Below are 65483 nucleotides of genomic sequence, written 5' to 3'. Positions count from 1 at the left end.
AGATGAGAATTAATCGCCCGTGAGTTTAAAAGTATGCTCTGTGTTTGTCATTCGATGGATCCTGCACATCAGAAATTGGACTTAGACCAAATGATGCTAATTGTTAGAGGATTCAAGAGAGTTTTTGAAGGTTGATAGCTAAAAGACAGTGCCTATTAATGGCCGAGGAGAGGGACTCGTTTTAACATAGCATACCTGCTATCAAACTCTCAAATTCGTTCTTGTCCTTCCTATCCCAATTATTATTATTATTTATCACATGGCAAGTCATTAGTTAATGTTTTATAATTTAAAAAAAAAATAACAAAGTACATTGCCTTTTACAAATGATAGTTATTATATTATGAACTCATAATTTAGATCTAAAATTAAAAAAGTTGAAATATACAGTTTGAAAAGCTGATGACAATCATGAAATTAGAGTTAGATTCGACCAATATTAGGCTTTTATTTTGGTATTTTATTATCATAAAATAGAATCATAATACTTATCATTATGATTTAGATCTTTAACTGGAAAAACCCAAACATAGTTATTAAAGTTGATCATGATCGTTATAGCATAAACAACAATTTTATTACAAATTCTTTTGCTGAAATTATGTGTCTGTTTTCAATGCTAATTTCTTATTTAGATCTAAAGCATGTGGGCACTGCCCACAGAATTTTTAAATAACCTTTAGATATATATATATATATATATATTCCTTTTAATTTCGTATAATTTTCCCATTCTTATTTTCAGTCTAGATTTCTAATGTCATAAAGTCTAATGTATTTCTTCTATCTTGCTATGAAAAATTATTTTTTCTTTTTCTTTTTTATTTAAAAATAGTATCCTCAAAGGGATACTGATATTTTATTAAAAAAAATTTTGAAGTGTCATCTATTTAAAGTTGATAGGCCTCTTAATTGGTTGGCATTGTCCTCAGATTGAGCTAGGATTCTATCTTCCGACTCTACAAAGAGTTTCACGGAGTTCACAAATTAAAAATACCTCGTTGAATTGAACCGTGTATGACATATGGTCACTTACCTAATAAATATGAACAATTAAATTCGGTGAAGTTTAAACTCATACTCTTATATGACATTTGTGAGCATCTATACTACTACTTAATCTAACTCACTTTTGATTGGGGGCATATGATACATATATGTGCTCCGCCACTCTGGTACCTTCACCATAGTACCACAATCACCTAGTTCACCCACCTGGCTCCTCCAACTATGTCTCTTCCATCATTAGTAAAGTTCTACCAAGACATGGAGAATAAGCAAAAAAAAAAAAAACATGAAAACTAATCACAATTAAGCTATTCTAATAAGGCAGTTATCACTTGTCATCCACGTACTTTACAACTAGGACAAAGCCAACAATTTATTATTAGGAGGTCAAAATAAAATTTTAAAAGTTAAAGTTAAAAATTTTGTTCAAAAAGGAACTTAAATTAAATATCTCAAAACTAAAATGACTAAAAGAAATATTATACCCTTTAAATAAGGGGACCAATGCCGCTGTCTACCCTCCTCTAACTGTGCTCTTATTTGCAACTTAAGTGATGTCACATTGCTAAAAAACAACTAATTTATCAAGAGATGACACGTAATAAAGAAAGTAAAGTCCCATAATGCCTCTCAACTTAGAAGATCGAATATATTCATTGACTCTACTCTCCAAACTTTAAACCCATTCATATGGTATTTTTCTGTTAGCTTCTCCTTCCATCACTCAGCTTTCTATCTAAATAAAATGAACAACTTTGTCACGCTACTTTTCTGTATTAAGAAATATAATATTTCATTACGCAACCAAATAACATCGTCCAATATTCGGATAATCGAAATTGAAAGAACAAGCATCATTACGACGAATACCCCCAACGGGCTAATCAAAATTTTATTACCCACCCTATTAATGAAATTAAAATATACACCGTGAAAGTCCTTTCGTACCCTTGAGCCTCAACTAGGAATTTGACCAAGTAGGGTTCAACAGGAAAACACTTATTTTTCTATTCTTGATTGAAGATTTAAAGGGGAATTTTTTTAAAGCCCCTCCTAAAGTACTCTTTTATCCTTTGATTAGATGAAAAAAAAAGTATATTTTGTGGCCTCTTCTAAAAAATTAATAATTTAGTGTTGCTGCGTACTTTTGAAATAAATTATATTCAGATGGTTTGATTATGATTTTTTTTATTTAAAAGAAAAAAGAGTAATATTCCAAAAATCCAAAAGTTTGAAGCCCAGAAATAACCCAGAAAAGAAAAGGAAACAGATCTCATAACCCAAACAGTCAACCAAAATTTGTTTATTTTTCTCCCTGCTTTGGGCCCTTTTCTCACTCCGTAATGGCAGCTTCAAATACCACGTGTGGCCTCCACCTATAATATTTCTATCATAATGTTCTCACATTTATTAAGAAAGTAAAATGAGATTGTATTTTATTTAAAAAATATAAATTAATTTTTATATATTAAATCATAAACTAAATTGATATTTTTTTATTAACAATTTTATTTATTTTTACTGTTAAAAATTAGTGTTGTTGACAAAATAGCTTGATAATTACACGTGACATGTCAGTTATACTTTATTCGGACATACAAGGATAGGTTTCTTTTATTTTGGTGAATTACAATAACAAGGCAAAGTTCGAACAACCTAGGTCACACATCGGTCGGTGAACACCCTTGACATATAAGGATCATTTTTAATAATAAAAATATATATCATTTTTAATAGAATCTCAATTTATTTTTTAGTTTAATATACATAAATTATTTTATCTATTTTTTAAATAAAAAATAAAATATAATTTACCCCTTAATACAATTCCATAATACTGGTTGATATTCAAAACATTCAAAATTGGATATATGTAAATTTGATTGAGTAAATTTGATCTAAAATTGCAATTTATTTATTGCAAATTTGTCTTACAATTTGAATTTAAAATGCACTCACGATGGTGTCGCATTTATAGGATTGAAAACCTGATCAATGTTGCTGCCACCTTAACAATATGAAATAATAATAATATTACTAAGGGATAATGGGCAAATTACCAAAAAAGCCCTATTTTTTAAAATTTATCGAAATGGGCCCGGTATTTTATTATTTACACCGTTGGGTATTGTTCACGCGCGGGCCGAAATCGCGTCCATGTCAGCGCGAGATGCTGACGTGAACGCGATTTCCTGACGCGTACCCTGACATCGCGCTGACGTGGACGCGATTTCCCGGAAAAAGGACCATTCCGATAAATAATTAAAAATGGGCCCATTTCGGTAATTTTTGAAAAAAATGGCTTTTATTGGTAAATTGCCCAGGGATAATATCATTTTTTTCTCCTAAATTTGGTAATTAAGTTCATTTTAATATTTATATATATATATTTTGTTCATTTTAATCATTGAATTTAAAAACTAAATCCATTTTAATATTTGAACTTGAATTTTGTTAAAATTTGATGATGTGATTAGTATTATTGAAATAGGACCGAATCTAACAGACCTTAATTGAGGAAAGAGTGTGGTCAACCTTGTCTAGGTTCAATGAACCATTCATATGGCAAAGATTGAGGAATTGGAAAATTACCAAAAAAAGCCCTATTTTTTTAAAATTTACTGAAATGGGCCTGATATTTTATTATTTACCGGAATGGGCCATTTTTCCCGAAATCGCGTCCACGTCAGCGCGATGTCAGGGGACGTGTCAGAACATAGCATCCACGTCAGCACGCTTTGCTTACGTGGACACAAATCGCGCCTACGAGGACGCGATTTGCTGACGTGGATGAACAGTTTATGTTTTTTAGCTTGGAAAACTTTGAAAGGCCATAACTTTTGGCTCGGTTGTCCGATTGAGACGATTTTTTTTATTTCGAATAACTTTTCGAGATCTACGCACTGACAAATAGCGAAGGCGGTTTGCATGATTTTCTTGAAAAAGATCCTTTTTCCCTAAATTTTGATTTTTTCATTTAAAATTGAATTTTGAAGCATTCAAATCATTATTTTCCTTATTTATTTGAAGTAAACACGGATTTTTTTACTGAAATTGTTGTATTATTTTTTCGATTTGACACGTGTATGGAATAGGTCCGATAAATCGTTAGAACATAAGTAATATAATTAAGATAATAACAGTATTTCTATAATATGTCAATTAATTAGTTTAGCTTAGTTGGTTAAGCTATATTGGCCACCGAAATGGTCCAAAAAACCTTTCATAACTTCAAACGTACTTTTTAAACCACTCACGCAGTTCGCTTAAAACTAATAAAATTGAATGTTCAACTTAATTTTCAAATCTTATTTCAAAACCATTTGCCCACGAACATGGTCGAAATAAACTTTCGAAATTTTTGAAAAAAATATTTTAAAACTATTGGCTTATCAATTCAAAACAAATGAAATAAAGCATCAAAACAAATGAAATAAAATGTCTATTTTAATTTGGTAAAAACTGTGCAAATTTCAGAATCGAAATAAATAATATCTCAATTGCAAAAATTCAATCTTTTATTCAAAACTATTTTGGATTTTCAAGCATATTTCTAAATCATTTGTCATTTTATCCAAAATTTAGAGAACTTGGCCATTTGTCATTATTTCGGAAATAAAACATATTAACTACATAAATCAAATGTCTTTAGAAAACTCATTTGTAAACATTAATAATTTTGAAAACTAAGTCTAATTTTATTAAAAACTCATTTTTAAATGCGGTGGAAAAATGTGTTATTGATGATTCTATTTTAAAAATCGAGCTTCAAGTGAAATCTTATCAAATACTAATTTATGTAGTTTTTTAAAACTTAATGTTATGCAAGTAATTTATGCAAATCAGAATGAAAAATTCCCAAAATAAAGCCCCACGCCAATGTTCATACTCAAACTTATTACAAACTCAAAATAACAAAATAAAATTTAATTACTTTAACTTAAAAAAATTTCTGAGAAACTCCTCCAACTCCCGTTGTCGAATCCTAATCTCGAGGTTATCTATAAAATTAGAAAACTAAAGGGGGTGAGCTATAAAACTTAGTGTGAGATTAACATAAACATAATCACAAACATATATACACATTACACAATCATAATGATCATATCAATTTCATATAACTCATTATTTCACATGTATACTATGCATGATCATGTCGATGCACATTTTATAAAACGATGCAAAGTTTAGGAAAACGATCCTACCCATCTTCGCTACACACCAAAATCGAGTTTTCCTAGAACTCATCCGTCCAACACACGAAATTGTGAACAGTGTTAGAGTAACATAGAGAAATTGCCACATAATCAAAATCGTGGACAAGCCACCAGAGTCGTAGATAAACTGCCATATACTTCCACCTTTCACATCTCACCCCATGCATATGATATGGCCAAAATCACTTGAAATCATGTAGGCATGTTTAACATGCAAATCACATATGTACTCATGATACAAAATTTTCATATTTTATTTTCATACGAATATCACATATACCAGATAATCACATAACATTAGAATGAGATGTACATATTTTTCACATTAATAGTAAGCATCAATATCACACAATATGCTTTCCACAACGTATACAATTTGGGGAAATAATTACTTGATAAAATCCATAACGACGATTTATCTTTTCTTTATGGATACATATTGTATCTCCATCAATCAAAATTATTTAAATAACAACATTTTTATCAATATAAAACAATTCTTAATTTTATTTAGTGTTAAAACCCACACATGATAGTAGATCCAACGCAAGTCATCACTTTAAATAGACACCTACACTTGGATCTAATCGATAGGTTACTCTAATAATAATCAATTGAAGATTGATCTCGTTCCAAACATTAAGGGTTTTCCGAAATGGTATCGATCAGTCCTTCATCAAAAGTAGAATACACTTAAAGGAAAATACATTAAAACCCCTTAAACACATTTCACCTACAGGAAAAAGTAGCGAAGAAATAGTAGATTTCATTCCATTACCATACTTACTCTATTTTGATTAAAACGAGAGGGTCGAAGGATCATTATACTCTTGATAAGGATGAGAATCTAGAGAATAGGATCACTTGAAAAAGTGAGTCATTCAGTTCTATATTTTAAAACATAATATTTAAACTTATTGAAATAGGGCCATAGAATTTCCATTTACTATAAGGATGATAGAGGTTGGAAAATGGTGAAGAAAAGAGAAAGAATCACCAAAACTGGTGGAAGCGCAGCGACGACAGCGGCGGTGGGGCTACGACGAAGGAGGAAAAAGAAAAGAATATGAGTTCGGTCACTATCTTAAATGAAGAGAAATGAGAAGAGAAAAGAAAATAAGAAAAAGAGAAGTTACCAGTGGTTACCACGGTGGTGGAGGGCGGCGCTAGGGACGACGCTTGAAGAGAAAATAGGAGATAAGTGGCAATGCAAAAGAGGTGCGGTAGTAAGGTTATTGTGGTTCAAGGCCAAGAAATGGTGGAGGAGAAAGAAAAAGAAAGCAAAAATGGACATTGAGAGCTAAACAAAAGAGAAAAAGAGAGGAAATAAGGAAGAATAAAATATGGTGCTACAATGAGAGGGGGAGAGTGATAGGATGGATGGAAAGAGTGTGGTCAACCTTGTCTAGGTTCAATGAACCATTCATATGGCAAAAATTGAGGAATTGGCAAGTAAGGGTTACAAGAGTGAAAAGAGGATCATGGCCTCTATAATTAAGGCACGTTGACCAAAAGAAAAGGAAAGAATCTTTCCTCTACTATGGCAAGAAAGTTGGACGGCAAGGGGGTGTAATTTGCACATGAAAAATCAAAAAAAAAATAATTAAAAGGTTTGTTGATTAGGAGACTTAAACCTAGGACCCATAGGATATTAATTAAACACTTAACCACCCTACCACTCACTTCCTTATGATCAATTTAGCAAAACATGGGATGATCTATGCTAAAGGTTTGAAACAAATTTGCACCAAATAGAAATTAACGAGAGGGAAATTATTTGAACATAAATCATAAGGGACAACTCCACCACTACTTAATCACTATAATTGATATCTATTTATTATCAAATGCATGAAGATAACCTTAAAAAAATCAGGGCGTGACCGCTTTCAGTTCATTAACCCAATTTCTACTAACCTGGTTTTTGAGATGTTACAAAGATAAAGCAAACGATAAAATTGATCTAAACCTTCTTAGATATTCCCAAGGAAGCTTGATTGGAAGCCGAACATGGATGAATCGAAGAGAGAAAGGGAGCATGGAACCAAACTGGTATGGGTAAAGTTAAGGGTAAGTTTCGTATGGTGGTTATTTTAGTCATTGAGAGTGTAGAGCTCGTTTGAAGAATCCATGAAACAACGTAGTTTCGAGGGTGCAAGAATGTTATAGGTAAAATAGATAAGGTGGTCATTGAGAGATCCAAATTGGTTCGTTAAAGCGATGATGGACGATAAGGGTGTGTCATTGTGGGGTAAGAATATGGAAATCAAGTTTTATTTTGGTTTCATCTTTTGCCTAAACATAAAAAAAATTAACAAATGGAAAACATAGAAAATTACGTTAAAAGATATGGAGAAGGGGGAAAAATAAAGGAAGAAGTAGAAGAGAATGGAAAAAAAAGAAAAAGAAAAAAAAAAAGGAAAGTTAAAAAACATAAAAGAAAAAAAACTAAATTGCTCAAAATAAAAAAAAATATGGGGACCGATTGTATAATTTAACCTAAAATTTTTATTTAAAATGATAATTTAATGTGTCACGTCAACTTACTGTTACACCACTAGCGACAATTAATAGTTCAGTGACTAAAATGTTACAATACATTAATGTAAGTGACTAAAATGTAACATTTCAAACATAAATGACTAAAATGTAACCTGAGGTGAGCAAAAGTGACTATTTTGGTAGTTTACCCTTCTTTTTATTTCTTTATCACACTTTTCAATTATATTTCCCTTTAAAGGTCGACATTATAGCCTCCAATCGACTCAATTTCTCCACCAAGTTCTTCACTATTTGTTTCTTCAAAATTGCAATATTTACCTAACTCCATTCCTTTCCTTCCACATCAAAGTTGTTCTTGACATCTTTTTTTGTCCTTAAGCTCAATAATTTATTTGAATATCTACTTTTCCCTTTCAAATTTGAAAACCCATTTGCATTTTCAATTGAAAGATCGCAATTTCCATTTAGTTCATCAACTTCTACTAGGCTTTGACTATTTTTGGAAATATTCTTTTTCTTAAATTCAAGCTCCGGTTAAGGCTCTTGATCAATGAGATCAAGGATGATGGATCCAAAACTAACATGAATATCACCGTCGATGAGGGAAGGAAGGGCAAAGGGACTAACACTTCTAATAAAAAAACCCACATTCCCCATAGATGAAAAAAGGGAGGAAATTTCTAAATTAATTTTTGGGTTTAGAAATTTATGGTTTTTTAAAATTAATTTTGAAAAAAATCAAAATAAATTTTTTAGAGTTGTGATGATGGGTTGTAGGGTTGGGTTGAAAGTGAAGGTTTTTGGATTTAAAATTTACTAGAATTAAATTGAAGAAACAAAAATAACAAGATGAACAAGAACAAGATAATTATTAGAGCACAATTTTTGGGTTTAGACTAAAATTGATTTTTTAAAATTATACTTTTATATTAATAATTTTATATTTTAAACAATATTTACATGTTTATATATAATATAATTAGGAGAAAATTGAGACAATATGGGAATGTTAAGGCTTAATTTTTTAAAATTAAGACTAAATTGATATAATATGTAAAACTTGAAAGCTAAATTTGTCATTATACTAATTTTTGAGCTGCCACCTTATCTTCGTGTAGAAAACATAACGGAAAGGACAAAAAAAACCGATTAATTGAGTGGCTATTTTAAAAGTTTTAAAAATTGGGTGACCAAAAAAGAAACTTAAACATAGCTAGGTGACATAGTATAGTTTAGCCTTAGTTTTAAGGTTTTTTTAATATAATTTCATTTCAATTTTTAATAATATATTGATATGAGTGACCCAACCCAATTCAAAGTCTATGAGGGAGATGGACTTAGTTTCCCTCAAGGCCCAATCACGAGATGCAAATCCAAGTAGTTGAAGTCAAAACTCAACTTATTCGTTCAAGACTTTATCACAAAGATATTTTGAGAAGAAGAGCTGAAGCTTCAAGACAATGGACTTTGGAGTTCAATACGAAGCGAGAATGAATTAGAAGTGATCAATTTTGTTCGTGGATTTAAAATCTCAATCCATAAGGACAAGCCCATGTGGAAGATGTTAATAAGTTTAGGTGTTACATTTCTATATAAAGGTCTCTTTATTGTTTATTAGACACACAATTGTTTTCATTAATAAAGTTTTCAAGTCTGAGAGTTTCTTTGTGCAAGATTTTTTCTAGTGATTTTTAGTAGTTTTTTTCTTGATTTTCTTTAAGGGGTCGTGGGAATTCAGTCTTCATCCTCCAATTCACCAAGGATTATTTATTGGAGGGTTGATTAGAGCCATTAATTGAGTTTATTGGGGTTTATATCTCAAATGGTTTAATTTGACACTTATCCATCTATCCATCATATCCATCGGTTTACTCAATTCATCTTCCACTTTTAATTTTTTAATTATTTATTATTTTGAATATTTATTCTTAGTTCTTAAATTTCTTCTTTTAATGTTTTCATTTTCTTCAATTTCTAAATTTGTTTATTTATTCTTTTCGAGTTAGATCCAAATCTTTCTTTATCAAATCGAACAACTTGAATTTGATCTTCTTCCACTCTTTTCTTTATCGATATTTAAAATATTTTTTGATTTTTATGTATTTATTTGAATTGCTCAATTTTTTATATAATATTAAAGGTGGAGATAGGCTAACACGATCTAAAATTATGCAAAATGATTTGTTGACTCACTTATTTTTTATTCATTTAAAATGTTACAAATATTGTTGAAATTTTTATATTTACATGATGTATTTGAAAATATTCACCATTTACTTGGTTTTTAATATATTATTCCATCATATTAAGGAAAACTAACAAAGAAGTGTATTTTTAAATTATTTGGGTTAATATACATATATTTTACTCTATGAATTTAGCCATTTGTATGATTTTTTTTATAAAAATAACCTTAAAATATTAACAAATTATGAAAATGACATGGATGAAAAATTATATACGAAAATGACTCATTTGCAATAGTGAAAGTCGATGTCGCCTGACCAATCGATGGCACCACTCTCTCTTCCGGTTTAATCATTACCCAATCATCAATTTAAAAAAAAAACAATTTGTTTTGTGTTGCCACTGTGTTAGGCTACACCTGTATGTATTTTTTGAAATACCCGTTAAAAATATAGGTATTCACAATGGAAAAATAATTTATTAATAGTCTAGTGGCACCACTGATTTTTTTAAAATCTTTTTTAATTGGTGTTGCCACGCTGTCAGGTGATATCAGTGGCAAATTGTCAGAAAAAAAATTCAATTGGTGTTGTCGATGTGTTAGGTAGCACTAGTGTTTTTTCGAAAAAAAATAGTTGTGAAGAGAAAAAAAGATATAAAAAAAATAAATTTATTAGTGGCGTCGTTGACGTGTTAGGCAGATCGGTAATTCGGACATACTGTTAGGCGACACCACTCGAACTAAATAACCTCACTCCGACCAAAAAATTGTATCAGTTGAATGTTTTGGATTTTGTTAAAGTTTTTGGTGTCTTTTAAAGAGAGAAAGGGAAAAAGAAGAAGAAGAAGATTTATGTTTAGTACGATGGGAGAAAAAAGAGAAAAAAGAAGAAGAAAGATTTGTGTTTTAAATTTCAAAAAATCAAGTTTGAGTTTATAAGGTTAGTTATTATTTGTATGTAATTATATTATTTGTATGTAATTATTATTTGAATCTTTTAAGCAAATAAGAATGCAATTTAATAAGAATGTAAAACTCGAAGATAGAAAACAAAAGATTAGTGCAAATATAGCTCCCATATTTGAATCTCGTCAGCAAATAAGAATGCAATTTAATAAGAATGTAAAACTCGAAGATAAGAAACAAAAGATTAGTGCAAAAATAGCTTGACGTTGTGGGAGGAGGATGTCCAAACTATTCTACAAATTTCCAATTTCGCCAAATCTTATCAAATTTACCGAGATGAAACTTGAAGATAATGAAGACTTGAAGACAATGACCACACTTTATTGCTTAAATGTGAACGGAACGTTGAACCAGTTCAGTTGTTTGTTGAGTTAGCGAATGTGAAGCTTGTTCAAAATGTCTTTTCATTAAGTCAATAATATAGAATTTAAGACCCGTGTATGGAGGTTCCAAAAGTGTCTGTTGATAGGCGATCATTTATAAACAGATTTGACTTTGATCTGAACATTGGATGACAGAACAATGTGGCTATTGTGGGACATCGACATGGGTAAAAAATCCACACCATGGTTCGGCTATGTATAATAACCCTAATTTGGGTCATCATTTACAGATACTTCCAGAGATGATTGGTATCGATGCAAATGGTGAAGAAGGACCGAATAATGATGGTCATTCACATCACGGGGGTAAAGATTTTAGTGACCCCGACTTGGATAAGGTCTCGGATGTTATATACGAAAAAGGTGCAGATGAGAGTGAAAATGTACACGCACTTTCGGTCAAGAACTTGAGTCGTGACATTGTCATGCACAATAACCCTAGACTTACATGTTAAGCACAGATCCCTATGCGATGCATGAATCTGAGTTCCTTGAGTGCCCAAGTATAATAATTTCTTACCAGTTGTAGGCAAATTCCAAATTGGAAGAGTTGTTCATAGGACAACAATTCGGGAATAAGGAGGACTGCGTATTTACCATCAAGCAGTATAACATGAAGTTGTCAGTTGACTAAAAAGTCATTATATCTACATCGACATTATATGTTGGGGAGTGTTGGAGGTCTACAGATGAGTGCAACTGAAGGGTACGAATTGCATTTACCCAGAGGTCACAATTGTGGGAAATTCAAAGATTTGAAGTACCTCATTCATGCACTGCTCTACGTATGACACAAGACCATCACGAACTTGACGCAAAAACAATTTATAACTACATCATGCCACTGGTTAAAGACATGTCAACCATTCCTATATCAATCCTTATTGTCAACATGCAAGGCATATTTTAGTAGAGAGTGTCGTATAAGAAAGCACGGTGAGCTAAACAGATGGCCATGGAGCAATTGTACGGAGATAGGTATGTGACATACAACGAACTTCAGGTGTGGTTAGTCACGATGTAGGAGTACGTGCTAGGAAATTTTTATATAAAAAATTAACCGGTGTCGCTTTTTCATGCCCGACCACTAATACAACGGTTTTAAATCATTATACATTTTATTTTCAGCTTCATGCATCGCATACGAACTACTGTGAGCCTCGTGGAGAATATCTCTCTTCAACGTTGAATCATCCAGTATGCACAATCTATTTCGAAAGTATAAATTCCTGTCGCCACTTATACTGAAATCACTAGTTCACCTTCAGCCAATTGTCGTTTAGCTTCAAGCTTGCTATCACATTTTTGCAATTTCTTGAATCTTCTGCAGAAATACAATTTTAACTCTCAACTCGACTAAGATGTAGTTATCATGTTCAACTGTCAAATGTGTATTCATTACTTTCAAAACAAACAAATATTTTTAACTCATGGTGTCATCCACAACATTAATTTTTCCAAGATGATAATTTATAATCAGATTATAATCTTTAAGCAATTTGAGCCACCTACGTTGTCTTAAATTCAACACTTTTTGTGTCAACAAATACTTCAGACTTATGTGATTGGTGAAGATGTGACATTTTTCTCCATATAAGTAGTGTCTCCAAATTTCCAGAGCATATGCGATTACTTTTCCTTCTTGCATCAGTACACACCGTAAACCATTAAGAGATGCATCGTTGAACACAACAAAATCAACTCCTGACTCAAGCTGAGTTAAAATCAAAGCTTCAATCAACGTATCTTTTTAACTTTTCAAAACTCCATTAAAATTTTTCGGACCATTCAAAACTAACATTTTTCTACAGCAGTCTGGTCATTGGAAGAACTATCATCTAGAATCCTTTTATAATTTGTTGATAACATTCCACTAAGCCCAAAAATCTTTTCACTTTGGTGCCAATTTTTGGGGGTTTCTAGTTGATAATAACTAAATTTTTACTCAAATAAACCCAAACTCTTTTGGCGGATATCATATATCCTAAGAATCTTGGAGCCATAATTTGCATTTGCTAAACTTAGCATACAATTGATTTTCTCGCAAAATTTGTAACACGACCATAAAATGCTGATCTTGATCATTTTTTATTATTCAAATAGATCAAAATATCAATGATAAACACGACCAAAAATTGGTCTTGATACGGTTGAAAGATTCTGTTCATCGGGTCTATAAAGGCGGCAGGGGTATTGGTAAGCCCGAACAACATTACCGATAACTCAAAATGTCCGTAATCAGTTCGGAAGGTAGTCTTCGACATGTCTGATTCTTTAACTTTAAGCTGATCGTATCCTGATCAAAGATCAATCTTTGAGAACAACTTAGTGCCTTTGAGTTGATCAAACAAATCATTAATTCATGGAAGCATGTATTTGCTCTTCATCATTACATTATTTAACTATTGATAATCGATACACAATTTCCAGGTTCCATATTTCTTTTTCACAAATAAGACCGGGGCTCCCCATAGCAATATGGTAGGTCGAATAAATCATTAATCTAAAAGCTCTTGCAATTAGGCTTTCAACTTTTTCAACTCAGCCAGAGCCAATCTGTATGGCGTAATAGAGATCGGTGTAGTTTCGAGCGCCACCTCAATAACAAAATTGACTTCTCTTTTAGGCGGCAGATATGATAATTCCTTAGGAAAAATATCTCAAAATTCACGTACTGCTAGAACTTGATCAAAATCAGATTCTGATATTCTCAAATCCAAGATATAGGCTTCATATGCCTTACATTTCTTTCTAATCAATTGTTGAGCTGACATAGCAGTAATTATATTAGTTGGACATTTTGGTAAGCTAGTTTCAACATTTACCAAATCACCTTCTGTAGATTTCAATGAAATTCTCTTCTGTTTACAATTGACCACTACATCATGAAGAAACAGTCAATCTATACAGAGGATTATATCAATTTCTTCAAACGGTAACAACACTAGACTGGCCAAAAATTCTTGGCCTTAAATTTTTAGTGGACGATTTTTATAAATTTTTTTGACAACAACACTTTGTTCTAATGGGGTGTTTACCCGGACATCAAACTCTGTCATTTCTACTAGTATGTTTCTTTTTGTTACAAAAGAGGTGTGAATATATCAATGAGTCGACCCATAATCAATCAACGTGTGCACAAAAACATCAAATAAGAAAAATGTACCAACAATAACATCTGGAGCAGTGGCCTCTTCTCTGGCTCGGATTACATAGGCTCTGGCGAGTGCATGAGCCTCAGATTTCAATAATGTATCCCTAGCTCCTTCCCGATTACCACCAATACCACTATTGGAACCCGGGTTTCCTCTATCTATAAGATTAACACAGTCTTTGTAGTTTGCTTTTTGTTTTCATCTAGCCTTCTCAAGCAGTCCCTTTTTAAATGCTTTTTGAAGCCGCACAGAAAAAAGCTCCACTTTTTAACTTACACTTAACCTTGTGATTTCTTCCACAATGCCCGCAAACTGGTCTATCCACATTGCGAACACTTCCAACGCTAGCTGCAGATGTAGCCTGGAGTTGTGAAATACTCGGTCTCGGCTCGTCTCTCCTAGAAATTCCTGACAAAGTGAAGGAATGACTTTAAAGATCTCTCAACTTTTATAGTGGATGAGTCAAAAAGATCTAGTCATGCTTTGCTTGTTGGGGTCTTGAATTTTGGATTTGGCTTACTTTTTCTCATTACGTATGTCTTCCATTTCTTGTGATCTCTCAAACAACACAACAAACTCTTTCAACTCCAATGCTCCCACTAACATACGAATACCTTCGCTTAGACCCTATTCAAAATGAGTACACATATCGACTTTGGTAGATACTAGCTTTTTGGCACACTTACTACGGCGAACAAATTCTCATTCATATTCAACAACCATAATTTCTCCTTGCTTTTAGCTCTATGAATTCCCTATTATTTTTCTTTAAATATAATCGACTAATGTGCTTCTTTCTAAATTTGGTCTGAAAGAATTCTCAATCCACTCAATCTCTCAAGACTACTGATGTTAATGTTGTCTACCACTGATATGTTTCTTTTTCAAGTAAAAACATGACACATTTCACGCTATCCTTGGGAAAACACATCAACTTATCAATGATTCTTTGGTGTTTTCTAGCCAATACTTAATTTTTTTATGTCACCGTTTTTCTTTCTTTTGAATTATTCTTCTCCACATTTGTGGAGTTTTTTCGATCAGAGGGTGAGTCACCGGTATTTGATGAGGAATTTGGAGTTGATGTGGTGTTATTAGAGGCATTACTATAGATGAGAGGCATTTGTTGTTGGGGAGTGGAAGGAGTAGCTACTATAAACTGTGTGAACCATTGGTTCATCATATTCATAAATGCGTTTCTAGCTTCATTTTTAAGCTTTTACGGAACGGGCAAACTTCTAGCAACTCCCTGATCAAAACGAGAGTATTACTTTCAACCTTATTGCTTATGACTTGATTCGAATCAGTCGACATGGTTTATCTCTATGAGAAACAAAGTCGATTCAAATCAGTACGTATCACACTATCATAGACTATTGTGACATGTATTTCTAGACTCCACTTACACCACGATTTAGTCTTAAAATTAACTAAACCATAACTCTGATACCATTAAATGTAACACCTATTTTCTGATCCGATCGTCGGATCTAAGCTACAAAATGCCACTCTAATTATCGGAGCATCAACCATCAAATAAACATTCAATTCATGATGTTATACACTTAGATACAAGCAAGATAAACATATAAAGCAATATATAACTAATTTCAAGATGTACATAGGCTTAAGAATACTCTTATATTAGTCCACTCTCGAATTAGGACCAAATTCTAAGGTTTCAAAATGTTTGGATTGACGTCATTACTTTGTCATATCCTTATCACGATGTGGCCATCATAGTATGTCACGTCGCATGGCCAAGTTGTGATGACATGCCTATGCTCGTCACAACATCACTCTCTGTGATGGCGACATTACGATGTCAAAAGTTCGAGGTCGCGACGTTGCCCCTATTTTTGGCAAAATACATATTTGGTACCTAATTTTAGAGTTGTAAATCATTTCTTTCTATGTGTTCAATCAATATTGTATAAAATAAGCTAGTAAACCATTCTATTGGCAACCAAATCCAAGTACAGAAGCACCTAAATCAACCATTCAAGATTATACGATCCAAACATTCAACATTCAAGCTTATTTACTTCTCAAGTCAATTAGCCATATTCAAAATACTATTATCTTCAATTCCTATCCTCAATATGCAATTTAAGACCAAGTAATTTTCTAAACTTGATTTGAACGAACCAAATCAATCACCAAACCATATAACATACCTAACATTCAATTCACCATTTACAAATCATCAAGCACTCTAGCTATTTCAAATTGTTCAAATTCAAATTATAGCATACAAATCATTCATGAATAAGATTATTACTTTCATAACATCATCTTGACCAAATTATGTCTCATTTGGTTTCATACCATAAGTTATAATCAAATTGTAACGACCTGATAGTCAGGGGTGTCGGAAAATGTATTCTTGAGACTCCGTTTTTGTAAATCAAACTTGTAAATATTTATTAAAAATATTTACGAAGTTAGTTGTGTAGTTAATTAGGTTTTGGTTAAGTGAATTTGCATGAATTAAGAGTAATTAGGTATAAGGACTAAATTGCATATAGGGTGAAAGTTGAATTATAGATTAAAGAAAAATTAAAGGGATTAAATAAACAATTATGCCATTGTTTCTTTATGAGGCAACATAAGGTAGATTTTTGTGAATTTATTATATACATTATAAAATAAACCTAAGTATATTTATTATATTATATAACAATATATTAATGTACAATAAAACAAAATAATAAGTGAATAAAATAAGTAAAAAAAGAAATAAATAAAGAAAGATAGAAACGAAACAGAAAGAAAAAAGAAGGAAAAAGAAAAAGGAAAAGAAAGAAAGGAGAAAGATACGTGTGTGTCTCCTGGCCGTGTGAGTCACATGGCTTGGCCACACGGCCGTGTGAAACCTGCAGCTTTGAATTTTTTTAATATATTGTGAAAAATTCCCTGAGTTTTCAAATTAGTCCCGACTTATTTCTAACACATATTTTAGGCCTCGAGGGCTCAAATAAGGAACAATATGTATGAAATTAATTGGTTCTGACTTGAATATTATATGATATGAAGTGTATGAAATTTATGTCAGTTTGATCGATAAGCTTCGGTAATGCTCCGAACCCCTATTCCGGCAACGGATGTGGTGTTACATAAATCAACCATTATCACTATTAACATGAGACTACCAAATCCCAAAATACCCAAATACATACTAGGGACTTTTAACTACATGCCACATAATCTAGATTCAAAATGACTTTATAACTACCGTCTTGAGATAGTGAATGCTCCTTCATTAATTCGGCTTGGCAGTTCTGCTAGGTGAAAATCTACAAGGAAAGTAAACAACCAAGGTAAGCATTAAGACTGCTTAGTAACTTCAAATAAAAACTAAATGATACCTTAATCATTAAGGCATAGTTAACTAATCTATTCGGAAACCAACTTAACTATCCTTGGCACATTATGACATAGCTATACAGATAACAACATCACTAATTAAATGTATTAGTTACATTCTAGAATCATAAGTAATATCACAATTTAAACAAAGTCATGTAACAATCCATATATCAAGTATAACCAAATACCATTTCATTTCCATTTCATAGTCTAATTTCCATTTTCATTCAATTGAATATCGCCCGATGGACCTATAGTAAAAAAACTTAGATACAGGAGACTAAGTTGATCACACAAGCTAACATTATATCGAGGTTACTTGTCTACTACGATACGTATAACTCGAGAATTTGCAACAAATTTTAGATATCGTAATAACATGTAAGATCTCCGATCAATCGCGCGTATAACCCTAATGACATGCCATACGTATCTTAACATTTTACTAAGTTCACTCGGACATCATTTCTGTATAAATGATAATACTAATTCTTTTACGTAATTTAATTTTTCATTTTTGAGCCATATAATCAATTAATAGTCATATTTACATATTGTATTGATTCCATATAACCAATATTTACACGAATTTACAATTCAGTCCATTTCTAGACATATGTGTCAAATTCACTAATTCTAGTCAATTCAAATATATAAACATAAATTCAAATATAATTCATACATAAAATAAAATAGAGTGGTAAGTTCCATATAAACTTACCCTAAAAATTGGGGAACAACAACCACCTCTTCTTTGAAGGAAATTGATGGCAACTGGCTTGATGTTCCCAATTCTTGCGATAGCTCCTCCTCCTACATCTCCTTCGTTATTGTTGTTGTTGTTACTATGGCTAGTGTCATTGTTCTTCTCTCTCTTCGCAACAACGAGGAGTGCCGAAACGAAGTTGAACCTTTCTTCCAAGCAACAAGCTTCATTGCATTCCTCGGGAAGTGCAAACATCGAGGGGAAGTAGAGTAAGATCTTTAATGAGTGAAACTAGTCTAAAAATTGCCACCGAATTTTTTAAAAATTGAAATTTCTTGCTTGAGATCGGCATGTCCCGCTTCAAGTACTTAGATCTTCCTCAAAAGCTCCTCTGCTAAAGGGGTTTCCATTTTCCCTTCAAACAATCGAATTCAAAGAATGGATTTTGAAATCTTTCATAACATATAAAGATTTCTCAATCTCTCTCTAAGTGACTTTAGAAACTTTCCACTTCAAGAGGTCAAATTCAAGACTAAAAAAGACTGAACATTTTCTTTTTGGACGATTTCTTGATTTCTCCGAATAGTGTTTTTTCTTCCACCAAAGCTTCTTTTATGTGTTGTTTCTTTTTCTAAGTTAAAATCTGAGGATGAAGATGAAGTCTGAATTTTTGGATTTTTTCAACTATTTATTTATTTATTTTCTTTTATTTTGGTTCATAATTAGTATTGAGTAAGTTTTATTTTAGTTCTCTAAAATAGTATGCAACACTTATAATGTGGTAAATTATGCCATGTTGCATCCAATGATTGGTACACGTGCTTAAAAAAAATGTCATGCCAGATTTCCATTAGAGCTTTTAACGGGAGTGATCAAAATTAATGAACTATGTAATGTGGGTGCCTAAATTACAAACTTCTTATTTAAGGTGCCACTTTTGATGGTTGGGTGACTATTTGTGTAGTTTACCCTTTAAAAATGTTATAATAATTTAACAAGTTTTTATAAAATTCCAATTTGCTATTTATATTATTTATGTTATATATAAAATTTTTATTATAATATCTTAAAACCTTAATCATTTAAAATCCATCCTATAACATTTACTACTTTTCAAAATAATTACTCTCATAGAAACACTCACCCAAATAAATAAAATCATCGAGTTTATTTTATTGATGTTAAGGTATAATCATATTATCTCTCATGTATCATTGATTTCATATTCAACATATGAATACATTAATAATTTGTTTTATAAAAGATTAGATTCAATTATATGTCATATTTTATATAAATAATTATAATGATTTAATTTTAATTTTAAATTCATTTACATTATCACATTCAAAACTTGAACCATACTTTCCAATGCGTGGCGAAAGTATATTTTAAATCTATTTAAATAATAATTTTATTAAGAATAAAATTTTGGTTGGATGAATAGTGTAAATTAAAATCACTAAAAGAAAATTCTTAAAATGTTTTATCCAAATCAATTATATAAGTTGTTTATATTTTAATTTGATAGTTTTTAACAATCATATTATCCAAATTTTAAAATTTTAATCTTGTTTAAATAATAATATTTAAATTCATTAATTTATGTTCTTTCTAAATTTGAATTCACCAAATATCACATGTTTATTTTCATATAATACTAAAAAGGTTAATGAAATTATCATTTGAAATTTAAAAGTTCAAAAATTATAAAGCCTAAAAATATCAAATTAAATACTTTGAATTGAACCTATATGATTAATATCAAATTTTAACTAAATATATTTAATTGTTACAGATTAAAATTTTAAAAAGAAATTAAAATTAACCAATTTAAAAATTATACAAAATAAAAATTTACCATTACTAGAAAAGAAAGACTAATTTCACAATTTATATGTAATAAAAGAGTAATAGCCTAATTTCACCATTTATATGTAAAGGAACTTCTTAAAACTCTCGATCTCTCTTCACACATCCCCGCCGCTTACTGTGTCACAGCCTCGTAATCCCTCTTTTGCCTTCAACTTTCCGACGGACAAACCGGGAAATTAATTAAGGTAATTTTTGAAACCTTGAACTCAGCTTCAACATTGATTCCTGCTTGAGTCATCAGGTTTTGAGTTGTGTTTTTTTCTTCTTCTTTTTGAAGTTAGAAAAAAAGAAAAGCAATGGAAAATTCAAACCCTCTAAGAAATTTGCGTTGCCATCACTGCGCTGGCCCTCTTTCCAAAGAGATGGTAATAATCTTTACGTACATCTTTATCTTTATCTTTTTCCTTGTTCTTTTTAATTTTCTTTTTTGGGGTTCTATGGTGCAGGAAGCAAGTGAATGGACTGTTGCTCCACTTGTTAGGGATAGTTTTTCTATGGTAAAAACTCTCCCTCCCTTTCTCTTTTTCTTTCAATGTGGACCCTTTTTTTTCGCTTTCTATTTGATCCGTTTTTGGAAATTTGGGTACTTCTGCTTCGTCTTTTATTTTGAGTATTTTTATGTTTTGGAGGATGGCTTATTTTGTGTGTTTATGATTGTTATTTTAGATTGGCTCTGCTGTTGGGGGCACTACAAGCGCATTCTATGGGTTCAACCATGGTATATGGATTTGTTTCTTCTTCTTTCACTGATTAGATATATTTCAGTTGATATGCTTTGATTTGATTATCTTGCTGTAACTTAAGTTTTTATATTACTGTCATGGGCATGGCTTCTTCAGTGACTATCTTTGTGCAATGCCTTCTATGAATTGTTGCCTTTTTACAAAAAGTGCTTCCTTTTTACACGACAGTAGTGTTCATGTTGCTTACGAAGAATCAATTTCCAAACAAGTTTCGGCATTTAATGTTTTCTATTGAGGTTTGTTTTTTCCTCGTTCAACTTCAAAATTGTGTCATTCTTCTACCGGACTAAACTGAAATTTGATCCTTGCTTGCTCATGGGGGTAAAAAACTCAGTGGTGCGCTGGTGCTTAAAGTTCCATGTTATAGATTCTATTTCTGCATCTACCATGCATGGTTGTTGCTGTTTGATGTCTATTTGACATGATCAATTAAAAGTTATTTTTGATGCCTTGCATTTAGAGAACTGAGTTTAGTTTGTCTTTCTGACATATGTTTCTTGGTGCAGTGATGCCAATAGTCAGGAGGTATGTAAAGGGGCCCATGTGGGTGCATTTCCTTGTTGGTGTAAGTTCTATATATGCCAAATCTCTTAATTTATCAATGTTTTGTTTTGAGTTGGATGTAATCTCCAGCCTTAGGATTGGTGCATAGTTTCAGATTTGCTAACTGAACTTATCTCTGGTCAAAAGCTTTCAATGTTGTGGAGGTTGTTCCAGGGTCCCTCAAGTGTTTTTGCCCTTCATTTGTTATGCTTATCAATGAACTATGTTTATTACTTGGACTTGTGGCCTGAAAGTTGGTTTCACGCTGCATTTTAGACTCTTTTCCTCGATTATGATAAATAATAAGAATTAAACTGTCCTTGTTCAGTTACTGTGCCTTATTGGTAAATATACAAGTCAATTTTGATAATCGTCTGTTAGTACTTTGGATGGGTTGTTTGTCAAGGTTGACACTTTTTCACATCCTTATGCTGCTGCCTGCATGTCAAGAACTGATTGGTTTTTGGCAGTTCCAGCTGGTTCACTACTCACCTTCCGGTCCTACATCCTTAAACATTTAAGCTGAGCTTTATGTTTATCATACTGCAGGCTATGCTCTTGTGTTTTCATTTGATATTAAAGTGTAACTTATGTACTCTGTCTTTATTTACATGCAGGCACCACCTGTGATAGTATTCTCCTCAGCTTGTGCAGGGTTGGCAGGTGAGAAAATTTCTCTTCAACGGTCATCTTATGTAATTTTTATTGAAATGATTCAGTTCTTTTGTAATGAGACTATTTCATGCATAAAAAATAGTTTTTTAATAATTATTTCTTCTTTTAATGTTTCCCAGAGATTAGTTTCATATTTAAACATGAATCTGTTCCTGTCATTAGGTTGCCTAGCCAGTGGATTTGGGTTTCTTAATAGAGATGTTGACGATTATCTTTATTGTGTGCTTCAGAAGATTTCTTAATATTTGAAAATATGTTCTATGATTTTATTGGTATATCATTTGTTTAGCATTCTGGTTGTATCTGTTTTAAGTATGTACTATTTATTCATTGTCTCAATAGGATTATAATATCATTCTTGTGTTATAAGATTTGATGAACTCTTGCTTCATCGAATTATGTTTGCTTGGACTAATGGTTGCCGCTTGGCGAATCTGATGGTATATTGATTGAAAAAAAATCCACAGGTGGTGCTGTTCCAGCCCTAGCTCAATTAGCTTCTTCGTCATACCATGCTGCATTCTCGTCTTCTTCTTCTTCATTGCCTCCATCTTCACAGGATGATAAGATGCACAAGTCTAGGACCAACTCCACTTTATAATTATACAAATATATACAGAATCTCTTTCCACATGGTTTGCATTTCTTCTATAAGAGCCTACTGCCTTGAAATTTTGTAATGTTGGAGGACACTTTTTAGTGTTTGTAAATTGTAATATAGGTTTATGTTGATGTTTAATTCTTTTCTTTTCCTGTTATAAGTTTTTTTATGTTATATGATAAAAGGGTTTTTTATTCGCTTTTTTTTACTATCATGTTAAATATACAGTTATTGCACTTTTGCATCATAATTTAGTTATGAATTTAAAAACAGGCAAACAAGTCTTGGGCTGCAAAGTATACTGCAGAAAATTTTCAGGCTAATGCCACTAAAATCATCTGAATATAAAAAAAAAAAAAAAAATCAGATACCATCTGTCTGAGGTGAACTTTCACTCCCTGGTTCCTCCGACGATGAAGCTGAAGCAGAACCACTTTGGGAACCTGGTAAGGCCAGTAAACGATCATAAGGCAATGGAATCGGGATCCAATACCGTCTTCCGGTTCCTAGCCTGTTGCCACTTCGAACATCTACAATGCCAACTCTACCTTCACTATCGATGGTGAAATTTACCTCCAACCTGGAATCATCCCAAGGCAGCTGAAACCTGCATACTGGACAAGAGCTATGATGTTCCAGCCATGGGGTAATACATCCATTATGGAATTTATGTTTACATGGCATTTCTTTTGCTTCACATCCAATCTTGATATCTTCCAAACATATAGAACACTGTAAATTGTCATCCATAGTAACATTTGGCATCGCTTCAATTGCTTCTTTCACTGCCGGTGGGGTTCCATACCGGCTCAGATTGTTCTCCGAAAAATACTGTAACAAAAGGTCCCAACCTTGTCCTATTAAGTAATCACCGAATGATGCTTGAGCAATCAAAGCCTCGTCATTGAATGGATCAGATAAGATCATTATGTTGCTCCTTTCTCTACCATTTTCAGGATTTTCAAGAGCTGAAGATCTTCTCCTCCTAAGCAGGGCTTCAAATTCACTTCCGAATTCATCACCCAATGCATCTTGTGATGAGTTGTTATCATTAATTTGATCCCTGCCAGCGATACGCAACTGCAAGCCACCTAAACTGCCAATCGAGCCGAGCAAGATTGGAACCAAAAGGGAAAGATTGTTAACTGATGCTAAATCAATACCATTGGTGTTGGGGTAATGTCTTATGCTGGACATTTCTTCCACAAATCCGGACTCACATAAAGGGCATTTTATCTCAGGTTCTGTCGTTGGATTCACCATTTGGGAGCATATGTAACACCAATACCTACCTACCATTGCATCCCCCATCTATCTACAGAACCTGCTTCAAATTATAAGGAGAGCAATGAATGTGGTTAAAAGTAAGAACAAAGCAATAATCCTTGGGGAAGATTAACATGCAGTATTCACACACCAAGCTATGCATTTTAAAGAAAAACAAGTAAAGAATCGCATTAAGAAACTAAAATATCATTTGGAAAAAGAACATTATAAAGAGATGATGTTTCTTTGCTACCTTCAAGATAGAGGATGAGGGAATTTAAGAATATTATGATATGGAAAAGATCATGAAATGAGTTTAATGGTTAAAAAGGGTAGACAAAAAGAATGGTGTCCTCTCTCCAATTTTCTTCTCTAAACCTGGTCTTAATTTTTTTAGGACATTTTTAGTTCATTACTTCTCTAACCAATCATTTCTATATGCTGCAATTGCATACTATGGTTGATGTTAAAACAGGTTATGATTCAAAAATAGTGTTGATTGGTTTTTCTTTTTCTTGTAATTCAGCAATTGGTTGGCTGCATTTCGCTTTAGGTAGATAAACTCCGCACCTCCTCCTACTTGGGCAAGTTCATGATTGATAATGACACATGGCAAACTTAAAACCTTCTTGAAACAAAAATCTTAGATTTCAGATTTTTTTTAGATGTTGTAAACATATGCAACTGACCTTGACAAGGGTAAATCTTATACACACAAATGATGTCTTCAAAGCATATTCCACTCCATAATATTACATGAAACTTACAATCCTTGTTGAAACTAAGACTACTCTTTAAACAGTTTGGAGTCCCGAAAAGACCAAATTCGCACAACAAAGCTTTCGTTCCCAAAATATTTGGTAAAAAGAAACACAATGACAGCGGTCAGGGCATTTGTAAAAGTACCCCATGGTGAGACAACCTTTTTCCTTCTATTTCAAACCTGTAGCACTAGTTTTAATGTGCCAGATTAAACAAGAAATCCTAGAATTATAACTGAAAGAGGAACTATGGAAAGCAAGAAATAGCAAAATTTCAACTTGAATTAGCTGGGGTGCGCCAGGCCTGAGCTATAGTGCAACGCTTAGGCGACGCACGAAAGCCCCAGTAGCAAGCTACTGTGGTGAGCTTTCCCCCTAAAAAAATTAATTTAATATCGTGTGGGCCATTGGCCCACGTATCAGATATTAAACTGATAAGAACAGATACTACACTTGATCTTAGCCAAAAGGCCGAGAAAGGTATGCTTGTTCCAAGCCAAGCTCGCTCCTTTTATAAGAAGTCTCCTGCTTCCTACTGTCATCCGAGCCTGATGTGGGAGAAATAGGCTTTGCTTAGCTGTGATGATTGCATAGGGTTTGTCCTCAAACCTTCCTTTCAAGGGAATGTTATTCAACAAGTAATGAGAATATAAGGAAAATAAACAATTATTCAAGATATTTCCTTTGAAGTCATGTGACTGCCAAATTTAGGATAATCCCTTATAACATCATTCAAAATCAAATTCTATATCAAAATTATACTTAAATTAAAAATTGTGGTTTTAAAATATATATATATATATATATATATATATATATATATATATATAGGAGAAATCTACTTATAATATTCTAAAATTAGAGTAGTTTTACACACTTTAATATTTTTTTGTACAGTTAATATTTTAATAATTCAATAGTCATATTTCACACTCCATTTATATAGATCATGCATGTCAAGTTTGGAGTAAATTAAAAAAATAACTATTTGTTTTATATAAAAAAACTTCCTCCGTTAAATATATATTAATATAGACAATCTTTTAGATTGATATAACAAATATATCATATCAATTCATGAATTTACATACATGATAAAAACAAATATCTTAATAAATTCAACAGTTAAATTATTAATATATATATATTGTTACAAAAAGGAGAGAAATCCTCTAAACTTGAACTATCCTTGGCTAAGGCCGACCAATATTGTCATCATGAACATGGTTTAGTACTTCCTATGGTGGTCAAACAAAAGAGTGAACACCTAATGGGTAAAGATAAGCCGTAGAAGTTAAGCCATCCACAACTTTGTTCCCTTTTCTATATGTATGATGTACTTTTAACATCCCAAAATTATTGTAAAATCATAATAATAGCCCAAAGAATCGTTGAGTGATGCTGAGCTATATTTCGAATAAACTGAGTCATAATTAAATTATCCATTTCTAGAATAATACAACGTAGACCAATATCCCATACAAGCTTGAGGTTATCTAACGCACCCCATAGTTATGCTTTCACAACATAACAAAAAAGTGGCGTGTAACACAAGGACTTCTTAAGAGGTCACTATTCTAGTACTACTTTCGTCCAAATACACTTAGGGTGCGTTTGTTTGCTGTAAAATGGTTTCCGGAAAACATTTTACACCATTTCCGGTGTTTGTTTGGGGGAAAATGAATTCTTTTAGGAAACCATTTTCCAAAACACGGTAAAATCAAGCCCATTCCTCCGGAAATTGTCTTACGGCTTCAAAATTGGTAAGACATTTTCCATTCTTCTCTAAGCAGGCATTTTCTGTTCTCTTCTAAGCAGCAGACATTTTCCATTCCTCAAAGCTTCCGCCTTTCCTCATCTCTGCCTTGCCATCTCTGTCTCTCAGCATCTTCCTTCTCCATCTTTCTGCTCCATAGATCTGTCGGTGAGTCACCCAAAAGATTCAAGTTTTTTTATGAAATTGGTGGTTTTTTGCTGGATTTTCCAGAAATCGGAAGAAGGATGAAAACTCATCCTCTTCTTCCCTACACCACTCGACCCCCAATTCTTCACTACAGGGAAGCTTTCCCTTTTAATTTTCTTGCTATTTTCTCTATAAAAATCTCACCATTTCTACCTTCAAAGCTTTAGTTAGTAGATGCGATTGACCCGATTCATTTCTTATCTCTTATCGTTTTTTTATTTGTTTATTCCTTAGTTGGAATTTTAACTTTATTTTATCGCATTTTGTTGTGTAATTTTAGGGTTGCTGAATTTCTTAAACGAAAGCTTAATACTTTAATGTTCACTTCTTTTTGTATAGTTAATGATTATCATCATTTACGTTACCGTGGATTTTAGAAACCCCATAACTATTCTTACATCGTTGTATTGTGTTTCCATTGTCGATTTTATTAGGCATTCATGGCTGTCTGTTAACTTGCTTGGGGCGTTTTTGAGCTTTCATATAGGATAACAGATTAGTAGCGTCCCATGTGGAGATTTTAGCTTCACCAGTGGTTAAATAATCCTTTTTTTTTCATGGAGACAGTAGATGTTGAGCTGAAGTGGACTAAGAGCATTTCCAGTTCCTCTAATTTTTAAGTAGTTTCTGAGTACAATGATGTTCCTCTAATTTTTGCAAGGCTATTGAGCACCCAACTTTTTTAGCACTTACAAGACCATTGTGTGATCTGTATTCAACTTATTCCTCCCCTTCTAGTTGCAACGATAAAAGAAACTCAGGGTATGTAGATGTTGTTGTAGTTCTGAATGACGTGGGTCTTATTTACTGGAGTAAATTGTTAATGCTTTTATTCCTTTGCATTATAATTGATTCAATGGTTTAGTTTTAGTATTGAGTTAATGGATTAAAAGGAAGTATTGAGGTGATTATCCTTACTGTTAAGTTTTTGTTTAAAAATGTCAAATAGAGAGACTTTATGCTTGAGATTTGATCTTTTATTTCTTGAATATTAAAATTGTTTGCAACTCATATATATAGAGTTTATGCTTGAGAAACAAACCAATCAAAATACCAATAAGACTTTCAGTTCAATCCAAATTTCCTTAGAAAATTCAATGTTAAAATGACTACTAGAAGATCTCTGCCATAACCAGCTTTTATTGTTTAGTTCAAAACTTAAAAGTTGATAATTTTTAACTTTTCTTTAATTTTCTATTTTACTGATTTTTTAAAATACTACATATAGGGTCTGCATTTGTTTGGCAAGATCTCCTTTCCGTGCAACAAGCCAATATGCATGGCATCGTCTATCTGATATTTGTGATCCCGCTTTCTCAAATGATTTGAGAAGCAAAATTTTCCCCCATTTGAATCTAATTTAACCATCTTGATTGGAAGGAAGGAAGGAATAACTTTTAGTCTAATGGCTCTGCTTTAAAAACATGAAGTTATTATGAATTTTGGCCACTAGATTGAGAATTTTCCATCCTCCCCCTGTTTCATTTTCCCAACCTAGCATTAGCAAATCTTAATCCTTGTTGTGATCCCATTGTTGTTTTTAACATTTATCTTTCAAGCATTTTGGATACTGTCGTTTTGTGCAAATTTCTTGCTGATTTCTATATCAATTAAGAGGAGCTCATCTCTTGTGTTTGGGGTCTTGTTTAGAAGATTTTTGCCCCTCATGATGTCTTTCTTCCTTATGAGCTGTTGTAAATAACCTGCTTTTTGTCATTTCTTTCTTCCTTACTATTTAAGCATACGTAAAGCGTTCAGGAATTGTTCTTCCAAAAGTTCAGTTTTTTTTAAAAAAAATTTAAAAACCAATGAACTAAACCAAGCAAAATTTAATTTCAGTCATGAAACTTCTCATAGTGTACTGGTTAATGGGCTTACAAGTAGAGAAAAATTTATCGCAATTCGCGACCCCGTATATTATAAATGGCAAAGAAAATCTGAACACAAAAAAAATTTGGCAGAAATAAAACTTATATAGGCTTGTAGCAGCCATCTTCAGTCGACTATGGTGGGCCATTTACATTCTATTTTTATTCAAGTCACATTTGAATATATAAACTAAATAAAAATTTGGTATAACATTATTTAATTGTATTGTAAATGCCAATATTAGCAATTCAGGTACAACAATAGCAAAAGCAGCTTTTTTGCGTTTTCTTCTTTAACTAAGGTCGCTTTATGGACAAGCTTAGTCCAATTTTTAGCCTTAGAAATTGAAGTGACAGAACCGATTTTTTCATTTTTCAACTTTCAATGCTTTCATTTTTCATTCTTTCATTTTAAGTGGTACTTTCAATTATAATTAGCTTGATATGTATGTATGCACTCTTAGTCATGGTAACTTTATGTGATCTTATGAAAATCTTGCATCTTTTTGTAGTGATCATATATTTGTGTGGCATTATTTTGTGTAGATGGATCGTAATCAACATCAAACTACAATTGTCGGAGTCGTGGCTTCAGTTTTAGCTTTTGGGGCTCTTTGGATTAAAAAATTAGAAACTAGGAAGAAAATTGCTTCTCGCTCTCGTGTGAATCGAGATTATGAAAGAGAAAATTATATTAATAGTATTTTATATAGTGGTGACCAGGATTGTATTGATGTGATAAGGATGAGACCGATCGCTTTTTTTAATTTGTGTGATATTCTTAGTAGGAATCATTTGTTACAATCAACAAAATCTGTGAATATTAGGGAGAAAGTAATTATATTTTTACATATAATTGGTCATAATGTAAGGTTTCGAGTGATTGGATCTAGATATTATAGATCAACTGAGACAGTTCACCGTTACTTTAGGGTTGTATTGAGAGCTATTTTGAAATTGTATAGACTAGTTATTAGATTACCTGATGAGTCAACTCCTAGTGAAATTAGAAACAATCCAAGGTTTTATCCTTATTTTAAAGATTGTATTGGAGCATTAGATGGAACTCATATTCGTGCATCCGTTCCACTTAGCATGTAAGGAAGATTTCGTAGCCGTAAAGGGGGAACGACACAAAATGTATTGGCTGCCATTACATTTGATTTGAAATTTTCCTATGTTCTAACTGGTTGAGAAGGTAGTGCAATGATTCTCGTATTTTAAGTGATGCACTTTCACGTCCAAGAGGATTAAGAATTCCGGAAGGTAATATTCATCATAAAATAGCAAATAGTTCTAATAAGCTCATAATTTATTAGTATTAATTATGTATTGTAAAATTGTAGGTAAATATTATCTTGCTGATGCTGGATATGGCATCCGAAATGGATGTATTACCCCATATCGTGGTGTCCGATATCATTTAAAAGAGTTTGGTGCTGAAGAGCCTGAAAATGCAAAGGAACTCTTTAATCTTCGTCATTCATCATTACGAATCACTGTTGAATGTGTTTTTGGGATTTTGAAGAAACGGTTTCGTGTATTAGATCTTTGAACCATTTTGGAATTTTCAAACTCAAGTAGATATAGTTTTGGCTTGTTGTATCATTCATAATCATATAATGGGAGTTGATCCTAGTGATTTACTTAATCAAGGATTATACGAGGCATCTGAGTCTGATTTGATAATATCAACTCTCACGGAGTGAGAAGAAAGACAAGAAGCAAGAGAATGGTCTGCTAAGAGAGATGAAATTGCACAAACTATGTGGACTGATTATATGGCTAGAAATATTTAGGTTTAGGGCTTAGGGTTGTTGTTTCTATGTTATGTATGTTTTAGTATTAAAATTTTTTGAATGTTGTTTTTGTAAATGTTGGTTGGATAATGATATTGAAATTTTAGTTTGTTGGATTTTGATATATGTCTTAAATTTATTAGATATTGATTATGTTTTAAGCTTGTTGGATATTGAATTTATTATTATGTTTTAAGCTTGTTGGATATTGAAATGGTTGAATTTATTTTGTAGAATGGGTAAGGGCAACAAAGAAGGGACCTCCAAGCAATTTAGGTGGACAAAACCGATGGAACATGTTTTCCTTGAAATTCTAGTAGAGGAGGCTCGAAAAGGAAATAAACCTTCTAATACTTTCAGAGCAGTTTCTATTAATCGAGTTGTTGACGCCATTTCAGAAAGATTCCAAGTCCAATGCGATGCGAAGCATGTGGAAAATCATTTGAGGACAGTAAAAAACCAGTGGCAGATTATATGTAAAATTCGAGCTGAAAGTGGTTTTGGATGGGATGATAACATGAAAATGATCACATGTGATAGAGCGACATATGATGCAGCAGTGATGGTAATATATGTATATATATATGTTAAGTATATTTCAATTGTTTTTTACTTGTTATTCTAATTGTGTATAATATCCAACAGGCACACAAGAAGTATGAACCATTTTTGAATAAAAGCATTGATCATTATGATGAAATGGCTGTGGTTGTTGGCAAAGATATGGCAACAGGGAGTTTTGCCAGAACATTTGCTGACATAGATTTGGATGATGGTAATGAAGATTCAATGCCTGTAGACTGCAACAATGAAGAGGCTGAAGAGGTAAGAACAAATGTATCTTCATCTGGCACATCCAAACGTAAAAGAAAAAGTGGTCAAGAAAGTCTCGTTGATGAACAAATTAAATTTGTGGGTGAACAACTTGGCAAAATTGCTAATGCTTTGGAAAAATTTACTGCCGATAATACATCACAGCTTTACGAACAAGTGATGTCGATGGAGGAAGAAGGATTTGATGAAGACTTCTTGTGTTCTGTGCTTGATTATCTAGGGAGTCATGAATCAGAGGCCAAACTTTTTTTAGTTAAAAATAAGACGCATAAAAAAATTTGGCTTCAAAAATTTTCTCAGGGTTGAAGATATTGATACATTTATGTGGTGTAATATTATGCACTTGGACAATGTTCTTACTATGTGGTGTACCATTAATTATGTATTTGGATATATGTGGTGTAATATTATGCACTAGACAATGTTGTTACTATGTGGTGTACCATTAATTATGTATTTGGATAATAATATTATTTCTAGTACTCATTGTGGTTTCAGTAGCAATTTATAATTATTCAATACTTGTTTTTTAACACAATTACAAATAATTTATTTGATATTAGTTTTTTCAATTTATAACGATTAATATTGTAGCTTAATAATTGAGTATTATTATAATTAAATCATTGCAATATATGTAAAACAATTTATTAATATATATTAATAAATGTATATTAATATATGTAAAACAACTTTTCCGGAAAATATTTTGAAATCGCCAAACAAATGAGAAAATATTTTACAGATTTACCAAACACCAGAAAATATTTTCCAGTAAATCATTTTACAGAAAAGTAAAACATTTTCCAGAAATCATTTTACGGAAAATATTTTAGTGCCAAACAAACAGACCCTTAACTTCAAAGTTCTGATGAGATTGTTAAAATATTAATTGTATAAAAAATTATTAAAATGTGTAAAACTATAATTTTACACGTAAACTTTTCTCCTATATATAATTGACTTTGTAGAAAAAAAAAACTCAAAACTAACTTCAAGGGCAAAAAGTTGAAAGTCACAATTACTACAATCGCCTGTGGCAGTAATATGCCAAAAGCAACAATTATTCTAAATTGCTGACATAGTTTGAAATAAGTTTCTAAAATATATGTTGACATTAGCTAATTAGATGTATATTCAAAAACATGAAAAACTTAAGTTATCCATAATGTATCTTGAACGAATTCTTTTTACAAATGAAAATAAAATAATCTATATATACTAGAAATCTTATTACACGCATAAAATAATAAATTTAGAGCATAAATTTGTTATTTAAAATAATATATAATAAATAATAAAATGTATGATTTGAAAGCGGTTAATAGTAACACATGAAATATGTACCTTATTAAAATGAAAAAATTAGATTAAATTGTTTATCAAGGTGTTGTCATCTATATTGAGTCGATGTCGAGTTAACTTGTAACTTGTAACATCCATTCAATCAAATGCATATATATATATATATATATATATATATATATACAACTTATGGATGTACTAAAGTGTGCATAATAACATTAAAATGCATAAAATCAAAATAAAGTTTTAATTTAGTGGTAAATTAAATGCATAAAATCCTACCATATCCTTATTTTACTGTTTTTTAAGTGAAAAGACTAAAATACCCTCAAATAATATTACATATTTTAATTACGGGAGAACATTCCTGTTACTTCCTAATTGAGTTGGTGACTCAGTTAAGAGTAACATTGATTCAGTGAGGAGCTTAAATAATAGTATAGATAAACAAACTTTTATAGTATATTCCTCACAAATAATCACACAAAAAAAAGTCGATTGAGTCTTAACTCGATTGGCATGGGCATTGTTACCAATGCAGGAAGACGTGGGTTAGAGTGCACTGAAGCGTATTATCTTCCTATTTATAGATTGAGGAGGAGCCACAGGTAATTTTAAGTATTGTGTCAAAAAGAGTAGATATGATCAAGGCATATAATGAGATTATTAAAAAATATATGAAAAATATAACATATAATGAAATGTAAAACATCAAGGGTTGATTTTTTTAGAATTAAATATTTTGATTCACTAAATTGACACTTGATCAACGTGGCCTAAATTTTAATAATGACGTTTGAAGATTAAAATTTAACCAAAATTTAAAATTTGGTATATATTTTTGTTGGTCATCCTAAGATATTTCAGGTATGTGATAACCTCCCTACTAAACCAAAACATTTTTCATCTCAACGAGCCTAGCCAAAAAAATTACATACTAAAAATACAAAATTAGTATTGAGTTGAATCTTTGATTATATATGAAAGTTGGTTAATTTTTGCCTTTATATTCACTCAATTATAACTGGTAGAAATAATTACTTAAAAATAGTAGAGATGGACGTTAAAAAATTGTTCAATTTAGTTCAAAAATTTATTATATTACAAGGCCTTGTCGAAAGAGTAATCCAATAAGTACAAGTGTGATTTAAGTTCAGCTCACTTGTCAAGCTGCAACATCTCTCGTATACTTCAAACTAAATTAATTTTCCTATAAGTCTTTCCCTCTAACATGTTTGATGTAAACTGATGAATATATAATTCAATTTACTTACAATTTTGTGTTCAAAGAAACAGTTCATAAATGAACAAAAAGTGCTCTCTAATTTGCACCCTTAACCTAAACACAACGTTCACTATATATGCAAAAAAAGGCTTGGTTAATTATAATAAATAATAATCACAAATCCAACTAAAATAGCTATCTAAAATGGTGTTCGATAAAATGTATATTTAAAAAGATCTTGTCATCAAATTTCTTGAAGATTAAATCTTCTATATAAGGGAACTTTGATTGTATTGAAAGATTAAATCCATTCTATACTTATCTCAATTCTTGCATGTAAAGTCTTCATTGATTTGATGATAAAATGTCTTGAAAGATCAATAATTAAAGGTCGACTTATTTGGTCAAAACATACCAATTAAATAAGGTAAGTTACAATGTTGCTAACTTTTTCTTAAGTTGCAATTAGTATTGAAGATGACACTTATAACTTGCACTCTCTCTCCCTTTGTCATTTTTGAACAAAAACTTAGTAGCATTTCAAGTAAGGATTACCAACTTAATACTCCCCATCTAACCATTTACTTAACCATGAATTTAAACCATGGAATAAACTATTAATACAAGGTAACAAAAGGTATTGACAATTAAATCACATAGTATTAAAATATCATAGAAAAGATGGGCAAGATTAAGTAATCAACAAAAGACATTCCATCAAATACCATGATTTGTAAATCACCAAAAAGTCCAAAATGAAACAAACTTCAATATCTACAAATAAAAAAAAAAAATCCATCATCAATAAACAAGTCAGCTACCAACTCTCCAATTCTATGCTCCTCCCTTTGAACTTACTCTCCCTCCTTATTTTTTCAAAAATGCCAAAAAAGGCATTCAATTTTGTTGAGCAAACAGGTTTGTATCGATAAGCTTAGTTCTTTGACCTTAAATCATTTTCAACTGCTGCTTATGATATTAGATGTCATTATCAAGGCAGGCTAACTCTTAACTTGGGCAATGCTCATTGGTTTGGCACAGGTTGAGTCAGTTGCAACTGGGTCATGGGACTTGACCAACATTTGGATTTTTCTTTATCAAAAAAAGGGGGAGATATGTACAGTTACGGGGAGAGGCATAGTTGATTTTTGGTTGGTGTTGTTGAATTTGGTTGATAACTTTCTTGTTGATTTATGATGGTTGATTGTTGAACTTCTTATTTTGTTTGTACTTAATTCTAAACGGTAAGATACTTAGGGCACTTGTGCTATCTTATTGTCATGTTTACTTTTGTTAATGCTATCAGCCTTGATGCATTAATGATTGGTTTCATAGCTATTGATTAAGGGGGAGTTTGTGTTATTATCTTGCTTGAAGTAATTTACTGTAATGTTTTTTTTTTTTTTTTGTAAAAAAATGCTAAACGGGAGAATGTTAATACACGTTGCACCATCCATCTCAACCCACTTTGCAATTGGACAATTGTGTAACCTGCATATATGTTGGCATATTTTGACTCAAACCTTACGATTATTTTCTTTACATCTTTTTGAGGATTTTGAGTAATAATTAATTGGATTGAATTATGGTGAATATAAATCAACAAAGGACTACAAGCCAAAAAAACCTATTTAAAGAAAACCAGTTTATGTATTGACCGCGTGCATGTGCACATAAAACAAACAATTTTATAAAGTAAATTTAAAGTGCGGTTTTACTGCAAGCGTATAAGTTAGTTGTAATATTTATAGTTTCGATGGAACATGAAGTATTCCAAGGGGTCGGACCCAAAGGAGATGTTGATTGAGTAATAAATAGCGCACACTATAGAGTCTAAATGGCTACTGGTATGATTTTATAGTACGAAAAATCATAACGAGAAAGTTTTGCTAGAAAATTAAATATGCTAATGTAGGGACCAAATTGTAAAGAGTACAAAACTGCGAGATTAACCAATAAATGACTAATGGTGGTTGGTTGATTTCAATGTGGTTCCCCGATCTTCGAATGAGGCACTTAAATTGCTTAAATTACTAAGTGGCTCAATTTTATCTCTTAATTTCAATTTTACCAACTTAGAAAAATTAATCTGGTTTATCTCTCGATCTCACTGGTTAATTCGGGACTAATGAATTGGTGCACAACAAGATTACCTCTCGGTTTCACTTGTCTAGATATTCCCTTAAGGGCGTCAATTCCTAAGTTTTTAGGTCTATTCAATTTAGTCCAAATTATTACGATCTAGTCACTGTCCAAAAAATCAACTTACTCACATCTCCATCAACCAACCCCTATTAGGGTTTAGCTACTCATGCTGAAAATAAAGCCAATGGACATGGAAATGAAAAGCAAAGAAATAAAAGTAAAGCTTAAGAAAAATATAAAAATTTAGATTTTTATGCAAGAAAACTTAACGAACATGAAACTGAAGGCATTCAATAAGAAAATCTAAAGCAGTAAACATAAAAGGAACAAAATTTAGTTGATTTAAAATAAAAGAAACTGAAATACATTAAATTAAAACTAGAAATGTCTTACAAGCAAGGTACAAGGACTGAAAGTGCAAATAAACTCAAACTACAGTGATAACTAACTTAATTAACACTAAGAACAAGAAAGAGGTGTAAAAACATAAACTCTAAAATTAAGAAAGAAGAAGAGAAAATAAAAACCCTAGAAAAATTGCATAAAAATTAAGTGAAAACCTAGAAAAACTAAAGTTAAAAACTAAACTAATGTGTGCCTCCTCTCTCCTCAGCCAAAATTAGTTGTTTTAGGCCGATGGCTGATGAAATTTCATTGCCAAAATTGCCCCTACAAGGGCTGTGTAATTGGTGCGTTGGGTGGACAAAGACTACCCTTTTTGTCCAACTTTGTCCCTTCACAATATCGGTATAGCAATAACCCAGTCAGTTTCGAAATTGAGGGTCTTCTTTGAGGGTAGATATCGTGATACCCAAAGTGGAAATCGCGATACTACTGAAGGGTGGTCTCCAATCTTCAAGTCTGTTGGAGGTATCATAATTTTAAGGTTTGGATATCGCAATACTCTTTCCTTTGGTGCTGTTTTCACTCGTTTTCAACCTCCAACACGTCCCTATACGACTCAACCACACGTTAGGGCCCCCAATGGCACATTGGCTAAATTGGGTCACAAAAATGAGTAAAAACGAGAAGTTTACACTTATTAACTTAAAATCTAAAAACTACGAAAAAGACGTTGCTTTGCTTGAGAATAAACTCCTTAAGTACACTAGGAAAGCCTAATTTGTCATTTCACACTATGGCAAATCATGTATGAATTAAAGAGAGCATTTTAATTAAAGGAACTTGTATTAAGTACAATTTAATTGCAAATATTTTATTTTCTTGTTCAGTTTGTAACTCAACTTTTTAGGAGAAAATTTTAGTTGATGGTGATCTTAGTTGAAGTAGAAGAGTAAAGTTGCAGCTTGGTGGGTGAGTAAAACTTAGATCATGTCATGAAGTGTTGATTCATAGTGGGTTACTTTTTGGGTAAGACCCCGCAAATATAGGAATGAGTTTCAAATTACATGACCAATTCTTATGTCTGTCATATTGTTTTACTCTTTTAATTGTTTCTTTAGTTGCAACTTAATTTACAATTGAAAAACAACTCAACTCTAATAGATTCTTCAAGTTTGTGAATCCAATATATTTTTATTTTTCTCACATTTAATTATTTTTATTTGAATTAAAATAATTGAGCTTTTTATATAAACGATTCGTACTTGATAACTTATAATATTTTTCTTATTAATTAGAATTTTAAATCCATGACAGTTAATTATTCTAATACTTAAGATGGATGGTATGGTTGTGTATGTCAAATTATGAAGTTTATTGATGTATTTAGTCTAAATGAGCCCCATTTGTGTGTTTGTTGACTTGAATTGAGTCTCTCTAGTTTTAATAAGAGAAATAATTTCAATGAGGTTACTCTTCGTTACTGAAAATATAATAAAAGATTAGTTGCAAGGCGAGATGTCAATACTTGTAATTAATTTATTAAAGAGTATTGAAATTTACCTTTGCATCGATGTAAAATTGAGATTTTACTTTGATTGGATTTACGTTAGATTGATTTCTCAAATTTTATTTTTAATTTCAAAAATCTTCTTATTTTATTTTATTGAAGAAATAAAATTTTTCCGATGCGTATGAAAATGACCCTAGTCACTGTTATTTACCTATCTTTTCTAGTAAAACTTTTATTTTGTTGGATTTAAAATCCGTCATTTTGCTTAACTAAATTTCTCAAAATCACTTTTTGAAAAAAATAATGTAAATAAAAATTCTATTCAACTTTTACATACGAAATTGCGCATTTCCTTAAAATTTGTTCTTCTATAAGCAGTACTAAATGATATCATATGAACAATCTTCTTTAAGTCTCATGAAAGTCAACTCTATAACGTGACTCAGATTTGACTTATATTTTCTTGTCCAAATAAAGCGAGTGAAAGTGCCTATGTATGATATGCATCTCCTATCCTTTCAAGGGTTTCAGAAAGCTCCACGTAATAAAGATTATGTTTCACCAAAACCTTTGTTTTTTGTCAAATTTGAGCTACTCGAGGATGTTATCTTAACCAATGCAACATTCTCAGCTGGTTGTTAAAAAGATACAAACCCAATAAGTACCTTTTACCTACATATTCTTAACAAAGAGGAGGTCTACAATTTCTTCTATACAAAGCTTCAAATTTGTGGAAGCGAATCATAAGAAATCAAGAACAATAATTTACGTACTTCAAGCTATCTTTTCAATGCTAATGTTGTTTATGAATTTGTTGATACACGTGACTATATCTTTGGTACGTAACTCTAATTGCATTAGCACAAACTAAATTTCACCACCAAACAATATGGTGATGCTTCTTAACTGCTTAATAGTCGATCGGGAAAGACATTTAGCGGATATAATAGTTTCAATTAGTATACTGCATTATTCATTATACTTATTTCAACAACTATCTAGTATGATAAATTTGAACACAAGAAATATGAAATTTTGTAGAAGTTCATAGACACATGGTACTTCTAAAAAATAACTGGTTAGAATATACAAATTCCATATAATCAGACATTAAACTAATAAGAACAGATACTACACTTGATCTTAGCCAAAGGCCGAGAAAGGTATGCTTGTTCCAAGCCAAGCTCGCTCCTTTTATAAACTCCCTACTGTCATCCGAGTCTGATGTGGGAGAAGTAGACTTGGCTTAGCTGTGATGATTGCATCAAGGGTTTCTCCTCAAATCTTCCTTTCAAGGCAATGTTATGCAACAAATAATGAGAATGTAGGGAAAATAAACAATTATTCAAGGAGACTATTCATATGCAGTTAAACTTTTGTCTATTATTTTCCAATGAGAACGGAACATGTTAAACCATCACAACGTATATGTTACATGATGAAATGCTAGAAATCAGCTTCTCTCCCTTTATTTTCCAATCATTTTTCAGTATGGTGATTTGTCTTTGAATAAATATCTTATAATTAACCATGCAAGATTTATCTGTACAATATTGTCTAAAATTAATATAAGCAAGTTAGAGAGGAAACAACAAAGGGAGCCATTCTTCATCCTAGGAGACAAACAATGAAATAAGCTTTGGCTTTTTGTAAATCTTTTCCCCTTGTATATGTTGCTGCTTTCTTGTTAGCTTTTCTAAATTATTCACTTTAAAAAAAATTTAAAAGCCATTTTCTGGAATTTGTTTATGTTTCATGTGAATTTGAGCAGTAGTTTTCCAAATATACACATATTTAGTACCTCAGTAAAATATTCTCAAGCTTAATACTCTCTCTCTCTGTATATATGTTTATACATATGTTGCATAGCCCCCTGTTCATGGAAATAGATTTACCCCTTGACATGGGTCCAAGTTTGTAAGTAACCTGCAATCTTGTTAACAAACTCAAAACAACACAATGAGAACCTTATAAAAGAAACCGTACATAAAAAACCTCAGCGTCACACCTCAACAGGAACCTTTATTTTCTATAATGAGAAAAAATATCATCAGCAATAAGTACTACTTTAAGACTGCAAGTCTGCTGAAAACATTGTTCAAGTTGTTTTTCCACCAGAACCGTGACTGAAGATAAGTGACAACTGACAATATCGTTATCCAGCTGGAAAGCCTTGGCAAAAACAACAGGATTAATAGGAGTTTTTTATCTGAACACTACATTTGCAATGGTAATCATACTTGGATTCTGGCTGCTAAGACCAGCAAAGGGACTAAGAAATGGAATTGAATAGATCAATAGGGACTAAGAAAGCATCTCCATGGTATAGCACTTTAGCGATGAAACGGTTCTTTAGGTTGGATGTGACAAAGGCCACATAGAGTGCGACTCTAGAACTACAAAGATCTCATTGGTCCGAGGGTGAGTGTGAGGAGGGTTTAGGTCATAAGGTGCGTAATGAATTCGAGCCAAAGATATGCCAAGAGCATTAAGTCCTGGTATTTGTTATTGACAGGAATGACTTTTTTATCCTAGTTGATTTGATGTGTTTCCAGGCATGTCGAGTCCTGAAAAGGACATGCTTTGGGTCCTTGCAGAACTAGCAATTAACAGGTACAGCGTGAATGATGGAAGTGTGAGTTGACACTTGACATGCACTAGGCATTTCAAAATATAGAGATTGGGGCAAACATAGGACCATTTTTGGCATCCTTGAGTGCTACACACAAGTCCTGAAGAAAGTGAGGATAGAGTGCGGCACAAAAGAGTTCTGAATAGGACTAGGATCAGAAGCTGTGGTAAAAGAGAAAATCAGAGTCAAAGAGAACTTGAACAAATACCTTGTTCTTCATTCGTGTTTTATGTTTTCGTAAGGAGCAACACATGCAAAACACACATTTATTAATCCATTGTTTAAATAAACATCGTTAGTTAAGTAATTACATAATGTGCATAAACTTTAAAGCTTTAAACTGGTATTGGGTGGGGTGCGCCTGGCCCGAGCTATAGTGCAACGCTGGGGCGACGCGCGAAAGCCCCAGTAGCAAGCTACTGTGGTGGGCATTCCCCCTAAAAAAATAAATTTAATATCATGTGAGCCAATGGCCCACGTATCAGATATTAAACTGATAAGAACAGATACTACACTTGATCTTAGCCAAAAGGCCGAGAAAGGTATGCCTTCTCTTGTCCAAGTCGGCTTCCTTTAAAAGCTGCTTCTCGCTTTCTCTCACGCTGACTTACTGATGTGGGATTTTAACAGAGAGACTTTAAGATACTGATTGTTGTGCTCCTATTCCAAATAATGGAGAGACAGTTGGCTTTACCTGGGCCACTTAGGACTTGGTAACAGTCAAACCATAAAGAAAACAAATTTAGGATTCGGTAGATTAGGTGCCACGTATGCTCCATTATGAAGTTTGATCTCCTTTGGTAAGGAAAACTCCATTCAGAAGCTACTTGGACTGATAAAAAGACTTGGAGAAACGAACAGGTAACCTAGCTAAATTTCAGGTTTAAGGAGAAGTTTAGTGTTTGCATGGAACAAGGCTTGTTGGCAGAAATCAGCAGCTAAACATCTCTCAATTCGTGCATTGGAATTTGGAAAGACGGCCTGACATGGTAGAATTGTGGCACCAAAGAAATCTGACCAAGTTCAGGAAACATATATCATGATTAAACACAAATTCAACTAATTATGAAGCTTACATAATAAAATTTTTGTAGCTAGAATTAAATGAAAACCATCTATGTTGACAAGGATATTGCAATTGCGATCTCTGTAGAATTTGTTCTCAAATCTATAATTTAATGCATAGTTAAATTATGTCACTGGTTTCCATGTACTTCAACCCTGCTCTGCTATTATATTAACGCGATCGTTCAAACGATTTACATCATAGCTAATTGGGAACGAGGTGGACAAAGGAGAAGGTGCTAGAAGCAACGGAGGGGGCATGCGCTTGAGGAAGCAATATTTACGATGGAAAATGATAAGCTCAACTTATGGACAACGGTGAGCCATTGATTTTTTTATCTATTTATGTTTTTTAGTTTTGTTTTTTAATTTCGAATTTAATTTTAGGATTTTAGTATTTAAGGTTTAGGGCTTTAAAATTTAATATTAAATTAAGTTTTTAAGTATCTTAAATTTAAAATTATTATTGCAATCATTATTATTTAATAATTCATTATTGTCTCTCATTTTATGGAAGATGTTTTCAATGAAACAGACACAACCTAAGAGTTATATTGTTACACAACTTATTTAAAACCAAAACATCAATTAATACAAGGATTAATGTATTATTTGGGGCTTAAACTTAGTAATTGCTCTTAGATTGGGGGCTTGAACTCTTTTTTGGTCTAATTTAATCTTTAAACTTGGCAATGCTATTTCCCACATTGGGATATGAACTTTTTTTTTAATCCAAGTGAGTCTATGATATTTTCTAAAAAAAAGTTTTAGTAAAAATAAAATTCAGCCCTAATGTGAAAATAATTCTCTAGTTCAGGTCCTAAAACGAAAACAATTGTCAAGTTAATAAACTAACTTTAACAAAAGAAAAAAAATCATACATCAATACGAAAACAATTGCTAAATTTAGACACTTTTGCTGGAAAAAAATGTGAATATATTTATTTTTACGAGGCCCAATAACCAGTTCGACCTTTGAATCCTGCTTAGGAATTCTCAATTGGAATTGAGCTAGAAAGGCAATATCTTAATTTCATTAAACCAGTGTTGTTGAAATCAAATTAAGTTGGTTGGTCAAATTGGTTGAACCGGAAAAATGTTAGGGTATCAATTTGGAGAGTAACTCTAAATTGATTAAATTGGAAATTAGTATAAATCGGTTGAATCAAATTTTAAAATTTTTAAAATTGTTAATATTTTTTTAATTAGATTGATTGCATCAATTGAATAATTAGACTGATAAACGGGCGACCTAACTGCTTCAACCACCAATTCAATTTAACAAACATTGCATTTCTTAAATTGTGAAGATTTTCAAAATACTAGCATTTTTAGAATTTATTAATTTAAAATATTAAAAATTCTAATTGTATTGTTCAGAAATAATTGTTCTAAAAATAGATTATTAGAATTTCATGAGTTAAATAAATCATAAAATAAGTAATGATGTTAAAAATAAATAAATATAAAAATATGTAATATGGATATTATTAGATTTGTAAATATTTTTAATAAAATTAAATTTTAAAAATATATTAGAATTAAATAAAAATTATTTATAGTTTAATTTTTTTATTTTATAATGGTACTATGTGTTTTAGATTAAATAAGATATGAGAAATTTTGATAAACTGCTTCTATAAGTGGAATTTGAAGCAGGAAATTGAATTGCTTAAAGCCTCTCTTGAAATTTCTTATAAATTTTGAAATCCTCCATTATTTTTACTCAAAATTATAAATTCATTTTTATAATTTTGAAAACTTTGATTGAAATGAAATTAGTCCTTCAAATCTTTCGACCAAACACACCTTTAAATGTTAAATATATAGGAATTAAATAAAATCATTTTTGAACTTTAAAATTTTTATTTTGTAGAGGAACGAGATGTTAAATGAAATAAAATTATGTAAAATATGAAAATTGGAATTTAAAAAAGAAATTGAGTTACTCAAATCTCCACTTGAAATTCCTTACAAATTTTGAAATTCTTCATTACATTTATTTAAACAAGTAAATTAATTTTTAAATTTTAAAACCTTATAGAAATTTTACATTCAAATCTCTCATTCAAAAACACTATTAGTGGCTGTTAATGGATTTTTTCAAAGCATATTAATACTTTTTTAACTGCAAAAATAATGATTTTTCCCAAAGCATATTACTTTAGTTTCTTTTAGTTTTTGTTGTGTTCTCTACTAGACTTATCAAGGCAAATGTGACACTAATTTTGTTGGGAAATGTTATTAGAGGACTTTATCAAGATAGAGAAACATGACGGTGAATATGAAATCTAAAATAATGAAGAGGAGAATATGCCATTATTGTTAGTTTTCATGCATAAAGAATGTAGCGGAATCTCTTAGGGCTCTTTGATTGTAGGCAATTAGCTGATCGGAATTCATTGTCGAAGAGATCTAAGTTATTGGCGGTTGATCAATATAATACATCTCTAATTAATTCTTTAAACTTCTAATTTTACGTTTACTCTCAATGATCTCCTCTATTGGGTTTTTTTTTTATGACATTGGTATTGTGCAACAACTTTTGATGCATTAATTGTGGTCTGTACTTTATGCCATATCTATATTTTATTTGTTGTTTAGGATTCCTATCAATGGAGTTATTTTTTATTCAAATGAAAACTTCAATTATCTATAATATATAGACGAGTTACCTTAAAATTAGACGTTACGGTCAAATTATGAAGGTTATATCGACATTTAAAACCATTTATTTTCAGGCAAAACTTAGATTTAAATAAAAATCATGTAAAATATAATTTTATAGTCGTCACCTTAGCAGTATTTTTGTTACCAAAATTTGTGAGAGTACGTCTTGATAAAAATTGTTTTATTAATTATTCTTAAACAAAACCATACCTCTTTAAACACTCTATTCATAAAATACCTTTTACGGTTTCAAATCTTTGCAGGGAAAAACTTTTAGAATTATTGTTGAAACTTAATTTAATAATTTGTCCAATTGATTTAGGTTATTATTTTTGAAAACATTAATCTTCATATATTATGTCGACTTGTCAAAATATCAATTAATAATTTAATGTTTGCCAGAAAAATAAAAACCCAAAATAATCTCTTGAAAACAAAGTAAATAATTTGAAAGTCTGTAAAGTTCATAATAAAGTTTCAAACATACTCAAATTTTAACTAACTGGACCGAGCTCTGGAATCGCCACCAAATCTTAAATTTGAAGATTACCTAAAAAATAATAAAACAAACAAAGTGAGCTAAAAGCCCAATATGTGCCTTTGCCCACATGCAAAATTTATATCAAAACATTCTCATATGCATTAATTAGAACTAACAGAACAAGTTTTCACATGTACGTAAGCATATATCATAACAGAATAAATCCTACTCTCATCTGCTGCACACCAACTCCGTCCCACCAATTACACCAAAATAGGACTACAAGAACCCATCCATCCAATCACACCAATATATGGTGGTATGCCACTAAAAAAATTTACAGTTGAGCCGCTAGATAAATATTGTGGATATATTGCCAAAAATGCAGTAAAATTGCCAGAACGAACTTCCTCCATTGTATATCAAATCCCACCCTAATGCATCATACAATCTTATCAATTCAGAAAGATGACATGCTCATAGTATTATTAACACAGATTTATCATAAAACTTAACAAATTAATTAAGCATGCCACGCTTACTAACATACCAATACATAAACTTACAGTCTTATAAGCTTATAGAGTGTCAAAAGATTCGATTCCATAATCTTATCCCCGGCTCGAAAAGGGCCCCGTAAACATGCCAAAATGGGGACACACGCCCGTGTGGACCACACGGCTGTGTGGCTCAGACTGTTTTTTTTTTCTTTAGATTTTTAGGTTTTAATTTACTATTTCAGGCTAGGAATACACACCTAATACTACTGGAATAAAGGCACCAACGCAGCAAAGAAATCCTGAACACATCATACTCATCTAAGATTAAATTGACATCAAACTACGAATCCGAAACACAAGTTCAAGGCTTAGCATTTAAAAACAGTCCCTTAAAAACGACATTCGTGTGCGTACCCCATAAATAACAACAGTTCTATAGCACCTAATTCGCTGGAGGAATGTTGTGAATCTCACGTCCTTCACCTAACCAAAACGCAAACGATTATCATTGATAGATTCAAGAATATCCAAAACCTTCCAACATTTTCACAACACAAAAACAATTAAACTTACCACCCGAAAATACACATGCTCACCTGTACCGAGTTGACAACACAACCCTCTCAAACACAGTACCGAAGCAACGAAAAATAAACGTAGCACAAAAAAATACTATCTAACTAAAGTCCTACAAATCTAATTACTCTATATCCTATCCAGCCACTAGAGTTCGAATCTCACCAACAAACTACTACCATGAGCGGCACAGCAAAAAAAATAGCAAAAATATTTTCATTTACACATACAAGGACTTAAACACGAGACCATAAGCAAGTATTCAAAGCACTCAACCACCAAACCAAACCAAATTATTTGATACAATTTTAAAAATTCATACATAAGAAAGTTGGGGCGTTACATAGAAAAAATTTTGACTTGATGAAATTATCTTTTATTGTTCATTATATTATTAAATTAACATTTAAATAATAAAATTTTAAATAAAATAATTAATTTTTCGATAATTAAAAATGTTTCAAATAAAATTATAACAATATATTAAAAAACAAATTCATACTCATACAAAGTATTTTAATATTTAAAGAACTCTATAGTTGTTAACATGTCAATTAATTTTAATAATTAAATATTACAATGATAAATAAATGAGCAACATACTTAAATTATTTAAGTGAACAATTATTGTGATAAATAAACAAGAAACATATTTTTAATTATCCTCTTATAGTATTCTTATATCATAAATATAAATAATAATGCGTAGACTTAATTAATGTTATAGTAACATATCAATTAAAACCGAATATATCACTATAAATAGATGCATTCCCATCCAACACTTTTAAGTTGCATTTAAAATAATTTTTAAAAAAGTTTTAGGATTATTTATTAGCTTTTGCTTTTATAACGAATATTATTAATATTAGTAAGTTAGAAATATCTCAAAAAAAAATAGAGTATTAAAGTAATTGTTACCAACTAATTTTAAATTCTAAAATCGATATTAATTGTTATAAAAATCTATAATACTTAAGAATTTTTGTTAGATAAGTGTAACAAAAGCTAAAATCAAATCATTTTATATAATATATTAGTTCAAAAAGTATTCAATAATAGCTTATTAATTTTTGCGAGGTGATTTTGATTTATAAATTTTAAGAGAGCTAAAATATAATTTTATCACCGTATTAAAACATTTTTCTTAAAGGACTAAACTATAAGTTTTCTATTTTTGAGGGCTGAAAAGTTAATTTGAAATTTTAGAGGGACAAATGTAAATTTAATATTAGAATAACTTGAAATTTTGAATATTTCAAAAGGATTAAGGATTTTTTTTTGTTTTTTCATTTTGGGTGGCTAATGCCTTTGCTTGCATCCTCACAATTATTAAAATTAAGACGAAGAAAAATCATATTCAATTTATCAAATTACTCGAATATTTTAGCGTTCAATATTAAATATACATTCTTTGTCATCTTCTCTTGGTCTATGACAATGTATAAATTATAGATTTGTAATAAAAATTATGTAATTTAGTTAAATATGACCATGTATAAATAATAGATTTATAATAAAAGGATGTAATTTAGTTAAATATTTAATAGGTTAAAATGTATTGAGAAATTATATTTCACTAATAAAATTTTCAGATTATTTAAATGAAACTAATAAAATAACATAAAATTATATTTAATATATGTTATAAAATTAAAATACTATTATTATTGTATAAAATTAACTTCTTAAACTTGAATCATGTACAAGTATGTTTGGAAAGCTATGGATAATTGGATTTGAGTGTAACTATTTGTAGTTACCAAAATTTCACCCTCCCTAAAGAATTGAAGAGTGTAATTGGAGTGATCAAAGTACACTTAGTTTAGAGTCTGTTTGGATAACACAAAATAATTTAATGAAAGTGTAATTACTAATGTAGTAATTACACTCTCTTGCAATTATAAAGAATTGTAATTCTTTAGACGTATTTGATCGACAAAGTGTAATTACATTGTAATTCCCTATATCGTGTTTGGTAGTACAACTTGTAATTATCTTGTTACATAATTTATATTTTTAAAATATTAAATACTACAATTGAAGTTATGAAATATGTAACATGCTAATATAATCCAACTTTGTTTTTTATACTATACTAAGATGATGTTAATATGATATATATATTTAGAACAACAAGTATTTTCTCAATCACATTTCTAAGCCTTGAATGTCTAAAATTAAAGAGTTTGCGAGTTGTCTATAGTGCTTGTGTCCGATACCATTCTCTCAAATTGTATTATATTCCATGATATGGTGCAAGAAAACATTTTCTGTTTGTGTAGCATGGACCTTATAATATTTGAGTTCATAATCCAAATAATTTGTAACTTTAGTTATAAAAACTTATATAAAGTTAATCTGGAGAAAAAATTATGCTAAGTTATGTTCCTTTTTATAATATGTAAATTAGATTTAAAATAATATAAAATTTATAATATATAACCTTTATAGAAAAAAAACTCTATAAATTTCACATAACTTTTAAAACACTTCTTATAAATAATATAATTTTTGTCAAAATTTTTAAAGTTGTTTTATCAATAAGTTATGATAAAAATTTATAATATTTTTTATTATATATAGTATGGCGAATAAATAAGTTATGTCCATACTTCATCATAACTTCTTCTAAATAAATATATCATAACACTTTTATAACATTTTTTATAATAAACTTTTAGCAAACACTTTAAATTTTTAAGATTTAAATAATATAATTTTTTATAACCTTATAAAATACATAAATTATTTTTATAATAGAATTTTTAAGATTTATAAAATAAATTTTTTTGTCGTATCCATCTCAAACACTCATATGTGTTCATTCTTATAATATACTTTTTATAACTTGTATAAATTTATTTTTTAAATTTGGGTTTGGGTGTAATTACTCCAAACCTCACCCCATAAGTATTGGAAAATGTGATTGGGGTGTTCCAATTACACTCAATTCAGTGGAACCCACCAATCACTATGGTTACCCAAAGATGTCACTCTTGTGTAATTACAAGCAATTACGCCTAAATCCAATTACTAGGTGACTTTCTAGATGTTACCTTAGTGGAATTCACTAATTACAATAATTACCTAAACATGCCACACATGCAATTATAAGCAAATTACACTCTTTTTTAAAAATTAAGCAAATTACACTTAAATTCAATTATTAGGTAGATTTCTTGATAAGTTTATTAATAATCATAATAATCTTGTCACTAATTTCTTATACCATTTTTAATAATTTATTGGTTAAACTCGCTATTAGTATCTGTGCTTTGCAAAAGTTCGGATTTAGATCTTATACTTTAGTTTGATCAATTTGAGACCCTGTATTTTTTGAATATTGAAATTTAGTTTTGATCCAAATAATAGCAGTTAAATCCATTTGGTTAAATTCAATTATTAGTCATACACTATGCACACAATTGTAGATTTGGTCTATATTCTCCAATTGGGTCATTTTAAGTCATATTTTTCGAATTTGAAAATTTTAGTCTTGACGCAAATGAAATTCGTTATTCAATTAACTGGGCTTTTAATGCAAAACATGTGAAAATAACAAGCTACCATGGCGTTACACACATGATAATTTGTTTGATGCATAAGATTTTGGAAATAGCAGAACTTAATGAATTTATCATTTGATGAGGACTAAAATTTTAAAATTTAAAAAATACAGGACTGAAAATGATCAAATTAAAGTATATGGATTAAATCTCAAATTTCACAAAGTACAAGGACTAATAACAAAATTTAGCTTAATTTCTTCAATCTAAAACAATCTTTCTATAATTTTGTTTCTTTTAAATTTAATATTTTAAAGAATACATAAATAAGAAAATAGGTATAATTTTGTCATTAGTTAATCGTTTTATTTTAGATTTTAGAATTTTCAATTTTAACTTTACGAAACTAGTAAAATATGATCTGAAATTTTATTACTTTTAAAATATTATATTTTCAAATAAAATATGCGACAATGAAAATGCATAACCCTCTAACTTTATAAAAAAATTATTTTAATCATTTATTTAATTTTTGTCTCTTTTAGTATTTAAAGTAGTGTGTGTTTTTGTCAAAATACTTCAAAATAGATGAAAAATTAACAACCTTTATTAACATGGCAGTCCACATATACACAATGTCAACAATTAATTAAAAATTTTAAAGAATTCTAAAAGTTATAGAATATTATTATAATTTTTATTATTAAATAAACTATATATATTTGTAATTTTTATGCTTTTTATTTTTTAAATTTTAAATTTTAAATTTATTTAAAAATTATGTATGGAAGGGTGGTTTGATAAATAATACAAATTAAAAAATTACATTGAAAATTGAAAAATTTGTTTTTTTATAAATTACGTAGCAAAATAAGTAGTTATGCGTATATGAAAAGAAAAATTAACTTCAATTATTACTTGCCCTCCTGCCCGCCCGTTGTAGACCTAATAGAAAAAATGAAAACGACCTACCCATTTTGCTTATAAATGATCCCTCCATCCTCGAAACCTCCTGCTCTCTTTCCACCCACCTTCTTCCTCTCTCTCTCTCTTCTTTCTTTTTTGTCGGAGCCTAAGAGCCGATGATTGTGACGCTTTAATCTTTCACAAATGATGAGGTTCATTTCTATACTTCAATTTAAAATTTCGTTTTTCTATTTCATTCATTTATCAATTATTCTATAAATAAAAATCCCTTCTGAAAATTGAAGATTGAAAAAACTTCAATACTACTGTTTCAACTGAAATATGCATGTTGAAGCCTGATTTTTCATCAACCTTAAGTACTCTCTTGCACGTACGGGTACGATCATTGCTAGACAGTAATACATATATATATATATAATACAATTTATTTTAGATTCTTTTTTTGCTATTACTTATATTTGTTTTATTGTATATGTTTGGGATTTATGGTTGTGTCTTTCAATAATATTATTTCTAAAAGAATATAATGTACTTTATCATTACATTCAATTACTTACTGATCTCTGTTTTAGATTTTATATAGAAAATAATTTTTTTATACTTGGAATAAATTTCCTTGAATACATATTTTTTAGAATATATATCTTGTTTTGAGATTCTGGCCTTAATTTTAGGCTTAAATTTCTTGGAATAACCTTGTTAGTTTTTCTTTCTTTTATTGAGAATACTGAAATCAGCTAAAATATCTAATCCTAAATAATAATAATAATTATAAAACAATGGAGAGCAAACATATATTTTCAATGCAAGCATAGGGCAAATGAATCTTTGGCTTGCTGCGAATAAAGTTGGAGTTTTAGATTTTAATGAATTAAGTTAGGTCTTATTATATGTGAATTCTCTCTTTAAATTATTTTAGAATGACTTATTCTAATTTAGGTGTAGATACTTGATAGCCATAATAGTTTACCATTATGTTTTTCATCTTTTGTAGGTAATGCATGAGGTCACCTGCATTCCCTCTAACGAAATCTCATGGAAGAAGGCACTCAATTAATCACTTTCATGCGGTCATTTTCAACCAACATTAGTAACGATGGTCCCAGCTTGGACGTTTCCAAGGGATGGAGCGTCACTCGGTCGATTTTGTTGGAGTTTCGCAAGGGCTCGGCGTCACTCGGTCGATTTTGTTGGACTTTTGCAAGGGCTCGAATGTCGAGCGAGAGTGTATTGAGGTTCGCGCGATATATGGACATTTTATTCGACCTTTCACATGATATACACAGATTGAAAAACCTTTTTTTTTTCCTTTAAAATTTTCAACAACGAAGCAACTTTCCAAGCCTAAGTCTGAACCATAATGGATTTTGGATAATTATTTCTTAAATGAATTTATGAATTGCTCCCTTCTTACCCAAAGTAAATAAAAAAAACACTAGCATGATTCTTTTTCTTTTATTTTTTAAAAAATAAAATTTTACATGTTATACAGGGTATTTCCGCGGATACTTTGCCAACATGGTATCGTTGCCATTGGACTACCTCGTTGGTCACGATCAACATCACCGACATACCTCCACCATCAATACTATTCACTTTGAACTTAGGCAACGCTGCCAATACCTGAAAGGCCAATCATATTAACAAGACAACCATCAACCATCTTTTGTACTCTCTACGTCGCATTGTCACCCTACAAGGGTCACATAGCCACCCCTATTGAAGGACAATGAGGGGACCCATCCACCAATGGGTGGCCACCATGTGGCCCCTCAAACCTTCCATATAAAAACCTTGAACTCCCCCAAAAAGAGTATATAAATTCTCTCTCTCTCTCTCTCTCTCTCTTTGACGACTATTTGCCTTTATTGGGTGAATTGACCTCCTACCTCCGTCGCTATCTCCTCCTTGTTGCTCCTTGGTATCAACAACATGGTTAAGGAAGAAAATGGATTTTCAAAAAGGGTATGTTCGTGTGTTTGATGGTAATTACAAGACCAGGAAATCTTTTGTTTTTATTTTTGGTTACAAAGAGGGTAAGCCCTAAAACTTGTTCAACCTTGTTGCTTTTCGTATAAACTGTAGCACTATCCATATCTCCTTGCATCACTAATTCGAATGTAGCTGTAGGTTCTGTGAAGTGCTGCAGCCTAGGTCATTCATTGATCGCCAAATTTGCCAGCATATTCGCAACAATGGTTGCCTCTCATTTGGCATGTTGAGTTTTAGCCTCACAAGTTATACTCTTTAGTTGATTGATGCTTTTTACAAGACAAAAGGGTGGAGTGGAGATTTTTCTATAGTTAACATATTGGTCAAAAACAAATTATCAAATTCTAGGACTACCTTTCGAAACCCCAACTCCTTTACTAAGTAGAGCTCATCATAAGCTTCCCACAACTTAGCTTGAACAATTAACTTTGAACCTACAAACCTGTAGAATCCCATTACCCAATAGCCCAAGTTGTATGACTCCTCCAGATGTTGCTTGTCCATCAGGTTGCTTCACTGCTCTATCTGTATTAATTTTAACTCAACCATCATCAAGTTTCTCCTATCCAATCTTTTGCATAGGGCGATGCAGTAAAGATCTTCACTTCATAATTTGATAGAATATCTGCTTAGACCAAGATATGCTTCAAGCAGTAATCTCATCAGCTCTGTAGTTATCATTATTTGAATATGAAAATGATACTATTCTTTCATATATTCCAATAGATTAAACCGAAATCGGTGCTCCAGTCCACAATTCCTAAAAAGCAAGTTGAAACATCTCTTAAGTTTTTTGGTAACCAATAGTGTAAAGATAAGGAAAAAAACATAACCAAGCCCTATTAAGGCATCACTTACTTCCAAATGGTATCTAAAGCCACACAATTTCAAATGACATACAACCTTGTTTTTGAACCTTTACCACAAACCAAACATTGCATCATCTAAAAATCTTTTTTCTTTTGTAGCCTTCTTTCACAATTGATAAAAACATAAAATAATTGAATGACCTAATTAGGTTATCTACTTAAAATGAAGAGAAAAAAGTAATGTACTTAAAATTTTAAGTACAAGATTATCAATTTTGCAAGATAAATTCTTTGGCGAGTCGTTGTACTAGAGGCTAAAGAGTAAATATGTCACACCCCATACTTGGATGATTCGAATTGAAGGCACGTAGAAGTAAAGTTGTATGTTCTGTTGCATTCTAGTAGTTAGTTCGCCCAAATTGTAAACTTCTGGCAAACTAATATTTTGGTGAGTTTAGTATACGCCTATGGAAGTATATCAGGATTTAATCTTTTATGTATTCTTCAGTAAAAGAAAGAATTCGATGATAGGAAAGTAGGTCTTGTGTAGGTTACAACCAAAAGTATAGTACGCCTAGTTTGTTCAAGCACTGTGAAGAGTAAGTCTTGGTAACTAGATCTGGTTATAAACCAACTAGATTGAATGGTCAATTAACATATGAAGAAGACTCTCATTTATGTTTCATTCAAATTTTGTAGGCCATTAGGATGGGTGTATTCTGAAATTTTTGAACACTTGTCAAATTTCACTAAATGTAAGTAGATTATATATATGTGTGTGAGAAGGGTTTGTGGGAAGGTTTCTTCTTCCTTTGGAATAATTTTTTAATTCTTTTGTTCTTAAGTATTAAATGTTATTTTCTTATTGCTCTTTTTATGTAAATTGAAAGTTAAGGATTCTTGGAAAATGTAGAAGTATTCCATCTCCTTGTAAGTGTAATAATTTTGCATGTTAAGAATAAGATGCTATAAAGTATATGGGTAGTAGGTTGTGAATAAGAAGCGATGTATAGGGATTTTTGGTAGAAGAAATGTTAGCAATCTGTCTGCAAATGGGTTTAATGGTGAATTCATGTTCTTTAAACAATTGTTGCTGCTGGTTCAAACTAGATATCTGAGTCTGAGTTGGTAGCTGCAATAGGTGAGTATCAGGTGAGTCCCTAATATTGATTCCTACAAGTCTTTTTAGATAAGTCTCATATGATCAATATTCTAGAAATGGTGAATGAGTACATAAATGATTGCTGAAAATAAGTATGTGTTACTGATATGGTTTATGTGATTCTATGAAATAATTATGTGTGTGTATGCTTGGAATGTATACTGTGAGATGTGATTTTATTGTTATGTTTGAAGTCTGTATTGAAGTATGATTTATTTAAGAAAATGAGTTAGCGTACCTGAATGTGAGTTCTATTGGTTGTGTGATGTGTATGATTTGTGAAGTTTAGGATTGGGGTGTATCTGAGTATGGAGAGGTTGTAAGGTAAGAGGAAAAAGCCTCTTTTAACTGTTGGGGCATTGAATTTTGTTGCTGTTGAAAAATGGAACCGAGTGAGATAGAAGTTGGTATTAACTCCAATAGATCACGCCAAGAGAAAGTTTCTTTTGCTTCATTACAAAAAACATCGTGTGGTAGAGTACTGAGAGGAGTTACTAGTTTAATTAAATGTATGGATTTTATAGGATTCTTGGTTAGTGAAGGATCAGAAAAATGAATTGGAGAGTCTATTTCATGAGCAGACTCTGCAAGTGGTATTGGAATTTCAAGCAAGCCTGGAATGGGAGAAGTGTGAGCGACTGTAGGGATAGACTCTTTATTAGGTCTACGCCATGTCAAGGGAGAATATTCACTACTCCCAGTCTCTTGAGTACTTTTCTCTAATCTGAGTCTCTTTTAGTTTTCTTTACTACTATTTTTCTTGATGGAGAAGTAGTAGTCTTTTCTTTTGATCGAACCTTTTTAAGAATAATTATAATATCCGTGTTCTGATTTGAGATAGGTGAAATATGTGATTGTGAAGAAAACCTTGCACCAACAATATGGGAGTTAGCCTGGTTTGAAGAGTAAGTAAAAGTTGTAACATGATTATATATCATGTTCCAGTTGCATGGGTGAAGACCACAAATACTATAAAAATAGAAATGAGGCTCTTTTTTTTCACCCCACTAAGACATGTGCCAATTCACCATCTATGTTGTAAGGCCAAACCTCAGAAGTAGAGGGCACGATGAAATTCTCTAACCAAGTTGTACAATCATTTGGCTGGAAACCATTTGGGCTTAAGTGTTGTAAACAATATTGAAATACGTTTCTAACTGAAACAACTTCCACCAAATCAAATATATGCCCCATTCTTAATCGTTTATATTATTTTTCAACAATTGAGAATCTACTAGTTGATTTTGTGCACAAACACACTCTAGAGGAAGGGACCATCTTGTTGGAAACTCAAACCTAGATTCAAGCTTGCAAATAAATATTATATATTTGTCTTTTCTTTGATGAATATTTGAAATACTATTTTGGATTATGGGTTCACAGCCTAAACATACACTGAATGGGCGCTGCTAGCAAAAGTTCCTTGTCTTTTTACTTATAACTGATAGAATTTTTGGAAAACACCTAACAACGACGACTTATTGTGCATGTAATAGTCGATATAGAAAGCCACTAGTGTCCACCAGGATAGGGCTGATAACTGCCTTGGTACAATGCTATATTCATTTAGCACAACACAAAAGAAAGGGTTGAGTGGCATATGGAGACTGGCCTCCAGCAAAATTAGGGGTAAGATGAAACCTATAGAATTATTGCTTAGATGAAAACCATGGGGTCGTTGAAATTTATAAGTAAACTTTGGGTCTTGGATACCCTGGACTCTTAAATATCGATTCATCTCATCTTGGGTAGTGCTATAGTTGTACATCTGAGCCTCTACCATGGTGGAGTATCTTTGGGACCTTGGGGTCCAAATGAGATTGGATTTCTGGGGATGATGTTTGATTAGCTTGGCCTTGGCGCCTCCTTTTGGTAGTAGTTTGAACCATTTTGTATATTAGGAAAAGAAAGAAAAAAAAGGAAGGAAAAATAATTGTTACCTTTGAGTAAGATGAAGATTGAAGATGAAGAGACCAGAAAGATTTAGCAAAGAAAAAAATAGGGTTTTAGTTGATACATTAAAGGTTTTTAAGGTGAGTTTAAGCGTCTATTGTATAGAGAAATAAACGTGTGCAAAAAGTTAAATATGTGGTAACTATTCAAGTTTTCTAATATTAAATCGACATCTATCACAAAGTAAGTTACAAAACCTTTAAAATTTCACAAGTATCCGCTAAGTTCTAGATTTGCTTATGTAAAATAATTGTTACTATTATCATTAATCTGGGCCTCCTAAGGTAGATGCTTTGAAAAGAAATTTCTTTAGGAGGGAAGGATAGTTTGCCAAATGGGTGGTTTGCGTTTGGCATAAACAGTTAGTTTTCAAGTGTATAGTTGAACTCTTCCAAGTTAGAAAATTTCGAGGAAAAAATTTTGGTAAGGGGGGAGAGTTGTCACACCCAAATTTGGATGATTCGAATTGAAGGTGTGTAGAAGTAAAGTTGTATGTTTTGGCGCACTTTGGTAGTTAGTTCGCCCAAATTATAAACTTTTTGACGAACTAATGTTTCGTTGAGTTGAGTATACAACTAAACGTATAGTATGCCTAGTTTGTTCAAGCACTATGATAAATAAGTCTTGGTAACTGGATCTAGTTATAAACCAACTAAACTAAATGGTTAATTAACATATGGAAAATACTCTCATTTATGTTTTGTTCAAATTCTGTAGGCCATTAGGATAGGCGTATTCTGAAATTTTTGGATACTTGTCAAATTCTACTAAATGAAAGTAGAATATATATATGTGTGAGAAAGGTTTGTAGGAAGGTTTGGTTTTTTTTTTTGTAATGATTCTTTAATTCTTTCTTTTTCTCAAATATTAAATGTTATTTGTTGGTTGCTCTTTTTATGTAAACTGGAAGCTAAGGATTCTTGGAAAATATAGTAGTATTCCATCTCCTTGTAAGTGTAATAATTTTGCAAGTTAAGAATAATATGCTATGATGTATATGGGTAGTAGGCTTTGAATAAGAGGCCCTTCGTGAGGATTTTCAATAGAAGAAATATTAGCAATTTGTCTACAAATGAGTTTATTGGTGAATTCATGTTCTTTAAATAGTGGTTGTTGCTGATTCAAACTGGATATCTGTGTTTAAGTTGGTAGTTGCGGTAGGTGAGTATTAGCTAAGTACCTAATATCGATTCCTACAAGTCTTTTTATATAAGTCTCATATGATCAATGTTCTAAAAACGGTGAATGAGTACAAGAATGATTGGTAAAGATAAATATGTATTATTAATATGGTGTAAGTGATTCTATGAAATAATTATGTGTGTGTATCCTTGGAATGTATACTGTGAGATGCGATTTCATTGTTATGTTTGAAGTCTATATTGAAGTATGATTTGTTTAAGAAAATGAGTTAGCCTACCTGAATGTGAGTTCTATTGGTTATGTGATGTGTGTAATTTGTGATGTTTGGGACTAAGGTATATTTGGGTATAGAGAGATTGTGATGTGAGTTTGGTCACCGCGGTGGTAATCAATGAAGTCCGTTAGGATAGTAAACACAAATCCTGATATGAAAATTCTGAAGAAAAGTCCATGACTATGACATATTTTGGAAGGGGTAGTTAAACTGCATTTATCGACTAGGGTTCTCTGCATGTCTTAGGGTAATTATAGGCAAACCTTATGTGATGTTAGTTTAGGCAAATTAATATTGCAAACACGATAGTCATGGAGTGTTTGGGTGGCATTCTATTAGCCTTTATGGAGTACTCTGATTTTGCCTTTATGGCATTCTGATTTAGCCTTTGTGGCATATTCTGTTAGACTTTGTGGCATTCTGTAGCTTTTGTGGCATATTTTGTATGTCACCTTCGTGGCATAATCTGTTTGGCCCTGGTGGCATACTCTAGTAAAGCTCTATTAAAGATATGATATGTTTAAAACTTTAGTGTGAAAAGGTTTTGTGATAAAGATCGAATAGGTTTTACAAGAAGTTTCTTGTAAAGAAGTAAGATTCAATATGTTCAAAGAGAATATCCATTTTGGTTAACTATTGGTATAATATATGGTGTATTCAAAATAAGAGTCCGTCAAATTGAGCTATTGTGCTATTAAGGTGGAATCCTGAGTTATTTGAAATTTATTGTATATTTATAGTAATATGTCTTGTTTTGAGCTCTGATAGAATCTGAGTTGTTCGTTATATTAGATGTTCTGTGCCTGTAAAGAAGAGGTGCCAAAATCCTTCTTAATGAATCTAGAGAGTTCCTCATAAGTGTGAGTATGGATGGGGTTGAATCAAGGTATGGTTTAAGTCACAATTTGATTTAGTAAGATCAATATAGGTATTCGCCAAAAGTAAGACCAATATGGGTATCTGCCAAAAGTATGAACAGTAAGTGATATCCGCCAAGAATAGTGCCTGTGATTAACTATTGAAAGTTGCCTGAATAGAAAATAAAGAAGTAGTATCAACTTTTAAGATCTGATATTAGCCAAGTAGTTGGATGAATGAGGTTATGGTATGAATGATAACTGATGTATAAGTATGAAAGTACATAACTGCCAGTATGAAGGCATCCGCTAATGATATATATAGGAAATCCAAATATTCAAGATAAAGAATTTATCAAGAATAATTAATAGGAATGTTGTATTTAAAACTCACTGAGTTCCTTTGAATTTACTAGAGTTGTGTTTATGTTTTAGGTATTATTGTTAGTGAAAACGTTAGAAAAGACTACACCAGGATTGTGCCAGAGATACAGTAAGTGAGGATACTATGCATATAGTGGACGTTTTAGAAAAATTGGCATTTAGTAAGACTATGTTTGACTATTTACTTTCCTTTAAATTTTAGTGTAGAGTTTTTCATTAAAGTAATAAGAAAAGGATTTTAGTTAAGAGGTATTTGTTAACTATTTTCATAAAACTTTGTTAAGTGGTTTATGTGATAACACCTGAGATCTGGACCCAGTGAATTGGGTCGAGTTAAGGGCGTTACAAAATGAGTCGCTCTATATAAATGAGTAATTAGTTCATGCACATGATCTTATTGATGGTAATTATAACATCATCAAGTAGAAAATTATGAACAAATTGAGGATTATTATAATCATCAAAATAAAAAGGATTATTACAAGTAATCTAAAAACTGACTATACTATGAGCTATTTTGTTTCCAATCTAATTGATATAAGAAAACCAAGCATGGTGAAATAATAGGTGTGCTTCTATTAAAAATAAACATGCTGGGGAATAAGAAACCAATGGCTTAATACATTAGCCTAAAGTACATCATGTAGCCTATAAAAGGAAAAACTCAAGCCAGAAGCTTAGAAACTTTGCTCTTAAGTTTAAAAGGTTCTCTTTGCTCTCACTAATGCCACCTAGAAGTCCCTGATAAGGGCCTAACACCTAACACTCAAGTTGCTACCAAAACCCTTATAGGTAGCAATTTACTTTCCATTTGTAATCATCCCATAAGTTTCCTAATCAAAAGGTTTTTCTCTACTCTCTCTAAAATTTTTCTTCAAATTTTGGTCACATGTTTGACGTGAGTGTTAGAGTGTGTTTAGATGTAAAATATCTAGCGCACACTAATAATATTTCCCTCTTATAGATTTAAGAAGTTTGAGGAGTTTGCTAGCTCTAATATCTTCGCCCAAACCACAAGATTAAGTACCTTGAGTTCTATGTCAAAGTAACCTCAGAAGTATAGCAACAAGACTTTCGCACTCCAGCAGGAGTCCAAAGAGTTAGAGGAGTTCGAGCCATCCAACCAAGTTATTATGTAACTCTTGGATTAGGCCTCTTTGGGCTCCCCAATGCCTTTAAATGTCTAACCTTGGGCCTAGGTCTTGCAAGTTCTCTTAATCACTTGTAGTTTTTCTCCACCTCAAAACTTCAAGTAAAGGCGTTTAGGTCCCTCCGTCTTAAAGGAGTCCAAAGAGTTTGCATCACAGATTCCCACTCGTCTTTCCTGCACTTTCTAGGTATTCCTTATTAGATATCCCAAGTACCGATAATTCTCTCTTCCAAGAAGTTAGAGGAATTTGAGGAGTCCTTAAACCTTATCAGGTCCTACTCCTTCCACATTGATGTTGATACATCGACCTTCTAAAGCCTCCATAGCACTTACTTCTACTAACTCTAACGTTTCACCTCACCAAGGTTGAGATAAGATGAAGAAGTTGAGGAAGCCCATAAGCCACCTATACAGTCTCCCTACCACCACCTCAAGGGCCCCTAGCTTGTGTAATTCACCCAAGTAACTTTGACCTCACTTGTTCCTATGCTACTATCTCCATTATCATCCATTCCTAGAATATCAATTTTTTTTGCTCTTAAGTACGAACACTCTCCTTTTTGCGACATAAGAGCTTTTTAGTTTATAACAAAACCCATAGTCGAAATATCCTACCCCAATTTTCAATTTTGACACCACACCCACAACATCACTCTTCACTATAACATTTAATATTTCGCAATCCAGTTTAAAGTAAGTGAAGCAATTATATCATTTTTCTTTAAATAAACCAACATTACTAACCTTATCAATCTCAAATGCAACTCCACCAATCAGAAATTTCTCATCATCATGAACTATGTAATCGATTCATTCTTTTTTTTTCCAATCACTCGAATAGCTCCATCCATATTAATTTTAACATAGCTGCCTATATATAGTTTCCATCTAATCACTAGATTACAAGATGGTAAGATAGGGTTTCAAAAATAAGTGTTCATACATTTACCCAACAAGTAAACCTTTACGTAAAATTTAAATAGTCTTTCTATTTTAAAATTTAAATTTAAGTGTAATTGCTAATCTGTAAAAATTCTATTATTAAATTTATGTCCATTACGTCATTTTTTGTTACGTAATTATCAAATAGGTATTTTGGATTTCAAAATGTTACACTAATAAATTTAATAAAAAATTTAATGATTTTAATAATTGAATCTAAATTTTAAAATTAAAAAAAAAACTAAATTCTTAAAAATGAAAATATAAAAGCAAAAATTCATAATAGATAAAAAGTGTACTTATAACATATTTTAACATTATGGTATTGATTAAATAATATAATATATTTTCACCCGAACCTATCCAAACCAACCCAACACTTATAAAAAGCGAAACCAGCCAATGATAGGAATGCTGGGTGGTACAAAATTGGCAATACTGAGAGAGAAATGACAAGAGCCACTGCAGCTTTCCATAACGTCGAGCAAAGGGTATATATATATATTTTCAGTTTCTTTAGTCATTGTATATTTGTTTCTTACGGATCGTCATGAGCTGATCATATTTTTGTTTATTCTTTCTTCAGAAACGGAAACATCGTGCAAAATCATCCAAAGTAATGATGAAATTGATAAGGGAAACTCGAAGGTTGGTATATACTCGATAGTGAAAAACTACGTACCAACCTAACCTTCGCTTTGTTTTTTATTTGGTTGTTTTATGTTGACAAGTCAACCTATGAGTTAAGATCAAGGACAAAGATATAATAGTAACAAGCCAAACAAAAACTGCTACTTTTTCCCAGAAATCAAATGAAGAAAATAAAGTCCATGTATTTTCTATATGTTTTTTCAGGTCATATGGGAAACAAGGCAGGAAGAAGAAGAACAAGAACAAGAAGATTCAATTTTCAAGCAGGGAAATCTCCGGCCTCGGTAAGACTAATTTCTTTCATCCAATATTAACAGTCTTAAAAATATTGTTGATGAAATTTAATAAGTTCAATTGATTTTTTTTTTTTGAAAAATAAATTTTAAGTTTAAATTCTGATTGGATTTTTTTAGAACTTTTCTACTTGTTTTTTTGGGTCTGCTAGAATTTTTTTTCCTATAATTGTTTCATCTAAAAGATATATGTTGTAAGAGATAATTTCAATTAATTCGTCTTTGATTTTTTTTCTAATATTAAAAAAACCATTTAACCAATGATTAGTTTCTTCTTTCTCTCATTTAATTTTATTAATTTGATTACCGTTTGCAAACGAAAGGAAGAAGCAGCAGAGTTGCTGGAAAGAAGCTGCGGCAGCACCACCTCAGGCGCCGGCTTAAGCGGATGGAAACCGAACTGGAAAAGATGAAAGCGGAGATGAGGGACTCGGCTGAGTCCCTAATGGCAGCTAAAGTAGAAGCTGATCAGGCTGAGGCTAAACTTCAAGTGCTGAAGTTGAAGCTTTTGGCAATGAAGGAAATTGAAGCTTTTCTCATGGGTTTTCTTTGACTCCAACTATAACCTTTATTTGAGAATGTATAATTATCTTTCGAGTTTAGGACCTTCATGTCCTCCTTGCTAGGTCACAAGCAACGCCTCCTTGACTCATTGGAGGGCTACAATCGATAAGTATCATGAGCTCGAGACTTAAATATACTTTTCTTATTTATAAGAGTTGTTCTTGTGTAGTTAAATTGGAATGATTCTCTTAAGTTAGTTGGGGTTCTTGCTAATTCGTTCTTGTTTTCTTTTCTTTCTGCAAATTTCTAAGGTTCTTTGCTTGTTCTTGTGATTACTCTTTCCCATTTTGTCTCCATTGAGAGCTGATTTGGGGTAGATTGAGAGAAACTTTCGAGATGATGTTCGGTAATTCTCGAGTTTTAATGGTGAAGCATCATAAGGGCATCGAGATCGATGCAAATTTGACCAATGAACTGGATTTTTCAGTTTTCAACTTAGGCTGGAAGAGCTGAATGATCCGAAAGGAACCATCGACGAGGTGAGGTTCAATCTTCAACAGATTGGAGATAGCTTTTTTAGAGTAACACAACCTAATCTTTACCGTTCTTTCCCCAAACGGAGAAATTAAAAACGATAAGCTCGTGGTTAAGTCATACCCACAGGCGGCTTTGGAGGAAGGTAAAAGTCAATGGTAGAAAATTAATGTGGGTCCACGAAATTTTAGCTAATATTTTAGAACTGCAAATCTCTTCTTGGGAGCGATGAAGGATCGGTTCAAATTAAAATTGTAGGCTCTAATTTGTTCTTGGTTCAATTCTCGAATCGAAAGGTTCGAAACTGGGTGGCAGAATGGTTAGTGTATGAAATGGCAGACAGGACTCCAGTCTTTGAAGTTTGACATGTAGAAAAGCCTTAGTCCCTTATACATGGTACATTCCTTTGAAACTCTTTACTCAATCTAGTCCCTTTTTTAATTTTTGTTTGACAATGGGAGAGAATTGGGTTCTTCATCTTTGAACTCTGAACCTAATATTTTTCCGCTGAACCAAAGGCTTGGTTGACACGACACAGCATAAGCTTTTATACTACAAAAATATGTGTCGAAATTGTGATTATAGCTGAAATTCCCAAAATAGTTAAAGTTGTATTGAGAGAGAATAAATGTGGAGGTCACAATTGAACTTACTTGGGCGCCACCTAAATGCCTTCATTGTCAAATCTTTAGACACTTCGAGAAAGAACGCCACCAGGAGCTGATAGTTATAGGGAAATGGATGCCTAAGTCGGTAGTGCAGTGCAGTGCAGTGCAGCTTACATGAGGAACTTAATTTTAAGGAGATAGTGCAAGAAGTTGAGGCTGTTAAACAAATTGTTGAAGTTATGAGGGAGCAATTGATGCAAGACCAATCACATGAGGGATCCAGTTCTAGTATGCAAACAACACAAGTGTAGGTAAATAGAAATAATTGTTTCCCATCTGAAGAAGGTGCTTTCAGGATAAAAGATTTGAAGTGTTACACAAGACAGTTGAAGGCGAGATTGAACCAAAGCCCAATAAACTTGTGGTGAATACAGTGATTTGGTTTGACGAATCATTTGAGACCAAAATAAAGGGGACAAATAGTTCGGAGGAATAATAGGCAGGTTAAAAGGTGTACAACAAATAGCTTAATCGGTGTAGCTGGTAATTCTTCTTCATCTCTTTCTTTATGAATTGTCATTTTAGAACAAGAGTGGCCTTAATGATCCTAATAAACAAAATAGGTTTGTTAATAGGATATGCAATTTGAAGATGGATATAGTTTGTTCGCTAGAAACTAGAATAAAGCATCACAATGCTCAGATACTTGTAGATAATTAAGTCGATGTCTGCAATGATTACATAGTTTGGATTCTTTGGAGAGGTAAATTGCAGATTTAGTTGATTGAGGCATCAGATCATATGGTTACTTAAGAGGAAGAAAATGCTATATGTCTGCCATTTACGGAAGTAATAGGCATATTGATAGGAGACAACTTTGGGAGAGTTTGCCAAGAGTCTCTACTCACATCAGAGGTGATGCTTGGGTTATAGCTAGTGATTTTAACATCGTTTGTAATCCAACTGAGAATGCTGAGTATAATGGTTCACAAGTTACTTGCTTGGCCAAATTAGATCTCATAGATCACCCATTCATATGCTTGGAGTTACAAAAGGACATAAAGGGAATTTGTTTCTCCAAGAATGTCAGATCGTGGTCCAAGTTTGCTCAAACTAAAGACTAAGGAACATTCTCCACTCAAACAGTTTAAATTCTTTAATTTCTGCATTGAACTCCCAACATTATGAAGGTTGGGAAAGCTTCTTGGATACAAATGGTAAATGGTAATCCTATGAGCTAGCTATTCTTTAAGTTGAAAGTTACTTGAGGAATTTAATATTTTGTGATAGCTTTCTGAAGGAGTTCTTGCAGGTTTTTGTATCAGTTGACACACACAAGATGGTAGTTGTTCAAGTCACCTATTAGAGGAAATACAATATGCCATCTTTGAGATGCATGGGAACAAAACCTTAGGTCTTGATGGATACATAACAAAATTTTGGTTTCTCATGTCAACAACAAAATTTCTAACAAAATAACAAAAACTTTTAACGAGTAAAAGCTTCTAAGCAAAACCGTTAAAAGTCTTGGCTTCTCATGGCAATAGCAAAATTTCTAAGTGAATATCAAAATTTTAAACGTAATTATTAGATATATAATAAAATTTTGGTTTCTCATGTCAACAAAATAATTTCTTGACAAAATTTCTAATGGAATAACAAAACTTCTAAGAAAACTTGTTAAAAATTTTAGTATAACCAAATTTTAGTTTCTTATGTGAATGGCAAAATTTCTTGGTTGCAAAAGTAAAGCTGATGACTAATCTGAAACCTTAGCCTTTACTCGATTCAAGTGGTTGGTTCGTTTCTTGATCTAAATAATATTTTCATTCAAATAATTAATTCAAGCCTATAACCCATTTTATTGTGAATTTACGAAATTACTCCTAACATTTTAACTTTTGTGCAATTTAGT

The 65483-nt window shown here is 31.6% G+C and overlaps 4 protein-coding genes, 1 long non-coding RNA gene, 2 other non-coding genes and 1 pseudogene across 7 annotated transcripts; 4 read left to right on the top strand and 4 right to left on the bottom strand.

Moving 5' to 3' along the window:
- The first annotated feature begins 20417 nt into the window (after positions 1 to 20417).
- Positions 20418 to 23125, top strand: LOC105804508 (uncharacterized). Its single transcript, XM_012637153.2, has 7 exons — positions 20418 to 20554; positions 20647 to 20734; positions 20816 to 20866; positions 21036 to 21087; positions 21619 to 21677; positions 22273 to 22318; positions 22798 to 23125. Exons 2-7 carry the CDS (start codon positions 20666 to 20668, stop codon positions 22929 to 22931), a joined length of 411 nt encoding a protein of 136 aa, XP_012492607.1. The 5' UTR covers positions 20418 to 20554; positions 20647 to 20665; the 3' UTR covers positions 22932 to 23125.
- Positions 23126 to 23294: 169 nt separating this feature from the next.
- Positions 23295 to 24248, bottom strand: LOC105804507 (E3 ubiquitin-protein ligase SIRP1). Its single transcript, XM_012637152.2, has one exon. It carries the CDS (start codon positions 24240 to 24242, stop codon positions 23295 to 23297), a length of 948 nt encoding a protein of 315 aa, XP_012492606.1. The 5' UTR covers positions 24243 to 24248.
- Positions 24249 to 25246: 998 nt separating this feature from the next.
- Positions 25247 to 25442, bottom strand: LOC128035012 (U2 spliceosomal RNA). Its single transcript, XR_008191416.1, has one exon. It is a non-coding gene; the product is annotated as a U2 spliceosomal RNA (small nuclear RNA).
- Positions 25443 to 30790: 5348 nt separating this feature from the next.
- Positions 30791 to 31866, top strand: LOC105793224 (uncharacterized). The gene is made up of 2 exons (XM_052624512.1): positions 30791 to 31153; positions 31234 to 31866. Exons 1-2 carry the CDS (start codon positions 30824 to 30826, stop codon positions 31726 to 31728), a joined length of 825 nt encoding a protein of 274 aa, XP_052480472.1. The 5' UTR covers positions 30791 to 30823; the 3' UTR covers positions 31729 to 31866.
- Positions 31867 to 39005: 7139 nt separating this feature from the next.
- On the bottom strand, positions 39006 to 39119 carry LOC128035068 (U2 spliceosomal RNA; annotated as a pseudogene).
- Positions 39120 to 40934: 1815 nt separating this feature from the next.
- LOC128035045 (U2 spliceosomal RNA) lies at positions 40935 to 41130 on the bottom strand. The gene has a single exon (XR_008191449.1). It is a non-coding gene; the product is annotated as a U2 spliceosomal RNA (small nuclear RNA).
- A 9269-nt stretch (positions 41131 to 50399) lies between these two features.
- On the top strand, positions 50400 to 53285 carry LOC128034952 (uncharacterized). The gene is made up of 3 exons (XR_008191316.1): positions 50400 to 50503; positions 51307 to 51547; positions 51805 to 53285. It is a non-coding gene; the product is annotated as an uncharacterized LOC128034952 (long non-coding RNA).
- Positions 53286 to 61377: 8092 nt separating this feature from the next.
- Positions 61378 to 62699, top strand: LOC105804509 (uncharacterized). Its single transcript, XM_052623327.1, has 4 exons — positions 61378 to 61469; positions 61565 to 61626; positions 61834 to 61913; positions 62246 to 62699. The coding sequence occupies exons 1-4, from the start codon at positions 61428 to 61430 to the stop codon at positions 62473 to 62475; spliced, it is 414 nt and encodes a 137-aa protein (XP_052479287.1). The 5' UTR covers positions 61378 to 61427; the 3' UTR covers positions 62476 to 62699.
- The last annotated feature ends 2784 nt before the right edge of the window (positions 62700 to 65483 follow it).

The sequence above is a fragment of the Gossypium raimondii genome, chromosome 11 (assembly GCF_025698545.1).
Source record: "Gossypium raimondii isolate GPD5lz chromosome 11, ASM2569854v1, whole genome shotgun sequence".
In the NCBI taxonomy this organism is placed as follows: Eukaryota; Viridiplantae; Streptophyta; class Magnoliopsida; order Malvales; family Malvaceae; genus Gossypium; species Gossypium raimondii.
This window is presented reverse-complemented; position numbering and strand designations above follow the sequence as displayed.

Excerpts from the sequence above, each read along its gene's own strand:
- LOC105804509 (XM_052623327.1), top strand. The coding sequence starts at position 61,428 with ATGACAAGAGCCACTGCAGCTTTCCATAACGTCGAGCAAAGG. Across the intron at positions 61,470-61,564 it reads TCCATAACGTCGAGCAAAGG|AAACGGAAACATCGTGCAAA; the intron begins GTATATATATAT and ends TTCTTTCTTCAG. Across the intron at positions 61,914-62,245 it reads CAGGGAAATCTCCGGCCTCG|GAAGAAGCAGCAGAGTTGCT; the intron begins GTAAGACTAATT and ends TGCAAACGAAAG.
- LOC105804508 (XM_012637153.2), top strand. The coding sequence starts at position 20,666 with ATGGAAAATTCAAACCCTCTAAGAAATTTGCGTTGCCATCACTGCGCT. Across the intron at positions 20,867-21,035 it reads TTAGGGATAGTTTTTCTATG|ATTGGCTCTGCTGTTGGGGG; the intron begins GTAAAAACTCTC and ends TTGTTATTTTAG. Across the intron at positions 21,678-22,272 it reads GGGTGCATTTCCTTGTTGGT|GCACCACCTGTGATAGTATT; the intron begins GTAAGTTCTATA and ends ATTTACATGCAG.
- LOC105793224 (XM_052624512.1), top strand. The coding sequence starts at position 30,824 with ATGGGTAAGGGCAACAAAGAAGGGACCTCCAAGCAATTTAGGTGGACA. Across the intron at positions 31,154-31,233 it reads CATATGATGCAGCAGTGATG|GCACACAAGAAGTATGAACC; the intron begins GTAATATATGTA and ends AATATCCAACAG.
- LOC105804507 (XM_012637152.2), bottom strand. The coding sequence starts at position 24,242 with ATGGGGGATGCAATGGTAGGTAGGTATTGGTGTTACATATGCTCCCAA.